Source organism: Thalassophryne amazonica, chromosome 18 (assembly GCF_902500255.1).
Source record: "Thalassophryne amazonica chromosome 18, fThaAma1.1, whole genome shotgun sequence".
NCBI classification, from domain to species: Eukaryota; Metazoa; Chordata; class Actinopteri; order Batrachoidiformes; family Batrachoididae; genus Thalassophryne; species Thalassophryne amazonica.
The window spans coordinates 29,003,018-29,075,106 of NC_047120.1; the positions used below are offsets into that span (position 1 = coordinate 29,003,018).

At 39.7% G+C, this 72,089-nt stretch overlaps 3 protein-coding genes and 1 long non-coding RNA gene across 8 annotated transcripts in view; 1 reads left to right on the forward strand and 3 right to left on the reverse strand.

Moving 5' to 3' along the window:
* Window positions 1-358: 358 nt before the first annotated feature.
* On the reverse strand, window positions 359-48,351 carry fam53b (family with sequence similarity 53 member B). 5 transcript variants are annotated; one of them, XM_034193690.1, is made up of 6 exons: window positions 48,225-48,351; window positions 17,805-18,033; window positions 16,952-17,006; window positions 13,926-13,980; window positions 10,505-11,250; window positions 359-1,885 (listed from the first exon to the last, which is right to left on the reverse strand). In XM_034193690.1, exons 3-6 carry the CDS (start codon window positions 16,973-16,975, stop codon window positions 1,529-1,531), a joined length of 1,182 nt encoding a protein of 393 aa, XP_034049581.1. In that variant the 5' UTR covers window positions 16,976-17,006; window positions 17,805-18,033; window positions 48,225-48,351; the 3' UTR covers window positions 359-1,528. The 5 variants fall into 5 exon arrangements, with proteins under 5 accessions (XP_034049581.1, XP_034049579.1, XP_034049578.1 ...); XM_034193688.1 differs by lacking the exon at window positions 16,952-17,006 and having other exon boundaries at window positions 17,805-18,029; XM_034193687.1 differs by lacking the exon at window positions 16,952-17,006.
* A 7,711-nt stretch (window positions 48,352-56,062) lies between these two features.
* On the reverse strand, window positions 56,063-65,906 carry hpdl (4-hydroxyphenylpyruvate dioxygenase-like). The gene is made up of 5 exons (XM_034194445.1): window positions 65,247-65,906; window positions 63,599-63,765; window positions 63,359-63,510; window positions 61,266-61,387; window positions 56,063-56,635 (listed from the first exon to the last, which is right to left on the reverse strand). Exons 1-5 carry the CDS (start codon window positions 65,888-65,890, stop codon window positions 56,443-56,445), a joined length of 1,278 nt encoding a protein of 425 aa, XP_034050336.1. The 5' UTR covers window positions 65,891-65,906; the 3' UTR covers window positions 56,063-56,442.
* Window positions 65,907-67,250: 1,344 nt separating this feature from the next.
* The window catches only part of LOC117530775, a 12,548-nt gene continuing 7,709 nt past the window's right edge, over window positions 67,251-72,089 (reverse strand). The window contains exon 3 of the long non-coding RNA XR_004566447.1: window positions 67,251-67,363. This is a non-coding gene — a long non-coding RNA (uncharacterized LOC117530775). The remainder of the gene's footprint in view (window positions 67,364-72,089) is intronic.
* zranb1a (zinc finger, RAN-binding domain containing 1a) overlaps window positions 67,601-72,089 on the forward strand; it is a 53,032-nt gene continuing 48,543 nt past the window's right edge. Inside the window, exon 1 of the mRNA XM_034193705.1 lies at window positions 67,601-67,931. The gene's annotated coding sequence lies outside the window, so the exon portion shown is untranslated. The remainder of the gene's footprint in view (window positions 67,932-72,089) is intronic.

Consider the following 72,089-nt stretch of genomic DNA (forward strand, 5'->3'; position numbering starts at 1 on the left):
ATTCTGAACACTACTGTATGTATGTATGTACATATATTTGGATTACTTGTAATCTGATTACTTTTGGATTACATTTCAAAGTAATCCTACCCAACCTTTTTTGTGTGTGTGTGTGTGTGTATATATATATATATATATATATATATATATTTTTTTTTTTTTCTTTTACATAAACAAAGCCGAGCATCTTCATCCTCGTTGCTTCAGCACAAACACAGGCTCATCAGTTGGACCACAATACTGGTGATCGTCTTTACGTAGCTGGGTCGGGCTGCGTTGCCCGTCACCAATACCAACACCAAAATGTAACGGTATCCAGTCAGCGCTCCACTCTGCTAAATAAAGACAATAAGAAATGTCACATTTTAAAGTGTTTTATTTGGATGGAAATATGCTTATGTTTTGTACATAGCTTTGTAGTTACAAACTGTAAAAAGAATAAACACTAGTGGCATCAAACAAACTGGAGCACAGATCTGAGAGAAGCCTGCTATTACCATGAAATGTTGATCTCTTCAACATACTTTACAGGGTGTGGGTGTGTGTGTGTACGCGTATGCACAGCTTATTCAGTAAAGTTGAAGGCGTTGGTAAGAGAAAAGAACAGGGCAAGTAACGTGGCATCTAAAAACAGATTTATTTTTATGATGGTACTCTGAGCCAGTAGGGGGTGCAGTGACACCATTTAATTAATAACTGGAGATGGGGTGGGTGTGTGGATGCATGTGTGTATTACATAATACACTGATTATTATAAGTCTGTGTTCAAGTTTTGCTAATGCTAGTGCTAGCATGCTAGCTACATGTTAATGTAGCAATGGAAGTAAGGAATGAGCCTAGAGTTGAAAACGTGGGCCGTGCATTAAATTGTCAACCGTGACAAGATGTATTGTGATATTGAGCACGCTGGCGCTGGAATCAGAAGTAACACATAGAACCCTGAAAGAACGTGAACTGCCACCGCTGGAGCAGTGGAATGCATCGTTTTAAACCCTGAAAGTTTTACGAATATGCTCGTGTCGTTGGACCAAAATGGGCTTTACTGACAGCCACTCTAGTAGTCGCCATTTTCTGTCCATCATGTAGCCATGTACCGCTGAAGAACGTCGGACGGAGACGTGGTCGGGTGCAGAGAATTTATACAAACCTGCTGTCAATCCTCTTCAGTTGCAGTACAATGAAGGCAACCAGGCTTACAGAAAGTTATGAGACTTCAGCCGTATCTTTGTTTTTCATTTATCAGTTCGATTGGTGCCCAAGACCTTTGTTTTTCATTTATCAGTTCCATTGGTGCCCAAGACACCTCATCATTGACGTCCATATTCTCCTGAGACATGGTTGCCATCCCGCATGTGTGACATGGAGCTCAACCCCAAGATGGCCACCAAAAATGGGCTTTCCATGGCACGCTCCAACTGCTCCTTGTTTTATCTTAAACTTTCATTTGCCTTAAGATGCTCCGTTGACACAACCACCAGTACTAAACATCTTCTGATGCGGCTCCCCCCCAAGTGGGATGGTGCTCCCCTCAGTTCCTCTCAATTTGATCAATGTCAAGTTCACCACCAAGCTGGAATATATCCTTCCTCATCCCACACGGCCCCGCCCACAGAGGCTCACAGTCCTTGAAATTATTCATCACAGAAGTTGTGTCTTCACACTCGGCGCAGTCCGACTCCTCTGCGGTGAGGTCCGACAGCACCTTCCTGCTAATCTCACCTTCTTTGGTGTGCGGCTGCGAGCCCTCAGAGCTGGTTTCCTTCACAGCCGAGTCGTCTGTGTCGCACGGAGCAGCGCTCCTGAGAGAGGTGGGGGCGTGGCTTGACACGCAGCAGTCTTCCCCCGTGATTCCAGGGCAGCTCAGGCTGTGGAAGCTCTGAAGCTTCTGCAGGACACAGACATTTTTAGAAGCACAGGAAAGCAAAACAACAAACATACAACCAGCTGACTGCAAAAACTATAATCACAATTAATAAAATTTTATCATTTTGTGAGACACCCTGAGTTTACTGAGCTCAACATCTTACAGCATAACTGATTTTCTTCCCATTAAAAAAAATAATAATAATGAAGTGGCACAAAGTTGTGAAAAATGTCTACCAATGTTTTGTTTTTATATCTCGCTTTGTCCATAACCTGGAGATACTCCATTTCTTGCCAGATAGTAGTAATGAAACAAGTAAAATACACCAGAAAGTATTCACATTGAAAAAGCTGAAATCAAAGCATTCAGATTTTTTTTTTCAGTTCAATGACTTGAAACTAAAAATGAAACAAAAACATGGTCAATTACTATAATTCAGTAGTTGATTAACGGAATATTACACTCGTTATGGACGTTGACCCGTCATAACGAGGACAGACACCGCGAGCATTTAGCCAGGCTGTACTATCTTAAATTTAATATGTGACAAAGTCTGTCCACTCAGAGCGGCGCTGCAGCATGCATAAAATAGGAAAATTTAAATTTAACCTGTATTACAACGCTACAGCAACTGGTGATAGCGTAAGTGAGGTCATGCAAATGGAGGTCCGGCAGGAAAGTGGACACCCGCGGGGCAGACATCACTCACGTTGGGCCTTTTGACACTGCACAATGAACACATACAAGAATGTTCTTTTGGAAAATCCACATGTGCCAGTGCTGCTGCAGGCCAGTCCGGTGACAGCTGTGCTATCTGCAGCGGGAGGCTTTTCTCCACATGCTAATCCAATGTGCAGCGAGTCGGCAGGACAGCTGCCCGACAGCTAGAGTGTCACGCCAAACGGACATGGGAGAATAGAGCCTCTGTCGCTCCACTGTTTGGAGCCAGAACGACGGGGGCTTGTTAGGAACACAAGTCACAGACGCAATTAATTTAATTTGCTGATTAAATAGTACTTTTAAAAGCCCAAGATGTCTGATCTTGAAGTTGCATGTGGCCTGAAATGAGGTTGTCACTTGCAACTTCAAAGTCAGACATCTTCAGCGAGGCGGTGAGTGACACATTTCTGCTTCAGCAGCATTCGTACAAAATCCTTTCTGCGGGGTTGTGCGAAGCGGGACAGTGTTGAATTTCAGAACGCGACAGCTTCAAAACAGAAAGCAGTTTGATTTTGTACGTTTCTGTGCAGAAACACCTTCTCTCAGACCTCACGTCTCCCTCACAGTCTTTCAGATAAACTCATTCAAAAACCTTTTAGAATGAGACGGTTGCAAAACAATCAGAAGGTAAAAGTTTACTTTTCTGCAGAAATAATCAGTCTCAGTGAAAACCACACCTGCAGCTAATCCACCATGAACTCAGCAACCACTAACTGTCCAGTAGGTGACACACAGGCAAAAAAAAAAAAAAAAAGGTGCTGTTCTGGATCGATGTGATGCATCAAAGTGAAAGCCTTTGTCCTCATTATACACTCTTACTGTAAATTGGTGAATTACATGCTCACAAAAGCACTTATTCTTCTACAGTTACAGCTGCATGATATCCGATTGTGTTTAGGGAAAAGTACTAGACTTTCTTCGGCAATAAGGGCATGTTTAATGATAAACTGTCTCCAAGAAAATGCTAACCACTCTTAACATATGTAGTCACGCCAACTATGCTTTTTTATTCCTGTTTTGTTATATTGAATTAATTTGGAAAAAACTTATTTTAGTCTGTCGAAAAAGTACTTCTGGCGTCGACAAGTCATTAATATTTCCTTCAACCAACAGAACCCTCAGATATTTGACATAGTAAGAAGAAGAATGTTCAAGGGCGAGATGGAGAAAATCTGACTTTTTAAGATGACTTGCCTTCATTCAGTCAAAAGTAAATCAAAAACTTCCCTCCTTTCAGTTGGCAGAAATTGTGTGTAAATGCTCTGGTGCTTAACACTACAAATGTTTGCTATTTTTTTTCAACCCTGTGAATCAAATGCAAAAAACTTTCAAAGATTTGAAAAAAAAAGTTCTAAAATGCAAGATAAAAAAAGATTACGTTCAAGACGAATGTAAACTCAAAATCCAAAGTGGGAACTTTCGATTACAGAAACGTGTGCGTTCAGCTTGATGAACTCAAAGCAATACGGATGCCCGCAGTAACACAATCAAGTGTTGTTTTTACAAGGAACAGCTGCTTGCTGTAGGTGAGAAAAACTGAAAATATCTGATTTTTCCATTTGTAGTCTTCAGTCGGTGAAAGTATGATTTGTTGCTGCAGTCTTAGCTAAAACTGAATATGAAGAATGCCAACACATCGTGTAAAAAAGTAAATGATTGGATAAACGTAATTAAACAGCATTTGTAAAATTAACTTCTTTAATAGTCGTGACGGAGGACGCCGTGACATTGTTATGCTAAATCAGCTAAACCAGAGCGCCAAAGTCTTGCCCAAAATTGAGTCAAAATAAATAAGTTCAACCAGACTATATGTTCAGATAGTTTTGCCGAGTTGGAGCTCGTAATTTTCAACTTTGCAGCATGTGATAAACATGACATGAGTTACAAAACCCAAAAAAAACAAGAGTCATCAGGAGATGACATATCTCCCCCCCACCCACCCCACCCCAGGTCCCTACAAATCAGTAATACAAAGTGTCGAGGGATCACCCAAGTACACCCTTATGCTAAATATGAATGAAATTTGTCAACTGGTTCTTGAGATAAGGTGTTAACAAGCAAAAACGGACAGATGGAAGGACATGCTGATCGCTGTATCCCTTCCTCATTTCAAAGTGGGGGGGAAAAAAACTAATGTGAGAAAAGCTGAACTGCCAAATTACAGCTGTTTTGACAAATTATTGTAAAATTCCAGGAATCATTCCACTTGTTGAAATCAGTGGGGAAATTTTCTCTATATTCTGCACTACAGTGCACACAAAGCATAAATTTAAGGTTTTATTATTATCCGAAATTGTGTCTGCAGAGACTGAGTGGTCAGTAGGTCTGGAGCAGGAAGGAGAAAATGTTCCGAGTCACCAGCAGTGAGAAGGCGCTCAGACTCTGAGCAGGCACAGATCAAAAGGACCATGCTGTTTTTCTTGGCTCTGGTCAAATGGTTGCATTTGTCAGCTACAGCGTCACATCACTGCCTTCTGCACTAACGCTTCAGCCTGGCGGGCAGATTTCTGGCATCGGACCATTGGACAAAACCGATAAGACCAACAGCAGTGTAGGCCACTGGTTCCCAGCGTCATCACGGCCGCCATCGGAGTCTGGAAAGTGTTTCACAGCCGGTCAACCACAGTATTAATCATACACGTTTAAGGTTACGAGTGGCTGTTGGCGTCATGTTTACCATCATGCACACAAAAACATCTTCCTCATCCATAATGACCTTGACTCTCCGTCAATAAAAGCTGATCAATAACTCATGAGGCTTGATTGTGGTCACAATCCACCCAATGAGCTGAACTTTCAGAGATCAATACCCCTTCAACCCACAGGCGTCACCCCTGTGCGGCGCTGTGCACAACTATGACCGCAGCTGTTCTACTTCCTGACAGTGACGGAGCCGGAGCCGCGCAGAGGGCAGCGGTTTGTCTCTGAATAAAGTGTCTTGCTGTGGATCACAGGACACTTCAGAGCGCTCAGATAAGAAAATTTTGAATAGCCAGACCGCTCAGGTAAAGTCTTTACCTCCAACTAAACTAAGTCTAAGTCTGGTCTGTGACAGAATAGAAGCCGTTAGATTTTGGCCATGAATCACAAAATGTTGTGAAGCTATTAAAATGTCTTTAAAAAAAAAAAAAAAAAAAAAACTTACAGTTTCAGAGTTTACATACTGTTAGTGCAGTTTGTTCTCACATAGAAGTCACTTAAAGACAAGCAAACATGTTACTCCACTTGCAAAGGTAGTAAAAGTACTTTGTCCAGCTGTTCTTGTTGCCAGATTGTACAAGACAAGCAGCAATGTGCTGAAGCAAAGGACTGCACTTATTATTATGGACCATTTTAATGCGAAACAATTCTTTGGTTACTGTACACCCTTTTTTTTTTTTTTACATGATAAACTATAATCCTTGTTTACTTTAAAAACACATTTCATAAAAAAACTAGGGACCTTCTTCAGGCTTTTACTACTATGCAGCAGCAACACTTCGGCACCGCCTCTGGATACATTCTGTTCACCAGTAGGAGGAGCACCACATACAGTAGCAGAAAGTGCAGCATACAAGAAGCCGGCTGTTTTTAACCTGTTAGCATCGTGTAAATTTCCATATGCTGCATTTTTTTTTTTTTGATGCCTTTGTTATGATTCATGGATATTTTATGATGCAGTTAAGAAATGAACATCTGCCAGAAGCGACACAGACATGACACAGCACAGGAATAAGAACGGGCTTTTACAAGCTCTTAAATGAGCTTTTGCGTTCTGAACTGGCATGATGAAACTGACAAATTAGGAACTGAACAAAGTTCAAACAGACATACTGCCTACCATCAGGCATGTTGGTTTCAGTTTTTCCTTGCAGGCGAATGTTATTCTGACCAATCTCCTGCGAGCCTCACCCTGAAATGTGAACTTACCAGAGTTTGAAGATGGAGAAGTAGTAGCTTCACTCAACCCATTCATAACATTACAAATGAACTATCGGCCATTTCACAATACATTTCGATTGATCCAGGAGTTTGTATATCGATGTCGTGGTATCTATTACTTTAACACAGATTTCTGATTCATAATGGAGAAATGGTACACCCCTCCACTGGGCAAAATGAAAGTATTTTCCCCGGGTATCTCAGCTGTGTACAAACCTCGTCTGAGACTGAAGAAGCCTGCTGTGTACGATACGACCAGCGTTTCCTCTTCGGTAGTTTTAGCCAAACAGCAGACAGCTCTGCCAGCTACTGTTGATATCTTTGACTCACCTGAATGTGATTCACAATAGAACTATTTTAACCGCAGACCAGCTGCAGCTGTGCGCAGAACACAGTATAGTGCTTTAATTATGTAGCACCTCCTAATCAGATTATATATACATAACCATGGGTTTGACTGTCACTGCTATGCTGATGATACGCAGATTTATTTGCCTGGTTATAATTGAATATGAACACATTTTGTCAAAAAAGTTGTTTAAAGGCATTGGATGAAATACTTTCATTCACTTGGCTCTTGACTTAAAAGAGAAGTTTTTTTGCAGCAGGAAGGGTCCATGTTGGCTGCGTCCATCTAACAGTGTAGTCTTTGTGCCAAACGCAGGCCAGCTTTGCAAAATGTGTAATGGTTGGCAGGTGTTGTTACAATTTGGACTTTATCTAAAGAAAAGGACAATGTCAGGAAACCAATTAAAACTTTCAAGTACTAGCATGTGTTAAAAACCATTTTCACTGGACTTGTTGAACATGCTGGTTCTGGCCAAGGACAAGTACCATTACAGGCACAAATGGCCCTTTAAGAGGAGCATGTGTGCAGTACTACCATCTGTAATGCTGCAGAAATACACGTCATCTTGATGTTATCAAAAGGGAAACTGTTAGTGTTTAGTTTCTCTTGTTACATATGTATTATGTGGGTCAAAGCATGCTCACGTGTGTCCTCCACACATTATCTCCATACTACGCACTTCAATAAGCTTTTACTTTTCCTATTTAAAGTTAAAAAGCTTTCTACAGGAAAATGATGAGCTGACAAACAGCAGGAAAGTTTCAATACTAACAATCTCAGCATGCAGACTTTCTGTAAAAATATTTTTGGTTTCTTCGCCTCAGGCTCCTTTTTTGAGTGCTGACCTCGTCTCCCATTTGTCGTGTCACGGCAGCGCTGTTGTTATGACACCGCTGAACTTTGGGTGACTTTCCCAGAGAAGTCCCACCCTGTGTTCATGATCCAGCCGGTGTACATGCACAACGTTAAAATATGTGCATGCAGGGCAAAAAAAAAAAAAGTCAACCGCCTGGCAGGATGTGCAGATAAAACAGGTCTCAGTCTAACCCTGGAGCTTTCAGTGGATCCACTGCTATGAATACAAGCTCATCTTCATTCCTGCTTTGCCTAAACTAGATGACCTCTGTTTCACAAATAAGGATATACTTAACTACAGCATGAAAACACACCCATATAAAAAGAATAGGACCTACTACAGGCCTGAACGGTGACAACAATCAGTTAAGTCTCTGTCAACACTTTGAGGTATGTTGACATACAACGGGCACAATGATGCTATTTCTCTCACCTGGAACAAGCTGATGCAATCGCGATGTAGAACGAGCCAATGCGTGCGAGTTTGATTGACTTAGCTGAGCTTGCAGCCGCACATTACGGTCTTGTCTTCATTGCAAATTGGTCTCAAATTAAAGAACGGCTGTGACCAGTCCAACAACTCAAATGTTTCTAATTATTTTTAGCATGCTACATGGAAATAACTGACACGCTTGACGACAACACAAACATACAACCTACTGACATGAAAACATACAGCTGTGCTCAAATGTTTGCATACATTCATCCTGAAAATGAATGTCATAGCAATACTGGCCTTTTAGTGAATTCTTTGAGCCGTTTTTTTTTTTTTTTTTTTTTTTTGGGGGGGGGTCCCCCTCTGGGGAAGAATAAAGGTATAACATACGTCTTTAATAATCATGATCACCAACATAAAGTTGAGAGAACCTGGCAATTTAACATATTTATAATATTTTTCATACCTTTCATACCCATTTTAACAATATGCAAACTGCACTAACTCACAGCGCCCTGGGCATACAAGAAGCTCACCATTGATAGTGACGCTTTTATGCAAAAGGCTTTTGCAAAATTACAGTTCAGTGCACTTTGACAATTTGACCCCAAAATAAATAGGCTTCTCGGAATACCAAGTTTGATGACAATTGAGCCAGTACAACTGAATTAATGTCGCAGTGGCTGAATGACTCCCTGTGACCTCCAGCCCACTGTCTGATGTGGGAAAAATGACATATGTACATTTCCAGCCATGTATACAAAAATTAGACCGTGGGTTAATTAATAAATAATAAAAGCATGACAGATGCATGATGAAGAAGAGCAATCAGAGATTTTTGACATCTGCCAATCTGGATCACCTCCAAAATTCAGTGGATTCTTCCATGCCCTAATATCTATCTGTGGTGCAAATTTGGTGAGAATCCGTGAATTATTTCTGACATAATCCTTCAAAGCATATATAAAGTGAAATCTTGATCCAGAATCGGGATCTGGATCACCTCCAAAATTTAATGGATTCTTCCATGGCCTAATATGTATCTCTATTGGAAATTTCATCAAAATCTGTGCAGTAGTTTTGATGTAATCCTGCTAACAGTAATCCTTCAATGCCTATATAAAGTGAAACTTTTCCAAAATACAGATTCAGATCCGGATCACCTCCAAAATTTAATAGAGTCTTCCTTGGTCTAATATCTATCTGTGGTGAAAATTTCTTCAAAATTCATGCAGTAGTTTTGACACAATCTTGCTAACAGGCGGACAGACAGACAAATAAACGCCAATGATTTTATTCCATCCTTGGCGGACATAACAATGACAAATCTTTCAAAGCACAAATATTGCTTTTACATTGATGATTTCTGTACGTGAACTCCTGATCATAGATCTTCCTCAACAGTTCAAATTAATATTTCAATATCTAACAATAACTGGCTAATTTCAATCTCCATGAAAGGATCAGCAATGACAGACAAAAGTACAGCGATGAAACTGATTTGTCTGTAACAGCAATCAGACCACATTTGTATTATTTTGTGTTTCACTACTGATTCCTTTTCTGTGAAGTAGCAAAAAACTGGGTTGCTTCCTCAATTTGGTTTATTTTTTGTGAAGCAGAGAAAAACAGAATGACTTCCTCAGTTTTGGTTGGGTAAAACCGTAAACTGAGCCCAAGCACAACAATGATAAAAATGAGATCCTGAAACACTTCAATTGGAGCAACAAGTCCAGAAAAAGACAGCAAATGCTACGATACGGCACGACTGACGGGGTCACTAAAGGTTATAATGTCCAAGAAAGACCGACGGCATTATATTTGTGCCAGGAATCATCCTTGGCCAAGCTGTTGGCACTAGCATCATGCAGACACGAAACAGCTTGCAGTTCGCACTGCTTCAAGACCAACAATGATGCAAGAAATCACATGTCTTGAGATTTGAAGAGGTAAGAAACAAAAGCTAAATTATTAAATGATTTACAGCATGTCAGCCATGACAGCACCTACCAGACATTAACACCTGGCCAACTGCTTAAAGTCGAGAGGTTGGATGCTTGAACACATTCAATACCGAGTCTGGGAGAGTTGTGTTGGATCAAAATTGGGTTTTATGTACTTTTAAACAGTTAAGTATACTTGGTGATTCATGTTCCTGCATCCTTAAAGTCCAATAACTGTATGTCTCATGTCGATATCTTGCAAGAAGCCAAATTCATCGATCACTCTGGTTCAGACCACAATCCAGGGCAGCATTCCAACCTCTCAAACCAAAGTGAAAACTACAAACCAACAAAGACGGATGTGAATGCAGCACTGAAGAGCTGTGTATGTTCTGTGTATTATTTTATATTCCTACCTGTGTCATCTTGGCCAGGTCCAAAGAAGGCCTCTGTTTCTGTGCGTCAGCTGGTCTCCTGCGCTTCACCCCAACTTTCTTGTCGCTCAAGACGCACGGCTGTGAGCGGCTACGAGCCAAACTCAGTTGCCCACTGCGGCGCTCCACCTCTGGAGTGGAGTCAGGGGAGCTAGATGGTGAGGGTCTGCGAGGTTCAGGGAGGCAGATGTGTTCCTGAGAGAGGTAGACAGGCTGTGCTGAGGACTCCAGGGACAGGGGCATAGAGGATGAGGGTGTCAGGCTGGAAGTAGCCGAGGGGCATGGAAGACGCTGCGCAAAACATGGCAGCTCGAGGGTGCTGGAGCTGGCAGGCAGGCTGAAGCTGGAGCTGCGCTGCATTGCCGGGAAAGCGAGCTGAGCGATTCCACAACCACTGCGCTGTACGCTGCCTCCGCTGTGGCACCTCCTCTTCTCCACTGCCGTCCAGAGTCGGGATCCCTGGGGCCGCCAGGAAGAGCGGCAGCCACCGAGCTCTTCCGAACAAGACAAGGACCGGCACTGCCGCTTGCTGGGTGGCGCGGTGGAGGTTAAGGAAGCAGCCTCAGTCAGACTGAGGTCTTGCAACAAGCTGGTGATTGTGTTGGAGGTGCTGCCAACATCCCAACCCCAATGGGAAGGAGTCTGGTGCATCTCGGGCAGGACGTCCCACAGGCTCTCCAGGCTGGTCCCAACTGGCCTGTGACCCACCTCACGCCACCGACTGGCCTCTGTAACAGAAGGATCAGGTTCAAACTCTGAAGATTATAGTTCCTGCTAAAACCACCCTGTCAGACACCAGTACACCAAACTGTGTACTGACCTCAAAGTGATCGACATCCTCGACACAGATTCAGTCTGGGTCAGGACATGTGTTCACTTTGTCCTGACTGCTTTGTGTAATTAGCACTATGCTCATCTTCCATGCTCATGGTTTGTCACATGGCTAACTGAAACTCAGTATTTGACTTAATATGGAGCCCCGTCCCCACTGGAACTTGGCATTGTTAAATATCAGCAATCCAAAAGGAAGATTGTCAGCAAAGCTAATCTCAGTTTCGTTGGAATCTACCTTCAGTAAATTACAGGGAGATTCCAGGGGCTGTGCTGACTGTCAGACATTGTAAGCAACATTCATTCTTCCAGCACTTCACAAGCACCACGAATCTGTCAGGGAAACACCTGCTAATTGCCACAAGGGCAACACTCCCAAATCAGTGAATCTGTCAGCCAACTCGAGTCAGACACTCAACGATGAAGCCACTGCCCATTCCTGCTAGGCCAAAGGTTTGGTCTTTTCCGTGGGAGCTAAAATCACCAAAATACCAGCTACAGCCTATATGCAGAAAGCTCAGCGTACAACAGTAGACGAGAACAACAAAATGAATATGCTTCACAATAAAAACATTAAACCTGCTGATGCCAAATGTAGAAAGCTTTTTAACCATTAATATTAGGTCAACCAGGACAATTACAACATCAACTTTCATGGACATAACCTCGGCCATTTTTGCTGAGCTTCATATTGTCCATTATATTTACACACGTTTGTTTACATAAGAATGTCACCAACATTTTAGCCACACGACGCCAGAATAAAATCACTAAGGGCCCTTGGGCAAGATCTTTAATCCCCTATTGCTCCCATTGTGTAGTGAGCACCTTGTATGGCAGCACATCGGGGTGAATGTGAGGCATTATTTGTAAAGCGCTTTGAGCGTCTGATGAAGATGGAAAAGCGCTATATAAATGCAGTCCATTTACCATTTATTATCAGACTTGGGTGCAGCACCTACAAAGAGTGAACTAAATATTTTGATAATTACACGCATTTCTGGTCACACGGCTTTTGATGCTGCAGTCATCTCGTCTGCTCTCTGTATTAGAGTTTAACAGTGGGTGGGGCTCAACAGCTCCACCATACACACACACACACACACACACACACACACACACACACACACACACACACACACACACACACACACACACACACACACACACACACACACACACACACACACACACACAGGTTCTGGACATGATGGAGCGGGAACTACAGTTCAAAGAATGGTTTGATTCAAATAAATTATCGCTTCATTTTTGTAGAACAAAGTGTATCATATTCAGAAAGAAATCTAGGAATTTATGAAGGAATGTACTATTGCACAATACTGAAATTGAACTTGTAAATGAAACTAAAGTTCTTGGGGGTTTTATTGAAGAGAAATTGGAGTTGGAAAACACATAAATTATGTTACATCAAAAATGTCAAAAGCCATTGCCATTTTGTATAAAAACACAATACTTCCTCCCCCAACGGTCATTATTTACCTTATATCATTCATTACTAGTTCCATATATGACTTATTGCATTGAAGTTTGGGGAACCACCAACAAAACGAATACAAATTCAATATTCAATATTAATAAGCCATATCATGAGCCTACAAATCCTATGTTTGTCTATTTAAACATTTTAAAATTTTGGGACCTGATTGACTATAGCTTAATACAAATTATGTTTAAAGTAAAAAAGAACCTTTTACCACAACATGTCTAGGACCTCTTCAAAATGAGGGACTCTAGTCATAATTTGCGAGGAACATTATTGTTTCAAAAACCGAAGATTTGAACTACAGTAAAAAGTCATTGTGTTTCTATTAAATGTGTTAATATTTGGAATTTGTGCCCAGATAACAAAGCCGCTCAGTAACTTGGTTGGCTTCAAAAGTAATTTAATTACTTATTATAACATGATAAATTAGGTTTGCCGATTTTGTTTTGGTTTTTTGGGTTTGTGCATGGTCCACTGCTGTTTGTATGTACTTGCAAATGCAAATGAGTTGCATGAAATAGTCCTTAAATGACAATAGTTAATTTCAGTTATTTTGGGACAATTTATCATCCTGCAACAATAGTTATTGTGACAGGCCTAATTAGGAATTTGTTGATAAAATGTCAACAGCTTAGACACAGCACAAGTAACAGTCATTAAATACAGACTGTCAGATGTGTTTCATAGAACACAATGAGCCAAGCTTCCAGATGCTGCAGGAATTTAACGAAATACAATTAAAGTTCATCTCTTTGTAATTAAATCGTAGAATGGGTTGGGTTGAAACATTACAGGGTAGGCATTTTACTGATGAGCTGATGTTTATGAATGCATAAGGACTATACTGGGTGTAGAATATGTACCATTTGATTTTGGCCAGATCTTTAAAAACGAGTAGCATCAGAAAAAGCTGTTCTTAAACATTATGCAACAAGGTAATTTGACCCTTGGCAGAGCCATACTCTACTATGAGTGCCTTTCTAATTGGATGAATAATTGCATTGTGAGCATTGTGACAATTAATGAAGCACAAAAGTGCATTAACCAGAAAAGAACAACTCCCCTTACCCATGAGTCCACAAGAGAAAAGGGCGGTTCCCTGGCTCATGGTTTGTCCCTGGAACTGTGGAAATGCAGAAAGACTCAGTCAGCTGGACATGGCTTATTAAGTTTAAATAAAATGTAAGACAATTGCCAGTACTTTGAGTCAATAAACAACACAGACACACACACAACCCAAATACATAGACCCCTATCTTCCTGCTGGTGCAGAGCTGGCATTTTCATACTCGGGGTGTAACTGTACACACACACAAAAAATAAAAAATAAAAAAAGAACAGTGTGGTAGATACTGTGGGTTTGAGCTCAAGGTTTGGTATGTTTAAGGCACCGTGGAAGACAAACAAGATTATGCTGCTCGTGTTGTTTTGAATTGAACAAATGAGGGGTAGTTTCATAACGGGGGCTCAATTATTTTCAGCATATGTTTAAAACCAGTGTTAACAACAGAGACGCACAGCCGCTGCTATAGACACAGAACGCTCAAAGCGCTGCACGTTTGGTGTGAAAAGGCTTTGGTCCGGTCTGAATTGTGAGGACGCTGTTCAATGCCACTGGGGAACTCAGTCTGCACCTTCTTCTATTACTGCCGTTCATGTCGGGAGATGTTTGACGTTCAAGCAGCTCCATACCCGAAGGCAGACCAACAACGCTGGCTTATGGCTTCCATCCTAACCACGTGTCTTTGTTGATCATCATGTATATTAGAATGCGCTAGGAATTATTAAATGAGAAACTGTCATGTTCCCACACAGCAGAGCACACAGCATGCACATGGGCTGAAACAACAACGCGCAGTCAGTTGCTAAAGTTGTTCAAGGCAAACAAGGGCTTACAAAGTCAATTCCACACAGAAGCAAGGTCCACACGCGCAATCACTGTATTTGTTAGGTACATATCCTTACTGAACCGAAAGACTCATACCAGAAATTTTCAGCACAATTATGTGTGCTGTTACACCCCTAGATCATTTTGTAAATAAGGAAATGTTGCGCTTTAGATAGTCAAAAACCAAGTCTAAAGTAAAGGTCTGTGTGTTTCCTTATGTAATGTTCAGAAGCGGCGTATGTAACTGGGTTCACAATGTACGTACACATATAGTTGTACTGGTGGCCGTGGTCTACTGGAGCATTCTGACAAGTTGGTGACAGGTAAGCACTAATCCTTTAACTTTCAGTTTCATTTGCTTTGTGTGCCTGACACACTCCCTCTTAATGGTGATAACCAGGGTGACATTTTTAAATGTAGTGTTTCCCACATGTTGGGTAAATATTTGACAAATTGTAAATGGTCACCAACTGATTTTATGAGAGACTACAACACCTCCACCAACAATGAACCAGATAAACCCAACGCATACTGGGTGGGGGTGTCCGTTGCTGTCTTGTTGCTTGTTGTGGCTGCAAGACAGCAATGGGGACTTTAAAAAAGAACACATCCCAAGCGGATTTTGTGTTTTGCTTTTTAGACTCTGTAATGTACATACTGAGGGCTCAAACTCTTTACAAAGTCAAAGTCTGTCACGGGGTCCTTACTTTACTTTTTGTCAACAGGAAGACATGCGCTCTACCACAAACTCAGCCTGAAACTATGATGACTTCATTTCACGTGGCTGACAGTTTAAACCGAGTGCACATTATTGGGGAATTTTCTCACTCTGTCCCGACTGAAAGGAGGCTTCTGCTGCAGACACTAATGAGAAAATGAGCCAGCGTTGGCCTGACGAGTGGAGCTAAAATACTCCATTGTTAATGATGATAAACACCCTGGTAATAAGAGCTGACAGCTGCTATGATGCAATTACACTGAATTCTTTAAAAAAAAAAAAAAACTCCCTTATTCGAATTGTGTTATTCTGACATCATTTTCTGTGATTCCATCAGTAAACACTGCCAAAGATGGCTCAGGTCAGGTGAGGAAGTATGTACTGGGGCCAGATGTCACCACATCCTTCACACTGCAGAACTACTCTGGGTCCTGAATGTAACAATCTGGGAAGACAAGTGGTCAAATCCCACTTCTTGAAAGTACCCATCTGTCCTCTGCAGCCAGATGAATTGTGAGGTGGATCATGCACACTATTCCCTCGAGATGCAAGAAGTAGATATCAACGTCTCCCAGAGTAACAGCTCATTTGATACATTGTCATTCCAGCAGAACCCAAAAATTCTCTGAAGAAACCTAGTCCCAAAGACATTCAGCTGTTGCCTTAGGTCACTGGGTAGAGTCCAAATCTCACAACCATACAGTAAGACAAGAACCACCAAGACTCTAAAGACTTGGACCTTTTGTTCCTCTGAAAAGACATTGGCAGTGTGTTCTTGCCAGCACTTTTCATTCACTTGTGAACTTTTGGCTGCAATTAGAGCCGTTACACTGTCTTTCAAGCCATGTAATATTGTTTTTGAGCACATTTACCAGCTTAATGTCAGGAAACCAGTTTGTTGGCCCCAGTCAGTGTGTGACTTTGACACCACACATGCTTGTTTGTATTGCTTCGCAACACTGGGTCACCTAGTGGTGGCAGCCTGGTTTACACTAGCCTCACCCTTACAGAGTAAAAAATAAATAAATAAATAAATACAAATCCTGGTGAGAACCCTGATGAGCATCATCAAAGACCTCTTCACAGCAACGTCAAGACTCCACAAGAAAATATGTCTCCAAATTTGACACTCTGACTGCATACAGATAGTGTCATGATGGCTGAGTCCAGGAACTCAGTGAAAGTGTCTATCTTTGTCTCAGTCCATGATGATCATAAATCCGGGCCCTCGGGTCCTCCCTCAGTTTCTCAAGTGATGCAATCAGGGCACCCACTGATTCCACAAAGATCACAGTGTTGTTCACAAAGTGAAAGTAGGCTGAACGTTCCTCACCAACAAAAACACCCCAGTCACTGGACTCCACAACCCTACTTAACATCGAGTCCAGAAAAGTACCGAATAGAATAGGCACCAGAACACATCCTGGATGAATGCCAAAATTCACTGGAAAGAAGACAAACTCTGCATCCACTCTGCACAGCACTCACAGACCCCGTGTACAGACCGACCATGATGTCCAGCACATCTGCCAAAGAGAAACAGCTGGAAAACACAAAAGTAAAATTTACAGTAAGTGCTGATTAAATCTGACAAATGGGGGGTTGTAAATAAGATAACTCCTTGAACATGCTGAATAATAAATACTTTCAACTACATAATTTATAACATCACAGCTGAGGACTGTTTGCAAGTTACAACTAAATATGCAATAAATGCATAACATGGGGTTATGTGATTTCTCAGTTAAGTGCAGAAAATGCAGGGATATGTTCTGCCTCAAAGAACTGTTTTATCCATGGAGCTACAGAGCTGAATAGTGAGTCTATGCCGGTGGCTGGAGATCGAGTAAAAGTGGGATCAGAAAATTTCAGAAACTTTTAAAACCACTCATGAAGGTAAATTCTCTGATGCTGTCCGGCTACAAGCTGAACACTCCACCTTAAATACCTCCAGCATCTAATATTAGTAGCTACCGAGGTTTATTTGGTCATATTTCAGAATATGTTGACAATGTTTGGCTTAGGGAACACAACGGACTTTAAAACAGACTAGTGGGATATAAATTATGCTGCAGGTTACAAGGCATGTTTTATTGGTCCGTGTAATAAAAATCAAAGCTTTGCTGAGCTGATTTCAGGATTTTAAAAAAGGCCCCTTTTTCCATTTTGCATCTTTCAACTTCATGCAAGTACTTCTCAATGAACCAGATTCTTGTCCATTTACTCATTTATAAAAAATAAGTGGTAGATTACTAAATTATGACAACAATAGATATAGTCCTAATGTGAGCGTATTTAATGCAAATCCCAGAAAGATTTATTTTTGCCACCAAAAACTCACCGAGCCCAAAGCTGTACTTTTGGATGTTACATCATCAGCCCCCTTCTTTTCCAGTGTTTTTTGGTAAATGATCACCATGGCAATGCACATCTTTGTTCCGAGTGGTTCCAGTGTGGGGAAGCCAGACTTGAGGACATATTGATAGACATGACGGGTTGATTTCTCACACGTTTACAGTGCAGCCTTCCACTCCTCCAGGAATGTGCTTCAGTCCTCAGTTGGATCCTGACTGTATATACACACACACACACACACACACACACACACACACAAAAGATCACAGGATTAGAATTCAGTACATTTCTGACATTCTGTCCACCAATCTGGAATCTGGATTCAGATCCAGATCACCTCCAAAAATTAAGAGCTGAACTCTGTAACTTTCAAATGGGTGGTGATACATCATGTTTCAGTAGGCCACTGAAGTTTTTTTTTGTTTTGTTTTGTTTTTAGGGAATGATATTGTCCAACCGGACAAAAATTACATTATTTTATCCAATGAGGCTTTTTGCCTCATTAACCCACAAGGAGGGTTAATGAGGCAAAACGCCTTCTTGATATGTTTATCATAAATAGCAGAGATATAGAGGAACATAAAACAAGTTTCAGTGAAATCCATAGGGGGCGCACCGAGACATGGCCAAATGAAAATGGCCAAATATCGCATTCTTAACATAAAGAGCGCCACCTATGCAAAAGCGCCCTAACTAAGCCACTGCCATTTATGCAAATTTAGATAGAACTTGTCCCAGTGTATCCAAATATGCATAAATGAGCAAGGCTTATTCAGGGCACAGGCCCTGGAAGGGTCCCAAATGTAGCCCAAATGCCCAAAGTTGTGAATTGAAGCGCCACCTATAAACGGCGCCCTCAGTTAGCCTTGAAAAATATAACACTAAATGGGAGAACTCCATCCATAGATTCATATACCATAAGATCAATGAGGTTTACTGAGGGCGCACAAAGATACTCAAAGGTCAAAATCCACATTCTGACTATGTCACTATTTTGGCCCCTTTATCCCCTATCCTAAAAAGGGCCGAAAGTTTCTGCCCGAAAGGATCTTTGGATAAAAAACGTAATTTTTGTCCGTTTGGACAATATATCTTCCCCTAAAAAAAAAAACTTTGGTGGCCTACTGAAACATGATATATCACCCCTTCTATAACCCATTCCATAGTTACAGACTATGGCTCTTACTGGAGCCTTTCATGGCCTAATATGTATTTGTGGTGAAAATTTGGTGAGAATCCGTCAAGTAGTTTTGATGTAATCCTTCAAAGACTATATAAAGTGATTGAGATCTGGATCACCTCCAAAATTTAATGGCATCTTCCATACATATCTGTTTACAAAATCCGTGCAGTAGTTTTGACGTAATCCTGTTAACAATAATCCTTCAAAGTCAAGGTCACAATTTAGAACTAGAAATTGGGGGGACAAAGTGCGAGGCCTGCAGGGCCGAAGCCCATAGGCCGCTTTAGGCTCCAGAAGCCAACGGTTTCTAGATACGCTCAGCTGCATTCTGAGCATCCACAACAGTAATTTTAATGTTTTGAGAAGACCATAACTTTATGGTCTTCTCAAACCATTTGACATGCAATTTGAAACTGTGGATATAAGTACTTTATTCTGAGAATAGCCAGCATTGATTTTATTAACATCCTGGTGTAAATAAGGCATCACCACGTGTAGAACTCAAAAAGAATGATAGGTTGAGTTTTCATTAAAAAAAAAAAACAACTGCAATATGGTAAAATGTATTCATAAATATGAAAGAACAGGCTCTTAATAATTATTAACTATCGCATACTGTATGTTTTTTCTCAAGATTTGTTTTTGCATAAGTTTGAAAAAACAACAGATCATAAGTTTAGGATAAATTACTTATCCAGGGTTCTTGCAGGAATCACCAAGTTAAATTTTAGACCTTTTTAGACCATTATGAGAAAAATTTTAGACCAACCTCAAGATCGACTTCGAAAGCAGCTGAGCCATCTTTGAGCCAGCTCTCTTCAGAAATCACTGATCTCTACAAAATAGATCGGTGGAAACAACTGATCTGTACAAAACATTAACATGTGACAGGACTGCTCATTTATAGAGCAGTCCTGTCACACGTACCAGACTTTTAAAAATGTACAAGTTTCCATGTAAAAATAACATGGAAACTTGTACATTTTTTAAAGTCTGGTAGATTATTTATATCTCATTTCAACCAGAAAGAAACACTAAATAAATACAAATGTTTATTATCAATGCAACAGGAAATAATTTAACAATGACTGCAGTGTGATTGTAAAGTAGGATTTCTGTGACATAAACCTCATGATGAATTTTTTTTTTATATATATATAGTCATTTAAACTTCTAATTTCGTCAAAATATGTAATTGCCTTTAATGTTGTTATCAGGACAGAGTCATTTCTAAAATATGAATTGAGCACAATAAGTGGAGAGCTTCTACTTGTGCAAATGTCTTTTGACTTTGATTTGTGGACATTTTTAATGATCCGTTCATTTATTGTTAAAATATAAAATGAAACAGCTTTTTAAAAATAATGAAATAGTTGCTGTTCAAAGAGCCTTTTATTTAGAAGCAGGTAATGTTCTGCTGAATTCTCTGGACCAGATGAAGGTCTCTTCTGCAGCTTTGACCTCTGGTGGTGTTGCTGAAAAGCAGAGATTTTTTCTTTCGACTGGACTTCGTGGTGTTCAGCTCATCAATGGAAGTTTGGTTGTCTGCACAGCAAATGTTCCTGATTGGGACAAATAAAAATATTTCTTTTAAATATAAAGAAACACTAAACAGTTTATATATATAAAAAAGGGGAAAAACGAGAAAAAAAACAACAGAAAAAAACGCCCGAAAAATAAGTTATTTAAAGTTGAGCTTTTGTGGTGTCTGAAAAAAGCTGTAGCTTTATTTGGTAAAAATAAAAAAGACTGAACCATTTAGAAATTAAAGCATTCACTCAGATCAACTGTGCTAAAAGGCTACGCTAAAGTTAGCCGATCATTAAACCTTTACAGCAGTTCAGTAAACGTCACATTTTATTTTTACATTATTCGCACCTCGATAAAGCTGCAGAAGTAAACTCCGTTGGGCAAATTGGGACTTCGCCTATATCCAAAAAGTGGGAGATTTCGGACTGAGGGGGTCTGCTCCATCCTGCCGGCTGCCTGCCTCGGTCTGCCCAGGAATGATGCCTGAAGGCCGGCTTCTCCGTGTGGGTCGGCCCGCTGTCGCGGTTCGATCAATATCCCACCAAGTCATCAGTCCTCCCTCGGTCGATGTCCCTCCGAAAAGTAGCTGAAAAAAGCTTCTCCCAGCAGGGTGATGGGAGAATTGTTCTACTGCTGTTTTTTAAAGCTTTTTTTGTGGTTCAGGCAACGTAAATTCAAGATAGCGATCGCTGAACTTTTTTCAGGTTGTGAAACAGCCAGAGTGTGACGTGGCCGCAATCTCCGCCCCTTGCCGCTTCCGAAGTGACGGGTCTGACGTCACGACGCGTTGGAAAGCGTTTCATTTTTCTGTTCTATAGACACTTCTCGGAATGGACGGAGCGAATGTAATTTTTTAAGACTTGAGTAAATTAAATTTTAGACCTGCGGTGAAAATGTGGGTGTTTTTAAGACATTTAAAGGCCTAAAATTTTAGTTTCTGAATTTAAGACTTTTAAAGACTTTTTTAGACCCCGCGGGAACCCTGTTATCATGAATTTAATTTTCGAAGTGGCGCTAATGACAACACTCATACTGAACATAATTTCGTTTGCATAGACTGATTTTGGAGATCAAGCAATAAGATGGGCTTTCTGAGGTCCCAAATAGCTTTTCTGATTTCCTTTTCTAACTTTCAGAATTTAGTAAATTAGCATATGGTCCATTGATACTTATGTGTAGACACTAGTCCCTAGAGGCAATATTTTTGGTTTCAAATCTGGGCAAATGCAGTCCCAGAAAATTCTGAATGTGACAAACAAGAAACAGGTGTTGTAACCAAGTCAATGTTGCTAAAAATACAAACTTGCAGAAACAAAGATACTATTCTGACATGGTTTTGCACATTAAGACTGACATGGTTTGCGCACAAGACTGGCATAGCATGTTTCAAGTACACACATATATGTCAGAAGGTGGGGGGGACATACCATATTCTGTCCCCCGGGTCGAAAAGGTGGGGGGACATGTCCCCCCTATCCCCCACTCTTTTTTTTTTTTTTTTTTTTAAAGCTGCGCTTTATGTAATGCTGCCTCCAGTGGTGAACACAGCAGCACCAATGTGCTACAGCACAGCAGTAAAAACCCAAAGAAGGTCCCTGGTTTTTTTTTTTTATGAAATGTGTATTTGAAATTGAACAACACCATTCTTGTCTTATTCTCTGGTATCAGATTTCACGGAAACGGATCAATACATACAAAAATACTACGGTTCCTGAATCGTATCGGAGCCAGTGTATCTCGATATGTATCGTTTTACATGGAGAGATTTGGCTTCACCCCATGTTTCCGTTTATACTTCATCATAGTCACACTCAGATTGTACTTATAAGAAAAAACAAATGCAGTGTACATTCCTGATGATGTACTTTATAAGCATCACTTTGTGCAAGGAAACAGCATATTGTACTTTTACTGCATGCACACATTTACTTATCCTCAAAGTAAGCAATTCAGCCACAGACTGAGGGACGACTGTGTCACCATATGGACACAGTAAACCAAATCATTACTCACTTCCTAATGTCAGCACAAGTGGAACTTTATACCTTGTTTTGTTGTCTGTTCATGTGGAGGATTATTAGCCATCTGAGAGAATACGTTTCCTCAAAGTGTTCCACAGCGGAGCACAGTCAGAGGACCAGAGCAAAGTCAAAGTTGTGTAATTGAATCCTCAAGGGCTGGCCGGGAATAGACGACCTTGCGGTTATCAAAACAGCCCTGTTCACGTTAGTGCTGCACGATGATTACCGCAATAAAAGATGATCAACACAGATGCAAATCTTTTCGACGTAACAATCACAGTGGATTTTTGCCAACAGGTGATACTACTGGCTTCAGAACACAATGGTGCTATGGTGTGTGTGTGTGTGTGTGTGTGTGTGTGTGTGTGTGTAAAACTAAAGTGCAGCGTGTGCAGAAGATGAGACAACGTGGGAAACAGAAGAGGTGACAGCAGACATTTCGGCTGGAGGGTCAGGGGTGCGTGCATAGGCAGAACAGCGCGAAAAGACGTTCAGAGCGCCGACACCAGAGTTTGTGCTCACCTGCAGGTTTACATCATCAAATCAGGAAAAAAGTAAACACTGATGTTTCAGCTGCAAACTACAAGGAGAACGACGCGGCTCAAGGACGCCTGGCACATTTATGTGAAGGCTGCTGAATATTAAGAACAGATTAAAGCCTGGAGCTGAACGCAGTCAGGCCAGATTACAGTACGTGTAACCGCCAGCACCACAGAGCCGTGTTCCACAGCACAGATAACATTCTGAAGCAATGGTTGTTTACATACATTACCTTTAATAACCAGGTAATGAATGCAGATGGCATTGAAAAACAAAGAAAAACTTTATCCATGAAAGCACACTGAAATTATTTTGATGAAAATAAACAGTACACACCGATTTAGTTGTCTAAACCAAATAAGGGGAATTTGAAATAATCTACCAAGACTTTACAGGTTGTGATCTGTACCTTCGTGCATATTATCACATACCTAAAAGCAAAATATGCAACAGTATCGCCGGTGGAATTATTCACGCTAAACAGCAGCCTAATCAGCATGTTTTTCTGTCATTATATTAGTGCTACTATTATAAACACACACACTGTCAATCAAATCATTTTTCACTATTGATTTAAAGCAACAAAAGAGACTTCATTTTCATAATAAGGAGTAACAGGAAGACAGTGGACAGGAAGGAGAGGAGCAGGAGTAGCCATTAAGCCAGCAGTATCTCTGGTATTTATATTGATATTTACATTTTGCAAAATGTTTCTTACTTTTACTTTGGATACTCTGTGTGCTGCTATCCAATGCTGCTGGAACCTCAAATTCCCTGAGAGAGTCTTCCCAAGGAATTAATATAGTTAATATAATCTAATGAGAGTACATGAACCAAAAAACCCTAAATCCAATCATCTCCTCCTCAGAGGGTAGCTATCATGTAGGTATCAAGAATTCACAATGGAGTTTGCAGACTTGTCTTGCAGCTATAGAGTCAGATTTTGGATGGAAAAAGGAACAGATTGACAAGAGGAAAGAGAAAGCAAATAGAGCCGAGCAGGAGATGTTAAATGACAGTCTTTCAGAAAGATGCAGGATCTGTAGCTCAAGAATGACTGAAGGATGTCAGGGCACCAATTTCTCCTCTTACAAACCGGGACATTTCAAATAATCTCATTTTTGAAGTCGGTGCTCGCATCTTACAGGGTTTAAAAACTACAAGTCACATTCAATGTCATGAAAATTTTTACAGCAGCTGGATGTAAAATCTGCTCATTCACAGAGGTAAAGAGGATGCACTCAAAACTTTGGAATATTTAACAAAATGCTTGTTTTTAACAGAGTCATAAGTGACAGCAGCAGACTGTAAACCTCAGTGTTTTCAATGAAACAACATACTGTGTTCTCCTGCAGACTGAGAGCAACACACACACACACAAAAAAAAAACCTCAACTGTTACTCTGTGCTGAAGGAACAAAAAACACTTACCTTTAAGGATGGGGGATACTCAACAAGAGATGGATAGTGTATCATCCGGTTTTAATCATGTAAACTTGAACAATGTGTTTGATATTACAGAGAGGAATTAAGCTGCAGTGTCACATAAAGTTGACTAAAGCTTTCTGATTTAAGATGACACTGTACAAAACACCAAAACCTTGTTGTGCCTTTCAATTAAATAAATTGTCTGATTAAGTGACGGTCTCAGTCTGCCGATGACAGAAAATCTGCTTTAAGGAGCGGTATAAAGGTTCTTCAGCAGTCAGCAACTGTGGAACCTTTTAGGTGTGTGTTACAGGTAAAAAAAAAAAAAAAAGGCCTTAAGGGCCTTTCACTCTGCATGCATTCAGGGCGCTAGACGCTTTGCAGATCACTCTAAAAATCATTATTTTCAATGAGACGCTTCACATTTTTTACGCGATGAGTCTCATCCTGACATTATCCATCCCTGACAGGCTGCAAAAGTGGTATAAGGGTCATTCCATGTCAATTTAACAAATATTTGAAGGGCCTCACGCACTTTGTCTCAGATTTTCTTTAAATTTTAATCAAATATTGCCTTTAATTAACCAGGAAGGAGTTTCATAAAAAAGGCCATATTTATAACACATAAAGTAGCTATCAATACCTTCAAAATGGAATCAGTTTGAAGAGTTTTATTTACTGCCCACATGAGCTTTTCTTCTAATAAAATTCAACCACAAAATGTTTTTTTTTCAGATTTCAGAGGTTTCTCCCACAATAACTGTTTACCACAGATATGGCCAAATTTACATATTTCATAGCCAGTATAGCTGGCATTAAGGAGCCAAGAAATGGAAAGGCTTCTTTGAGTGTAATGGTATGCTTCAGTGTCTCAAACATGGATGCTCGCAATAGTCAATTTAATATTTTCCATAGTTTGAGCATACATAAACTTCACAGTTTAGTGTCAATGTCTGTTGTTTGACTATAGTCTAAGTCTGGGTGTTCATGACAACTGCCACAGAAAATTTCAGGCCTCTAAGTCCATTATTTGCTGAGATATTCTACCTTGAACATGGCTCCAGAAATGACAGCCATAATTTTTGCCTAAAAAAATGGGAGACCCCCATGCACACTAAATTGGCCATATCTCAGAACCTACTTGGCCTACAGGCCTCAAACTGCAGATTTGTTGTTCTGAATAGTCTGGGAATATCTGATTAAAATTTGAAGAAAATCTGAGACAAAGTGCGTGAGGCCCTCATTGAATTGACAGAATGAGCCATAAAACAATAAATAAATAAAAACCCTTTCATTTCATTTGCCCAATTACCTGTGGTCTTAGAAAATGGAGGCAGCGGGTACAGGAACAGCCATACTTGCTTGGTATAAAACCCTTTCCAAATCTGATGATTTGGAAATGCATCTGTAACACTGATGATCAGGAATTAAAGTTGAGGGAAGAACTCATTACTAAAACAACCTGCTGAGGTGAGTGGTTGAAAGGAAAACCTGTGCTGGCTTGAACCTTCATGATACATCGTTGCCCACCGCGGCCTACAGCCTATGTCCTACATACTGTACCATCTACATTCTGGGAGGACACAAAAAGCAAAAACTCTGCAAACACTAACTGTAGCTCAACACTCTGAAATCCAAACTACAAAAAAACCCTACTTTAATTAAAATTAACGACTAGAGTCATCTTTGTGTGGTTCCGTTTCTTTTCCCATGAAGAAACAGAAGTCTGAGCCCAGTGTTTTAATGGAGTGAGGTTTATAACGCAATTAGAAAAATTCCTCAGCTCTACATGGCAAGCTGTATAACACATGAATATAAAAGCCAAAACCAGTCCTACAGAGCTTTATACACATTCACACTTGTAACAGTTTGTGAATTCAAAACATTCATGTGGAAAAAGACGCTGGATCCCAGCAATTTGAAGGATACACCCAGTCCACTCCCATCACACCATATGCAGCTCTACGGCCAAAGATAGACGCCAACTGAGGCGTACCATCTTTCATCAGAAGTGACGTCCAAAAACCGGAATGGCCATCCACAAGAGAACAAGCTGATTTTAATGAGTCATTACACCTTCGCAGGGTTCTTGCAGGAATCACCAAGTTAAATTTTAGACCTTTTTAGACCATTATGAGAAAAATTTTAGACCAACCTCAAGACCCCCCCCACCCCACCCCCCCACCCCCCCCAAAAAAAGGACAATCACATTTGATTCTCAAAAACATGTAATTTTGTATTGGTTTCAAACATGTCAAAGTACACCGAAAGCAGAAAACAAGACTGAGTGATAATACACAACATATACAATACGATAAACAACATTGACCAACCGGAAAAAACTTAAATTTTTAAAAGGCGCTATACAACCATATATCTCAGCTCCTCTCCTTTTGCGCTAATCTCAGCCTCAAGGGCTTTCACTTCAGCGACTTTGTCTTTGTGTGCTCTTCTCAGAGCATTCAACTTCGAAAGCAGCTGAGCCATCTTTGAGCCAGCTCTCTTCAGAAATCACTGATCTCTACAAAATAGATCGGTGGAAAAGACTGATCTGTACAAAACATTAACGTGTGACAGGACTGCTCATTTATAGAGCAGTTTTCTGAAGAAAAATCATTGGAAATGTTTTTTTGTTGTTACCTCAAAATTTCTGATTACTGTTAAAAAAAAGTTTAGAACACTTGTAATTAAAATAGCTAAATAAATCAATAAATGGTTCTTTAGAAACCTTTCATCTGTAAACTAAAACCACCTGTTATTTCAGATTAGATAATTTCTTGTTTAACATAAGGAACCTTGGACATTTATTTTAGACAAATAAAATAACATGGAAACTTGTACCATTTTTTAAAGTCTGGTAGATTATTTATATCTCATTTCAACCAGAAAAAGACACTAAATAAATACAAATGTTTATTATAAATGCAACAGGAAATAATTGAACAATGACTGCAGTGTGATTGTAAAGTAGGATTTCTGTGACATAAACCTCATGATGAATTTTTTATATATATATATATATATATATATATATATATATATATATATATATATATATATATATAGTCATTTAAACTTGTAATTTCGTCAAAATATGTAATTAGCTTTAATGTTATCAGGACAGAGTCATTTCTAAAATATGAATTTGAGCACAATAAGTGGAGAGCTTCTACCTGTGCAAATGTCTTTTGAGTTTGATTTGTGGACATTTTTAATGATCTGTTCATTTATTGTTAAAATATAAAATTAAACAGCTTTTTAAAAAGTAATGAAATAGTTGCTGTTCAAAGAGCCTTTTATTTAGAAGCAGGTAATGTTCTGCTGAATTCTCTGGACCAGATGAAGGTCTCTTCTGCAGCTTTGACCTCTGGTGGTGTTGCTGAAAAGCAGAGATATTTTCTTTCGACTGGACTTCGTGGTGTTCAGCTCATCAATGGAAGTTTGGTTGTCTGCACAGCAAATGTTCCTGATTGGGACAAATAAAAATATTTCTTTAAATATAAGAAACACTAAACAGTTTATATATATAAAAAGGGGAAAAACGAGAAAAAAAACAACAGAAAAAAACGCCCGAAAAATAAGTTATTTAAAGTTGAGCTTTTGTGGTGTCTGAAAAAAGCTGTAGCTTTATTTGGTAAAAATAAAAAAGACTGAACCATTTAGAAATTAAAGCATTCACTCAGATCAACTGTGCTAAAAGGCTACGCTAAAGTTAGCCGATCATTAAACCTTTACAGCAGTTCAGTAAACGTCACGTTTTATTTTTACATTATTCGCACCTCGATAAAGCTGCAGAAGTAAACTCCGTTGGGCAAATTGGGACTTCGCCTATATCCAAAAAGTGGGAGATTTCGGACTGAGGGGGTCTGCTCCATCCTGCCGGCTGCCTGCCTCGGTCTGCCCAGGAATGATGCCTGAAGGCCGGCTTCTCCGTGTGGGTCGGCCCGCTGTCGCGGTTCGATCGATATCCCACCAAGTCATCAGTCCTCCCTCGGTCGATGTCCCTCCGAAAAGTAGCTGAAAAAAAGCTTCTCCCAGCAGGGTGATGGGAGAATCGTTCTACTGCTGTTTTTTAAAGCTTTTTTGTGGTTCAAACGATGTAAATTCAAGATAGCGATCGCTGAACTTTTTTCAGGTTGTGAAACAGCCAGAGTGTGACGTGGCCGCAATCTCCGCCCCCTTGCCGCTTCCAAAGCGACGCGTCTGACATCATGACGCGTTGGAAAGCGTTTCATTTTTCTGTTCTACAGACACTTCTCGGAATGGACGGAGCGAATGTAATTTTTTAAGACTTGAGTAAATTAAATTTTAGACCTGCGGTGAAAATGTGGGTGTTTTTAAGACATTTAAAGGCCTAAAATTTTAGTTTCTGAATTTAAGACTTTTTAAGACCCCGCGGGAACCCTGCCTTCGAGTGGAGGGAAGGAATTTGTTGAGAACTTTCAGACAGTTGGGCCTCTATGGAGAATATTTCATCTTCCCTGCTCTGTTAAAAACATTCCATTTAACATAGTGTTATAGTCACATCACAAAAGATCCTCTTTTGGAGTAAGGCCTCTTCAGTGCTATGAAAACTACTCACCTCCACAGCTTTTTACCCCCAGGTCCACAAGTATTTGGACAGTGACTTTTTGTAATTTTGCCTCTGTATGTACATCACCACAAAAAGACAACCATGTATCTAAGGATGGGACCAATCCGATCCAGAATCGGCATCGGCTTCCGATACCAACGTAATTCAACTATTGGAAAATATCTATACAACCTGCGCCGTTTTCCGATACCGGAGAGAAGCCACGTCTGTGAAAACTTTCAACTGCTGCTTGCTCTCTGCTCCGTTTACTGTTGAGTGTGAGGAGGCGAGGGGGGTAGGTTTCTGGGGGAGCTGTTTCTGCCGCGCACCACAACCGTGGGTTTTAAGCCACGGGTAGTGGCAAATTTCCTCCTGGCTCTCGGGTTCAAAATGTCTGTGCCGCTGTGGACATATTCTCAAAAAACAAAAACAACAAAAAAACAAAAACAAAACACACACACACAAAAAATAACTATAAATGTGTGCTGACATTAAATAAATAAATAAATAAATAAAAATAAAAATCGGCCACTTCGGCGTCCCAAGGCTGTAAAATACTATGAAATGACAGCTCACAGCACAAGAATGGAGATGAGCAGAGTTTGTTTCTGTACGCTGAATTGGAAAAAACTCCATCAGAATCCTTCAGTAAGAATACAGAGTTCCTCATGTGAGCCTGGCTGATGATACATTTAGAAATTTATGGTTTATTTTACAGCTGAATGTCTTCGTGTTTTCAAAAAGTTCCAAGTTTGCTCTTAGCAGGAAAATGGCGAGAAAACCCCTTTCACACCGGGTCTGCTTCAAGTTGCTTCCTGTGGTGTCAAGAAGACGCAGGAATGTCTGCGTCAGGTGCACGTAGCAGGGGGGCAGAGAGGAGGTGACAGTGCAGCCTGTCTGCCTGCAGGTTTTCTGCACAGAGGAATCAAAGTGGACAATTTGGCTGCAGCCAGACTGCACTCTGATTTCTCTTCTAGTTTATATTTGTTATTGTGCGTGGCTGCAGGGCTGCGCTCTGATTTCTGTTATAGTTTATCTTTCCTCCTTTGACCGCGAGGTGCGTGCGTGTGGGAACAAACCGTCCGTGTGTAAATGTGGAGATGTCTGGCGTTATACTTGATGTGGACTGGCAATCAGTCTGTGAGCAGGACTTTTATGGACTTTATTTAAACACAAGGCTGCAATCGGCATTTTTTTCTGTGTTCTTTTTGAGTGTGTAGTTTCACTGCATTATGTACACAGTATAAAAACAATCCTGCATGATTTATACTTTGGGAACAATGGAACACAGCAGGAATCATAAATTGGTGTCAGGTAACGTTGCATTGTGAGGGTGTGGCATCCAGTCACGTTGAGTACCGTTGCGTTGCTCTGACTTGCGCTGAAACCACTTAATTTCTGCGTGCTATGCTCGACGCAGAAAAAGTTAAACATATTTAATTTTTGGCATCCGATTCACTTCGTCCTTTACGTCCCTCATGCTGTTGTGGTGTTGAGCTACATCGTCTCGGCGCTGGTTGCTTCCACCTGACGTTGTCATGATGACGCACGACGCAAATCCAAGTGGGCCTGGTGTGAAAGGGGCTACAGAGAGAGCGACAGAGAGAGGGGGAGGGAGCAAGCGAGCAGGAGAGAGAGGACTTTTTTTTTGCTCCAACACTTGCTTTGACAATGTAAACGTATGTTTCAAATGAAAATGAATTAAGAGACAGACAGAGGGAGAGAGAGGACTTCACTTTACTGTAACACTTGCTTTGACAATGTAAATATGTTTCCCATGTCAATAAAACTCCATTGAAATTGAGAAGGAGAGAGAGAGTGAATGCTGTCTTTTCTGTTTTAATTCTATAAGTATATAAATCAAAGTACTTAATTCTTTCACCAAAACATCAAATCTAGGCTTCCAACTTAAATGTACTTTCTGGCAAATTGCACCTGAACTTTTAGGTCTTCTATTAAAGAAAATCCTCCTCTAAATACTTCATCATGATGCTGTATAACTGGGAATACAAAATATCTTCATAAAACCAAGAATAATATAATAATATTAAAGAAAATATCGGAATAGTATCGGTATCCGCAGATATCCAAATTCAGGTATCAGGATCGGAAGTGAAAAATGTATCTATTACGTACAAAAAAACAAACAAAAAAAAATCAATTTCCCATCAGTATTGCTTAATTGTTAGAGTATAAATGTAGCATGTGGAGCTCCCCTTGTTTCCACATTATTGGTAACACTTGTGGAGACTTTTATAGATTTTTTTTTTTTTCCCAATTTGTGCAAAATAAATTATCAGAGAAACTCAACTGACATTTTTTTGAGTGCCGGTGGATTATCTAGGAGGTGCAGAACTTGCAGACAGTGAAAAATTAGCATATGGGGACTAAAAATGTAAAAATACCCTGAAACTGTGCATGTGGTAGACAAAGGACGTGTGCTGTGTAGCGGCAACAGTAGTCTCACACCATCAACCCTTGGACCACACATGACCCACAGAACAGATGATGGGATTTTTAATTTTTTTTTTTTGGCCTGTAGTAACTGTGTATATCTTATATTTCTGACATTTTTTTAAAAATTATTCTAGTCGTATTTCAAAACACATATTTGATTTTCCTAATAAGGCTGCAAAAATCAGGTGGAAGAGAAACTTATTCCACATGTAATAATTACAAAGCAGCATTTAGATCTGAACGGCTGCTTTTTAATTGAACGTGTTAGAAGAACACAGTTTTCAAAGCTCTGCAATTTTAATTGGACTCTCTGTGGTGTTATTAACAGTGTGAAGCTGGAAAGAGGCAACAATAAGCAGACCCACTGTGTGAAGGTGTCACGCTGAGTCAGACACATTAAATGATAAGTGGTGCCAAGCTGTATCAATTACTGCAGTTGAAAAAGAGAACTGCAGTGTCCTCTGAAAAGATAACAGAAAAGGTGACTCTCCCATTCAAATTATTATTATTATTTACATGGCTATCGTTTCAGAATGTGTGCAAATGATGAACAGTTGTTTGACACCTCAAGTCTGCTAAATCTTTCAGTTCATGATTTTCAAAGTAAAATCATGTAAAAGTCCTGAAACACCTAAAGAGTGACGTCATGTATCCATAACAACGCTCAAGCCAGTTCAACATCAACATTATATTTTCAAAATGGCCATTTTGCATTTTAAAACCAATGCAAGTTCAATGTGTGGACTTTTTCCCATCCTCACACACAGAAATGATGGATTAAACAAATAAGGTGAGCCATTTGTAATTAAGACATCAATCATCAATTTAGCCAGGCAAACACCACCACTATTCACAAAGCTTCCTTCATCGGGGTTACGCAATGGAAGGATGACACTTTAATGAGTGGCTGCTTTTATGACCTGGTGGATCTACTCACTTATTACAAATCATAAATATATATAAAGAAATATTTAAATCAATAACATATTGAAAAGTTATATCATGTGCCAAACCCAGGTTAAGGCCATTCACGGAGTTCTAGTCATTTCTGTCTCAGCATGGAGCTTTTCACATGAAACATTAAAGCAGAACACACAGACGTGAGCAGAGGACTCCAGCACCTTTCCATCTGGCCACTCTACCATAAAGGCCTGATTGATGGATTGCGCAGAGATGGTTGTCATTCTGGAAGGTTCTCCTCTCTCCAGAGAGGAATGCTGGAGCTCTGACAGGGTGACCATCGGGTTCTTGGTCACCTCCCTAACTAAGGCCATTCCCCCCTGATCGCTCAGAAGAGTCCTGGTGGATCCGAACTTCTTTCATTTACGGATGATGAAAATCACTGTGCTCACTGGGACTTTCAAAGCAGCAGAAATGTTTCTGTACCCTTCCCCAGATTTGTGCCTCGAGACAATCCTGTCTCAGAGGTCTACAGACAATTCCTTTGACTTCATGCTTGGTTTGTGCTTTGACCTGCACTGTCAACTGTGGGACCTTATATTTAGACAGGTGTATGTCTTTCCAAATCATGTCTAATCAACTGAATTTACCCCAGGTGGACTCTAATTAAGCTGTAGAAACATCTCAAGGATGATCAGTGGAAACAGGATGCACCTGAGCTCAATTTTGAGCTTCATGGCAAAGGCCATGAATATTTATGTATGTGACTTTTATATACATTTGCAAAAATCTAAAGAAATTTTGGAATAAGGCTGTAATATAACAAAATGTGAAAAGAGTGAAGTGCTGTGAATACTTTCCGGATACACTCTAAAGTTAGACTCCCACAGCTAAAGTGCAGAGCCATTAACAGGATCAGAGCTAATTAGACAAGTTTGGTCACACTGTCACATGGAGCTCAGCAGTTACTCAAAAGGACATTCATAAATTTTATTAATAAATTGTACCCTCTGAGGTCCAAGAGTATTTTCATGATTTTCCTTTTAAGGTACTTTCATATAGTGTACAGTTGTGGTCACATGTTTACATACCCTGGCAGAATTTTTTTTTTTTTTTTGGGGGGGGGGGGGGGGGGTGTTGGCCATTTTTCAGAGAATATGAACGATAACACAAAAAGTTTTTTTTCCCCACTCATAGTTAGTGGTTGGCTGAAGCTATTTATTGCCAAACAACTGTGTTTCCTCTTTTTAAATCATAATGACAACAGAAACTACCTAAATGACCCTGATCAAAGGTTTACATACTCCTGTTCTTAATACTGTGTATTGCCCCCTTTAACATCAATGACAGAATGAAGCTGATTATTTTGTAACAAGACAAATGTACAACCATTTTTGTCAAACAAAGAAAGAAATGTAAACTGAAAACAGAGCTGCTGTGCCATGGACTGCACGCCTAGAGCAAGTGTTCAGATTACACGTCAGCAGCTTTTTGTACATTACATAAGAATATTTGTCAAATAAAGAATAATATTAATAATAATAATAATGATAATAATAACAATAATAATAAACAACACAATTACAATAGGGTCCTCATAGGACTTTTTCCCACTCTGGCGATAATAAACAGTACTTACTAATACAGTTGGATGTGTATCTTCAAATAAAATAAATACATCCAAAAATATAATTCATTGGCCACTGAATTGCAATAAATAAATAAAAGTGTTTTCCAACCAATGAGAAGGCTTTTTGATTTCATGAGCTTTTCTTTCTGAGTTCAGTCACTGAGAATACACACATACACACTTCTGTTATGAGAACCACTGATCAGTTACCAAAGATATGATTTAATAAACACCCAAACCGAAGTTTGCTCGTTAGTCATTCAAAAATGGGGGGGGCTTCAATCATCCTGCTCCCATCTTTGGATAAAGAGGTTGTCACATAGATAGAATAAGTGCTGCCAACACAGTGACACCCAGAGCAGCAAAGTTCATGCTTCTTATCAGCTCTTGATTGATCTGGTGCATCAAAGTAACTGTTTTATCCATTCCATTTGCATGTAGTTTGGCTACCATTTGCTGAACACTGTGCACTTTGTGCAGTTATCAGAACGCGTTGCCCACCAGCACTCACCTTTACATCAGTGTCCGCAAAGAATGTAAACCAGGAGCCACAGGGGAAAACATGAGGCATTTTCCCCTGTGGTTTCTGGTTAGCACATGGCTAAATAAAGTAAAACCAGAATGAATAGAACGCGTGACCTGGGATGGTACCAAAACTATTCATTGCAATTTCATTGCAAATAAATTATGTCTAATTCACTGAATTAGACACAAAAACACTGTTCAGGAATGTTTCTAAACAAGTGTCAAAGCATTGTTCCATAGTCTGAATCAAAGAACAGGGTCAGTGAGAGAGTGAGAGACTGTTTCCGCATTTCGACATTTACTAACTCAGAGAAATTATTTTCTGACTGCTTAACAGCAGTTACAATTTGAAACTCCAATAACACGTTCACAAGTCCACACAACCCTGCGGAAAGGATTTTGTATGAATGTACTTGTTTTCTATCACCGTATCTCAACATATGTGTGGGCAAAGTTACATGAAGCTTGCAATTAGCTTGTTTGTGAGTGTCTTTCATTTCCACAGCATAAGTCAGGAGGTCACCAAGGCCACCGCTTCTACTTTGTACTCGTCATTTTTAACCTCTATCATTTCTCTCGATGTAACTGGCAAAATATTCCTTATGACTCATCCTGTGTGCCAATTTGAATCCAAAGAAATGAGACCTAAGCAATCAGCTTATTACTTGCCTCATATTCAGCAACACCTTGTCCACAGCTGTTTTCAGCTGTAACTGCTCAGAGCAATATCACTGGTCAGCGGTGTGTATATATGAATTAGAATTGACAAAACTGTTGTTTACATTTCCAAAAGTGCTGTAAGTTTCCTCCAAGTGGCAGGAAGGTTGAGGAAGTCCTCACCAGTTCCAAACAGGGTGGCACCCAGATCTGAAGGCTGCGCACACACACACACACACACACACACACCCTCTGTGATGTGACCCACAGGTTTTTTTGTAGAGCAATTTTGAAGCTCAAACCCAAATGGAGTGCTTACAAATGTTGCCATCTTGGCAGTGGATGACTCTGCGTCACATCCAGTCAAACCATAAATGGGCAAAAACATGGAGCAAGACCAGCTAGACCTGGGCAGAAAATGAATTCAAATAGCTTAAGTGGATGAGTTATTTAAAACTGAATAAATAAATAACCCCTGTACAGTTTGCCATAAACGGTGAGGCTAGCTACAGAAAACAAAAACGGTTTTGTACAAGACTGTAACCATTTATTTCTGCTGTAAAGTTGGAGATTTTAACATGGGGGTCTACGAGTAATGATAAACCTTTGGACCCAGTCTCATGTGTCTATTTAAGGAACTGCAAAATTTGGCAGTTCTGTGTTGGCTTTATTTTCAGCACTGGAGGTTGGGGTTTGATTGGGGTCCAAACATGAAAGAGGAGCATAGATCAAATAATTTAACAATGAGCTGTAATTTACACAAGCCAACATGAATGCCTAAATGTTAGAGTGTTTCAAGTAGGGTTGTACAGCTACAACTGCTAACTTTTTGGTGCAGACATGGAAGCAGTAACCTTAAAATGCAGGTGTTACCTTGACAAAAATAAACCATCTCTTTCATGGCAAAGGTCCCCCCCCCCCCCCCCCCCCCCACACACACACACCAACCTCTGCTCAAGCATGTCAGAACTTTTACAGAAACAGCAGCAACAAGTTTTCCCCATCCAGTGGGTGAGAGTCAAACCCAGAAAACAACATACAAAGATAAGGTTTCTGCTCCACCTGTGATCAAAGCTGTAACACCGTATTATGTATGAATCTCATAATCAGTCAGGTGTGCACCTTCACCAGCAACATGACTATATAAAGACTTCAGCCATGGTAAAAGTTTATAGACACCCTAGTCTACATTAGGAAAACTATAGCTAGGTGCATGAGCACTTACGGAAAAGTTTGTTTTGAATTGCAGTCAAACTGGAGGCAAACTAGCAGCAATGAATTTGTTCCCAATTTGATATGTGTGAAGACAGTTAAAGATAGCCCGTACTCCCTGCAATAATGATCTCTAATATTGTGCATCGCCAGCTGTCCAAGTGTTATAAAAAGGATTAGTATTGGCTCTAACTGTTGGTCAGACACAAAGCTGCCAAATCCTTATGTAATGTTGACCTAACCTGTCAGATTAGTCTATGCAATGTATAGCAAAGCTGCTCTAATTGGGGGTGACCACAGTTTAGATCCACGCTGATAGCTCTGGCCTCAATGTGGTCTGACATTTTCTTTAGAAGTGTGTCATTTCCAATATGGTAACTGTTATTTTTGCAAAGAAAATGGAGCAGTGCCTGTTCGGGGTTTTCAAAAAGGAGCCGTCTGCCAAGCGGACCTCCGCTTAATGCGTGACCTAATCTACTCTGCGGCTTCCTCTCGCGCCCTATCTAGCATTCATTTAGGGCTGCGTGATAGCTCACTTCTTCAAAACACACCAGACTAGCGATGGCTGACAGGGCTGTGGTGACCACAAAGGAAGTGTCGAGCTCCATCAGCATGTCCAAGACGCCATTATTGTTGTTTGAGGGCAGCTGCTGTCACTGCCAGCTCTGGTGCAGCCAGTCAGCAGCCAGTCAGCAGCCTGCCAGCGTATAATGGTAGGATGACAGACGTCCTGCACTGTTCTACTCTTGTTTGAGATTAGACATCTCACTTGTCATGGTGGTTGCCGCCCCAACCAGATAAAGAGCTATCGGCGCCAAGACATTTGGGCACCCACTGATTACAGGCGGTGGCCTCATCTTCATTTTGTGCACCCTTTTGGGCACTGTGACCCAACAGACTGCACTCAAACACCTCAAGAACTCACCATTTACTCTGGTGGTTGGAGAGTTCAACCAGGAAAAAATGGTTAATTAGCTACTTTTGGTGTCCTTTGAAGCGTATTTCTTCATAGAACAACATATCCAAAATCCCATAAAATCCACCTTGGGGAAAATGTTTTAAAAGCAAATGGATTTTTGGTATATTTTTCATTTTGTGAGCTTGAATATGAACAATACCATTTTCCCAAGACAGCCAAACCAAGTCCAAATTTCCAAAACATACACATATTTGAATAAAATTATTTGATATGTTTTAATGGAAAAAAGTATATATACCTCCAGGTGTAACATACACCTTTTTGTGTGATATTGTTGGTACTAAAGGCCATTGCATGTGTGCTAAAGCAATCGTATCTTCCCATCCATTTTATATGGTTGTACCTTTGCATCCAAATCTCCAATGTGACATGCTTAGAGATCCTTCAAAAATGATGTCAGCAAAAAAAGAACAAAAACAAAACAGGGAATATCATTGTCGCTATGAAAATGGCAATTTATGTGACATTTTACCAAAACTCAGTGGGTTTCACATACATGTAAACATACCTTACATTAAATGACAATGACTAAACGTGTTTCATTGTGTTCCTGACCCTTAGCTCTGTCTCACTAATTTTTCTACATGTCACCTTACAGACAAGATGCTTGATTGGTGAAAATTAAAACAATGGATTTGTAATCAAAAATAGCCCAAATGGAACAATGATTAGGCCTATGCTGTTAACTGATCAAAGTCTAAATATAACAGCATGAATTGTAACTAATAAATAACTGAAATAAAATTACCATGAACAACAACAAAAATAGTTTTCATAACTAAAAAGATTACAGTTGTTTACATTGTTTTACTGATTTATTTACTGATTCACGTCTTCTTTATCTGCATCAAGAGGAATCTCTTCTGCATTATGGCAACTCTCCCCCCGGCAGTCTGCACATGCTGCTACACATTTAAGTCCATTTTTGTGACAGGAACAAATGTTACTCCCACTAGGATTTTTGGATGAAAGTTTGTACTGACATCTTATGAACTTCAGAAGGGATTCTGGGGCTGCATCGAGATCTGTCATAACTGGGGAGAGCACTGTGCCATCAAACTTCCATCCCCTTTGCTTGGGATCAAGGTCTGTACATGTTATCTGAGAGCTTCTTCCAAAGCATTACTTGTAAGTGAACCCTCAAGCTATGGAAATGTGCTGCTCTCTGTGTAGGTGGAGGCTTTTGGGGATCAAGTAATGTTTTAGCTGATGATACAATTTCCATGTACTTAATGTATCGCAAAATGTTTAAAGAGTGTTTTTCCTTGTCATGCAGCAAACTGTCTAATAATTGGGAACCATCTTTACCAGTCTCCTCTGGTGTTACACTGGCATCATTCATTACAGCTGATATCTGTTGTATTTCTTTACATTCTGCTACCTAGCATAGTATTTATGGATGTTTAGAAGTGCTATAAGTATATAACTGCATGTAATTAGTCTATAGTCTGTTTCAAACTTAGTTCAGATGCACATTTTGCTTAATATTTCGGTAAATAATTTTTGGATTTATTTGAAATTTCCAACATGTAAAGGTTTCACCAAAAGCATTTTTGTGTGTCAAATTTTTAGCTCAATGCTTCTGTATTTGCCTGAAAAAATTATGTTATAAAACTGCTATTTTGGTCACATTTATGTGTTATTTCCTCAATGAAACATGAGATTTTAGTGAACAAAAACTACACAGAACTTAAGAATACGAGGTCTGTTAGAAAAGTATCCGAACTTTTTATTTTTTTCAAAAACTATATGGATTTGAATCATGTGCGCTTGCATCAGCCAAGCTTGAACCTTCGTGCGCATGCGTGAGTTTTTTCATGCCTGTTGGTTGCGTCATTCGCCTGTGGGCACGCTTTGAGTGAGTACTGGTCCACCCCCCTTGTCGGATTTTCATTGTGAGGGAAATGGCTGAGCGATTGGAGCAGCGCTGAATCAAATTTTTCCAGAAACTGTGAGAGACAGCTAGGTGGAAACCATTCAGAAGATTCAGACGCCTTTCGGTGAGGATACTCTGGGCGTCACACAGATTAAGGAGCATTACAACTAGATTAAAGATGGCCACAGCGGTGGAGGGTGTGCCGCGCTCCGAGCGGCCATCGACAGGCTGAAATGACCAGATCATTTCCAAAGTGAACGCTGTGTTGATCCGGGACGTCGTCTGACTACCAGAGAAACTGCAGAAGAGGTGGACATCAGCACTTTTGCAGCACATTCCACTGTTACAGGAGATTTTGTAATGAAAGACGTGCGGAGGAATTCGCGCGTCGGGACAGAGCCGCAATGGCGCACAACAAAAAGCACGTCCGTGTTGGAAGTCTCACAGGACAAGTTGTGACATGCCCAGTTGTTACACAGTTTCTCGGATACTCACTCGACTGAAAAGCCACCGAAAGCCGTCTGAATCTTCCGAATGGTTTCCAACACGGACGTGCTTTTTGTTGTGCGCCATTGCGGCTCAGCACGTCTTTCTACCTGGCTGTCTCTCACAGTTTCTGGAAAAATCTGATTCAGCGCTGCTTCAATCGCTCAGCCATTTCCCTGACAATGAAAATCCGACGAGCGGGGTGGACCAGTGCTCAAAGCGTGCTCACAGGCGAATGACGCAACCGACAGGCATGAAAAAACTCACACATGCGCACGAAGGTTCAAGCTTAGCTGATGCAAGCGCACGATTCAAATCCATAGTTTTTTAAAAAAATAAAAAGGTTGGATAGTTTTCTAACAGACCTCGTACATCTTCCTCTTTCATTTAACACCAAATATATGACATCTGTGAATAATGAGTGCTGCTGCATTGGGTTGAAATGTGCATGGTCTTCAATCCAAATCTGCTGTGGCCACTACCTTTTGAAAATGTTTTCCATCTCGTTGCTATGGCAAGACTATAGCAGCGCAATGGTTGCTATGAAAATAAGCAAGACATTTACACGAGTATTCAAATCCTAACTCAAAACTCAACAATAGATTAACTTTTATGTTGAATTTGAAAAGCAAAAAACTCATTTTAATTTAACTCATGTTAAATTTTATTTTCATGTTGACACCACCCTAAACCTGTCTTTTTCTTTGCTTTTATGGGACATTAATGCTGGAAACTCTAAATATTCTTGTACCAAGTACATGGAGATAGAAAACTATTATCTAGGCAAAACAAAAAAGTGCTAATTTTTTACAAATCCATGCTCTATCCACAAAACCGTCTGAAGTGCTGAGGAAATTTGGAGAGGAAATTATTGCAGTGTACGTCCAACTTCAAACATGCATAAAAATTTTCATTCTATGATACATTACCTCTCAAATTACATGAAAATTCTTTAATTAACAATTTTTTTCTGGGTCTGACCTAAATTTGGCATACAATGACCAGACTAATTCTGGTGAACAGAACTCCTATCCAACTTTGTTCATAGCAGCTGTAGGTGTGTTCTCCTCACAACAATCACAGGGTTGTAACTGTGTCAGTCATCCAAGCCCCTACCAAGCAACTGAAATGGCCTCGAGGTGAAAATCAACTTGAGGGCTTACAGTGCTCTGTCACCAGTAATGCATATGACTAGAATGCTACGTAAATAGTCTAAGAACTATCTTAGACATGTATGCATATCATTTAGGAGAGGATAACTCAGCTGTTCTAGAATAATATGACCCCAATGAACAACTTTGGATATGTGCCAAAATCTTTATCTAGGACAAACAGCTCAAAAATAACCATGCCCTGGGGTGGACAATATAAAAGATTTAAGCTGGTATTGGATTGGAAAAGTATCAGTATCGGCAGATATCCAATTTCAGGTATCGGGTTTGGATCAGAATTGAAACACTGTGGATCGGTGCATCCCTAGAAACAAGTTTTGTTTTGTATTTTTCACTTTAAGTCAATATTCCATTGATAACAGTACTGAAAATTAAATTACATTACGTTCGTTTTCTTTTGATGTACGGTAATAAAGTGGCCCACTTATTTTATCCATTTTGTCTTAAAATATCAAAAGAAATTTTACACTTTTCTATGACCCACCCAAACACGTATTGCTCATTCTGAACATTTTGAATACCTTAGAAAATTTATAGCTGCTGCAGTTTAGAAAATACAGCTGTATTTCAAGTAACACTAAGTTACAAAAAAAGAATGTGGTCATTTTCAGGCTGTTCGTCCCGGACAGAGATTTTGGCACATATTCCAAGTTGTTCATTATGGTCATATTAGTCTAGAACAGTTGAATTATCTGCTCCTAAATGATGTGCATACATGTCTCTGCTAGGTCCTCTACTACGTTTGGTTATCTTAAACTTCTCACGATGACTCCCAAGGAGGAATTATAGAAAGATAATCGGCAAGGCAAGGTACTGTCTTCGCTGGCCTGTTGCTTTGAGTTGCAAGGTTGGTGTTGGATCCATAGTTGGATGTATGTACACAAGCATAGTTTCTCATTCTAACAGCTGATGTGTTGCCAGAGTACATCGTAAAACGTAAGGCATGCAAAAACCTGAAGACCGGTTCACTGACTGAAGAAGAAAAAAAATGCCCATTTCACCCCTTGTAGTAAGCACTCACAATTCACTCACAAAACAGCACAATTTCCACTCTGAAACTACAAACTTGAATCCAAAAAACCTTCTTTGTGAGGGTCACCATTAATTAGTGATTGCAAAGGGCAGGTGCTACGGCTCAGTGACTAAAGGGAAATTTATGAAGCATGTTACAGGGGGTAGTCTGGTCCACAGCTGTCTGCACGCTCGCAGAAATTAAGGTATGACAAACAGGAGGCGCGCTCTACATTTAAAGCAATGAGTGTGTAGTCAAATGAGCACGGCTGGGAGGCCTGAATAGTAGTTATCAGGCTCAGTGTAGGGCCTGGGGTAAAGCCAAGGTCTCACAAGCATGCAGCTGTCCATTTACCATAAACACAAAGGCTCAGCATGGCCAAGCATGGCAGCCAAGGACGCCTACATTTTCAAGAAAGCCCGCTGTTTAATTATCTCACACATAATCACTTGCACTGTATACGTTTGTTCAGAAGAAGAGCTTTGCACAACCATGTAATCACAGCTGTCAAGAAGGTTGTCCTGGCTGGAGAAAAATGTTGTCCACTTGAATGCTAAATCTAGCAAAGTCTATTAATTACAAAGGATTGAAGATACAGCTTTCTGCTTCAACAGCAGAATAATCTTGCATGTTAATAAACCTAAACAGGCATCACTGTTCGTCCAAATTAAGAATTGGAAAGAGGACTCTTGATATTTCATGCAAGACTTCAATCCTCCCCCCAACAATGTATTTACACCAGCCAGGAAAAAGGAAAGAGATGGGAAGGAGATTTATTTTAATTAGGGCTTGAGCAATGTTATAAATGCGGAATTGCAATATGTCAAGATCTCTAAAAATAATCTAAATATGTTCAACAATATGAGCAAACAAAGAGGCAACCATCTGCAAACTTTGGACAGCCTCTTTTGTGGTCAAACTGAGACTGCTCAACTGTTTTTCACATGCTTGCGAACCCACCAGGTGGATACCTCTCAGTTTCAGGACAAACGACTCTGAAAATGGAGTTTGCCCAAGGAAGCAGGACAAAAAGTTCCTCAAACCCCTCTTCCAAAATCCCTCATGAAAGGGAAACGAGCTTGGCAAACTCGTCAGGGGCCCTCACAGAATGTTACATGCAGGCATCGAGAGGAAACACAATTTTGATCTTGAGAGAAAGCCCACAAACGACAAGATAAAATGCGTACTGTGTAGAAATGACATTTGCACAACCACAATCATTTCCTCTGCACAGACTCACAATATTTGTACGGGTTCAAGCCAATTTGTTCAATTTATGTATACAGCACCAAATAACAGATATCACCTCAAGGCGCTTCACAAGTGTGAGGTCAAACCTTACCCCTGAGGGGATTTTTTTTTAAAGGAAGAAACCTCAAGCAGACCAAACTCAGTGAGGTGACCATCTGCATTGATCATATTAACAATAACAAATGAAAAAGAAATGTCACACTTTCAAAGACAGGGATATTGCAGATTAGCAACCATAAACACACAAAGTCCAGTGATGGCAACGAGTGATTGGCCACAAATGCAAAAGTCCAAATGGTGATAAGCAAAGTCTTAACATAACTGGTGGATCAGTGATCAAAGCAAGTTCAATCATAGGAGGATTGCTCTCCAGATTTCATCCACAAGAGGCTTCCAAAAGTCCTCTTTCTGTAAAGGACTCTGAACTTCCACAGTTCCTCATAGATCAAACATGCCTCCTTCCTGGAAGGATCTCGGAATTAGGAATTTTCAAATTAGGAACTTTGGTTCTTATAATGGTGACCGGCAAATAACTAAATTTATGATCCACAGCCTTCTCTTAATATGCCCTCAATATGCCCTCTGCTGTGAAAGATATGAAGACTACAAGATCCCTACTAGTTTGTCATTGGCAATATGGCCAGTGGATAATCATGTAATTTGCATGTAATCAATCACAAGATCTCAGAAGTTATTGAGGTGGATCACCCAATCATGTTGCTCTGGGGACCCCTATAGAGCTCAGCCTTCTACACTAGACCATCAGCCTCAATCAGAAAGTTACTGAGAAGACTGAATCTAACTTAGCACTTACACTGCAGAATCAGTTCAGCTGTATGCCAGTCAGGCCTGCACTTCATACCTGAGGGGACGCTCAGCTAGATAGAGATAAGACAACAACATTCCACTGCAACGGCACAAACTGTAACACGAAAGACGGCCAAACTATTGGCATGGTGTGGTAACACGTGTGAATGTGCCACAACTACCTTCTCATGTGCGAGTCGGGTGGAGCTCAAAACGACAATTCAAAGGAAAATCTTTTTTGTTCAAGGAGATACGCAGTGTTGATAAAATGTTTCATTTAGTGATACTGTTTCTGCTTATTGTGGACTGTCAAATATACTTTCTGCAATTTCCTAGAAGAGGCTTGAAAATACTGTTAAACTACAACTCATGGTTGGTTTTATTACCAATTATTCTTTAGATTATAGTTTAGATAAATCAATTAAATAAAACTCAGCAAACAGAGGTACATGTTTAGTAGTTCCCCAAAGCCTAAACATCACACTCTCAAATGTCATTTTCTGTGAAATTTCAGTGAAGTTACTGTCAGTGAAACAGTGAAAAACAAACAAACAAACAAAGAAACATACTCAATTTACAATGATGTAAAAACTAGAGAAAAGGAACCAGTGTTTCCTCTAGGATTTTTATTAGCAGCAGGAGCGAGCCAGTCCGCACTCTCCAACCATTACACTGAAATCAAGTGACATTTCACTGCAACACAAACAAATATATTTATTAAACTTCTATTTCCACACAATGCATCTTCAACCAATGCCTTAAACATATTTGTCTTAGTGGCAAACCTTGCAACTTGATGAGTGCATTTCTATGAAATATATTTTTATGATTTATTATTACTACTATTGTATAGGGCTCTATATCGTTTCTCAAAACTCTGCACGATACACAGACTGTCCGATACTCAATACTTATCATGATAGATACATTTATGATAGGGATGCAAATCGTACAACTCACGATTCAATTCAATTCCGATTTGATTCAGAATCGATTTTCGATTCAAAGAGCTCTGAGAAATAGTTATATTACTTAAAAAATGTTTATGTTTAAGAAAATGCAGCTTTACAAGGTTAATCAAGTGATTCTAAAGATGTAAATTTACTTATCTGCTTTGCTCATTCAGAGATGGCTGGCAGTTTAGCGAAGCGCTGGTCAATAGTCGGCAGATACCGCTGCTCCCCTCTTTTAGCTCCGGGTGATGGCGTACCATGTGGGCTTGCGGATTTGAAGTGTTTTTGAAGTACCTGACTTTCATTTTGCAGATTTTGCGCACTGCATAAGTCATGTCAAGCTCCTTCTTATGCAGCAAATAATAAAATCCAAAATGCGCCCCAACATTTGCCTTCAGCAAAGAAGGCGCTGGCTGAATTAGCTCTTCGTCCGCCATGCTAAGCTAATGTTTGAAGCACGCCAGACCCTCCCCTCGCAGGGACGCTGTAGTATGGAGGCCGTTGCCTGACAAATGGTACACGCAGCGAGTAAGCAAGAAAATGTTTAAAAAATGCTTTTTAAAAATCGATTCTTGGACATTTTGGATCGATTCAGAATCTTAATAAATAAGAATCGTGATTCGGACGTGAATCGATTTTTTCTAATTTATGTGCTCAATACTGCTTATATAAATTTTACTGAGTGACTGTGCAAGAAGGAAAAGAGTGAGGAAAGCCACCAAGACACCCATACAACCCAGAAGAAGTTATAGGCTTACATGGCTGTGATTGGAGAAATTATGCACAGTGCAAGCTTTGCATTTTGTATCACCAGTTATCCATCTTCATGATGAAGTGGTATAGAGGAGGATTTTCTTAAAAAGAAGACCTGAAAGTTTAGCTACAAATTGCCAGAAAGTACATCTTGAGATGCAAGCCTGGATTTGATCTGTTTTGGCTAAAGAAAATCCTTCTCTGCTCTACTCGACTATGAAGCTAAGAGTAGTGATGCAAAATGCAAAGCTTGCACTGTGCACAATTTCTCCAATCACAGCCAGATAAGCCCATAACTTCTCCTGGGTTGTCTGGTTGTCTTGGTGGCTTTCCTCACTCTTCTCCTTCTTGCACAGTCACTCAGTTTTTGAGAACTGTCTACTCCATACAGATTAACATAAAGTGCCATACTGTTTGTATTTCTTTGCAATTAATGTAAATAAAGACCAAGACATATTCAGTGGCAGCTTTACCATCAGAGAGCCTCGTCCAAAACTACCACAAAAGACTCCAAGCTGTTGCTGATGTTAAAGGGAGCAACACACAGTATTAAGAACAGGGGTATGCAAACTTTGGATCAGAGTCATTTGGGTAGTTCTCTTGTCACTTTGATTTAAAAAGAGGAAACACAGTTGTTTGACAATAAATGGCTTTACCCAACCACTAACCATGAGTGAAAAAAAGTTTTTGTGATGTCATTCATATTCTCTTAAAAAGGGCAAAAAAAAAAGCAAAGATTCTGCCAGGGTATGTAAACTTTTGAGCACAACTGTATGCATTGTATTAGTATTTTCTTTTGCACAGTTTCATCTTTGTCTTTACCCTATGCAAAAAAAAAAAAAAAAAAAAAAAAAAAAAAAAAAATTGGCATCATGTTTGTTTGACAAGATTATTAACCCGAAGAGCTTTAATCATTTTCATATTTATGGCTTCCCTAAACCTAACTGACATGTTTTAACGCTAGAACCCCAAAGAGACCAAGTTATGTCATTACTTAGACACTGCTTCTTTTTTTTCTTTAAACATAATGCTTCATATCCCACTTTAGTTATGCAGAAAAGTCAAATTTAGTAAACATATTTGGCTAATCATTTCCACTTAGCTCAGAATTGAAGCAAAACCTAGGCTCACAGTAAAACTGAATAAACATTTTAGTTGTTAAAAAAATATTTGCAGTAGTATGTGAATAAATGTGTTCTTAAATAGACCTTTACACTAATGCTGTTGTGTGTGTGTGTGTGGGGGGCGGGGGGTGTCACTGCACCCTCTGTGAGCAGGAAGAATGGAGAACTTGTGTATTTATGTGCAACATGCAACCTGACTGACAGGTAAGGTTTTATCTATTTTATCTCGTGCAATCCTCAGAAAGAGACCGAGTAGTTATTCATTTTCTATACGCGCTTGCTCCAACTAAGTGTCATGAGGGTGGGGTGGGGGAACTAGAACCTATACCAGCAGTCCTACAGCATGAGGCAGCATACAGCGTCTGTCGCAGGTACACAAGTAAACAAACAAACACATTCACACCCACACCCGCCTACAGTCAAGTTAAAGTTTCCAATCCACCTAACCTGTTAGCTACACAGTACAGGTCCAGAGCAGTGATGACTGACCTTCAGCAGTATGCCCATGCTCTGGTTTACCTACACCTCTCAGTTCTAGTGTGCATGCAGACTAAAGTTAAGACAGACCTAATGGTATCAGCAGCCAATACCAGCACATCAACAGCTCGGTCAGTCAATGCTGGAACAATAGCCTTTTGTAATCCATCTAGCAAGGATAAGTATATCCAAAACAGCCTGTATGCAGTGGAGGTCTGGACCTGCACTGCAGTGCACAAATGGAATTGGGTCCAGACCTCTGCCAACAGCCTAAAGATATTATCCACCAAACACACACAAAAATACTGATAATTAAAGTTATTTATAAAGCAAAGACAGCAACAATTTGTTAGTATCAGCATCCAAAATGTCTAGATCTGCTTCTTTTGTCTGTTGGTTGGACTCTGTTTCACATCAATACAAGTAATGTTTGACTGAGTTTTGGATAGTTGATTGGACAAAACAGAAATGTGAAGGCGCCATCTTGGGCTCTGGGAAACATTGTTTCTCACTTTCTCACATTTTTCATCAATTAAACAATAAGTAAATACTACCAGTACTATATGGACATGAGCATGCTTCACATTCAGTTACTTCTCTATTAAAGTTCGCACATAACACTGCCTCTCAGTAAATCAGTGGAAATGGTTAATACAGACTTTAATGGGGTAAAAACGCAGAAAAACACAGAAATATAAAACAGAGGGTGGAAAAAAGTTGCCAACTCGTCGAAGAAACTTTTCTCTGTTGACTTCTAATTAGCTTCTAGCAACTTTGTATCAGTAGGGGAGCATCATGACACACTTTTGACAACTAGTAGCTAAGAGTGCAAAATAACAAACAAGAAAAGTTCCACTCACAAACATCACGGAGAACGCCTCGACACCGCCAGGGGGTTAATTTCGCTTTGTCATGATTTTAACTCTGGACTTGTAGTAGAAGAGAAACACAAACAGTCCAGTTCACGTCCTGAACAGAACTACATCACTTCTGCGCTGCGCACTCTGCACGAGCGAGTCTGTGACGTCACACCCCGGACCTACCACTCATGACAGGCGAGAGGGGTGACTTACCACTTATTTCCCATTAATGTTTCCACTTTAATTCGCTTTTGTTTTGTGTGGCTTTCACTATAACTCCATATTAAATAATGCCGCTGTTGCTTGTGGAAGAAATTAAAATGTGATTCTCTCTTGAGAGATTTCCTAACGCGGGATTCCCCTCCAGCGCCAACTTGTGGTCTGATCTTGCCTACAGTGATGAAAAGTAATCACAGTTATAAGCTGTGTGCACACACTGCACGTAGAGGAGGCACTTTCACAATAAACAAGGTGTAACATGATAACTCACCAACTATGTGTGATTTAGAGGAAAGTGGACAGAGAGAGGCATAATAATATAAGGGTTAATCCTACATAAATATTTTAATTACAACCAGATGTTCGTCATAAATGTCTTGCACTGATGAAATGCAATGCAAAAAATTATTATTGAGCTGTTTGGCTTCACAGTCCTTTTGTTGTCTTGTTTTTTGCTTTTATTTGTTTCTTTTTGCATGTCACCTGCATGCACGTGTAACATTGTTGCTATGGTAACCTGATAACTTCCATCCAGCAGCCTACCCCAGACTTTAGTCTGGTGGTTGGTTACTATTTTGAGTGTTTCAAAACAGTGTATGGTTTTATGATGCATTTGGTTCAAATGTCATATGAAGCTTTCAGAATTATTTTCTGCAGGAATTTGTTCACTAGCCTGTGCTCCAGCAGTGTAGCCTGGTAGTGAAATTGCACAAAATAACTCTGAACTGTGCCAACAAATTTTCACCAAACTGGGTAGGAATATTACATGAGTGAGTGTCTCTCTGTGACTAACTTTTGGAGCAGATTGGTCAAAGGTCAAGGTCAAGGTCACCAAAAATATAGTCTGAAAAATGTTTTACAGGATATCACTACAACCAGTCAGGCTAGAGAGGGGATCCTCAGCTTTTACTATTCAGCCATTGTGGTATAACACACTAAAAATGTCTCTAAATGACTTTACTATTGTCCAGAAATTGCATGTGGTTGCACTGTCTGCATCCAATGCCTTTCTTCGTTGGGGTATTTGAAAACAATTACCAAATTTCTGAAGGAATCTGTTCATTGATTGTTTGGAGCATTTCAAAAGATTTTCTGACCCAACGCTATTACATAATATTTGACGCATTTCAGATTAGATTAGATGAGATACTTTATTCATCCCTTGGGAAGACTCCATCAAGGAAATTGAGGTTCCAGAAGCATTGTATAGCAGCACACAGGGTAAGAAGCACACAGAACATCAAAATTAGAAGTAAAACACAATTTGCCAAATGTAAATGGATGATTCTTAGACTACGGGCACTTATTATGTCCTTTGATCATATTGTATGAAAAACAGAAAAAGGGGAAATTTCACACTTTTATAGTTATCTTTCCAATGAAAGTGTGTTAAGAAATTTGTTCTAGTAGTCTATGATGACTTTTTCACCTTTTTTCAGCATCATTATATGCAAATATTGCCGTTTTGTGATAAAAATGAATGGTAAACAAACGTTTTTTCTAATGTTTTAAAATATCTCTGAATAAAATAAAATATCAGTAAAATAATCAAAACATAATTGGGGTATTCAATGTCATACAACTGTTGTGATTTTTTTTAAACAAAATGTAGTTGTCCCACACTATTGCCGTAATTTCCACCACAACACTAATGTCCCTTTAAACAGTTTGTATGAAAGATTGTTTGGGTAGTTTCTATGGAGATAAACAGTGACATCAGAGCACATGTATATAGCGCCAAATCACAACAAACAGTTGCCCCAAGGCGCTTTATATTGTAAGGCAATGGTGTGGTGGAAATTACATTTACAAGGCCAATAGTGCCCGTAGTTAAAGAATCACCCAAATGTAAATATAAATACCAGAAATAGTGCTCGCTACTGGCTACTACTGTTGCTCTCCTTCCCGTCCCGTCTTCCTGTTACTCCTCCTTCTCCCCGAGTGTATAGGCGTTGTATAGTCTGGTTCAGTATTATTTTCATAAGGAATGTGTTCATTTATTGTTTGGAGCGTGTCAGGACAATGTATTTTATGAAGCTTTTTTTTCATATATTCTTTGAAACACTTAGAAATTGTTTTCTTAAATAACAATTCATTATTGTCATTTGGAGCACTTCAAAACTGGATACATTTCTGAAGCACTTGATCATTTGAAACTACAACACACACACACACACACACCTGAAGCTAGAGCCTCCCCTGTTGTTTGTGCGCCTGGATCCAGATCATAACTGAAAATTACTAGGTTTTTAATTATCTTATGATAATAATTAGCAACAGTGGCATTAGTGTCAACACCCATTCATAAATCCCATGCAAACAAAAGGCTTATTTTACATGTGCCTGCCTGAACAAGCCCAGACATGTCCCAGTGTCCCAGCATTCCCATATACAGTAACATACAAAAAAGGAACTACAATTTTATGTGTTCCTGTTATGCATCTATCACAATGCAAAATGTCAGAGCTAATTTGCAGTAATTTTACTGAAAGAAATTTTGCAAGCCCACTGACCCATTCCACTATACCTATGTATGCCCTGCTAGCTCCAAATAACGCGTGACAAGCATTTGTTTGTGTCAGTTGAAATTAACACATAGGGTTTCAAAGGGATGGCAAAACAATTCTCGTTCCTGGCAGACGCTATTGTTAATCAACAGCTAACATCTGTTATCTGTCACTAATCCTTTCCAGCCTATAGGTTCAGACTGTCTGATGTTAGTGTGCTGAAGGACACTGAGGATTTGTCTCAGCCACCCTTGCAGGCCTGTGAGGAGCAGAGTGATTTATTAACACCTGGATTCCTTCAGCAGCCTCAAGTGTGAGCGGTTTGAAGCGGGACGAGGCCAGAGTGCAAGCCTGGTGGTTAAATAAATAATGTGGTCAAGCAGTATGAGTTAAGATATTCAACAAGTCTGACAGTGTGTGTGTGTGTTGTGACTGACAAAACCATAGGGGGCAGTATCCAACAACCAACCATATGGTGCAAATGAAAGGACCACAAGATTGGCCTGTAATTGCTTCAATATGGGAGTATGTCTAACGAATAATCAAATTAATGCACTTGTTTTTGTTACTTCTCTTTGATCTGGTTGATTTAACTGGTGCCTACCACATGGTTACCGGTAAATAGGAAGTCAGCTTCCAACTCCTGGTACGGTGACCCCATGCAGACCGCTGTGCACCATCTGTGGTTTCCACCAGCCGCAGACAGATGGCTGCAGGACTCCTGTTACAGGAGCTGCACCTCCTCGACCTTACACAGCAGTTAATGCTCCCCAACAAATGCCACCGTTATGTAAGATTTAAGGGTTTGTTCCCAGTCACCAGTTTGCACGTCAGTTTGTGCAGATCGTGCAGAGAGCAGCCCAAATGTCAGTCAACATGATGGTGACACCTGGAGGAATAGTAGTGACACCTTATGTCAAAGTGCAGAAGCATGTGCATTTAATCATGTAGTGAAAATGACTGTCTGATCATTCTGCTTCAGAAGGAGCTCAAAAAGAGCATATGGCTTTCATGGAACGCCATCTAAAGCTCGCCATTTCACATGTGGACCCACTAATCCACCTCCGTTTTCTCTAAAGCAGACTTAATTGAACTGGCACATCTCTCTGGCCCTTCTAAGAGGCTCTAAAGCCGTGTTTCTGCCAATGCATGCGCATCACTAAATCTCCACAGCAGTTCAAAGAGGTGCAGCTGTTCCACTAGTAACGGTTCACGAGAAAGAGTGTGAGAAAGAAAAGCCCACAAAGAAAAGAACCAAATACACTTATAGGAGCCAACAGTCAAAGAAATACATTTTAAAATATCACAAAAAAACTGATTCATTGGATTGGATTTCCATCTAATAAATATATGTAGTCCCAACTAAATGAAATTTAATTATCTTGCATGCTTTTTTTGTTGAGGCTACATATATTTATTAGATGGAAATCCTGAACATAATTGAATTGAGTTTATCCAGAGTAATTTTTTTTTTTTGCGTCATCTATAGAAATAACTAAAGGGGCACTCTGTACTTGTGTTGCATCAAGTGTGTGTGTGTATATATATATATATATATATATATATATATATATATATATATACATACATACACACACACACACACACACACACACACACACATACATATATGTATGTATATACACTCAACAAAAATATAAACGCAACACTTTTGGTTTTGCTTCCATTTTGTATGAGATGAACTCAAAGATCTAAAACTTTTTCCACATACACAATATCACCATTTTCCTCAAATATTGTTCACAAACCAGTCTAAATCTGTGATAGTGAGCACTTCTCCTTTGCTGAGATAATCCATCCCACCTCACAGGTGTGCCATACCAAGATGCTGATTAGACACCATGATTAGTGCACAGGTGTGCCTTAGACTGCCCACAATAAAAGGCCACTCTGAAAGGTGCAGTTTTGTTTTATTGGGGGGGATACCAGTCAGTATCTGGTGTGACCACCATTTGTCTCATGCAGTGCAACATATCTCCTTCGCATAGAGTTGATCAGGTTGTCAATTGTGGCCTGTGGAATGTTGGTCCGCTCCTCTTCAATGGCTGTGCGAAGTTGCTAGATATTGGCAGGAACTGGTACACGCTGTCGTGTCCTGCTGCAACATGAGGTGATGTTCTTGGATGTATGGCACAACAATGGGCCTCAGGATCTCATCACAGTATCTCTGTGCATTCAAAATGCCATCAATAAAATGCGCCTGTGTTCTTCGTCCATAACAGACGCCTGGCCATACCATAACTCCATCGGCACCATGAGCCACTCGTTGGTTGGATGTACTGCCAAATTCTCTGAAACGCCTTTGGAGACGGCTTATGGTAGAGAGACATGAACATTCAATACACGAGCAACAGCTCTGGTTGACATTCCTGCTGTCAGCATGCCAATTGCACGCTCCCTCAAATCTTGCTGTGTGATAAAACTGCACCTTTCAGAGTGGCCTTTTATTGTGGGCAGTCTAAGGCACACCTGTGCACTAATCATGGTGTCTAATCAGCATCTTGATATGGCACACCTGTGAGGTGGGATGGATTATCTCAGCAAAGGAGAAGTGCTCATTATCACAGATTTAGACTGGTTTGTGAACAATATTTGAGGGAAATGGTGATATTGTGTATGTGGAAAAAGTTTTAGATCTTTGAGTTCATCTCATACAAAATGGGAGCAAAACCAAAAGTGTTGCGTTTATATTTTTGTTGAGTGTATATATGCCTGAAGCTCCCCATTGCTTATATATGTGGCAATCTTCATTAGTAGCATCTTCATATTAGTTCAATACCTTGAAATGCCCAAATATTAAAAAAGTCAATTTCTTTATTAAATAAAGTAGCACAATATATTCAACAAACTAAGCAACATTTTCAGTACAAAAAATGCTTATTATTCACTGTGTCACTGTGCTTTTACAAGCCAATGCTTGATTTTACAAAGACACATAGGCTGTTATCAATTAATTCTACACACGCACACACACAAAATAGAAATTCAGGGTGTAGTCACACTACTTCTTTATTTTGTTAAATCTTTAGTGGTCTTTAGTCATTGTAACATTCTTTTTAATTTGCTGGACTTTGCAGATTTTCCAGACCACACTAAACTGCACACATTCATAAATATTTGCAAATGTGTAGCTGTGTCACTCTGTGCACACTTGATCCTGTCAGATTTCAGACGTTAAGCAGAGTGGGGGGGGGGGGGGGTAGTGGAAGGAAAAAAAAAAAAAAAAAACCTTGACATATATCTAGTTTGCACCGCCTCCTCCAAATCCATGTAGTTTTTCCCTCATAATTTATTCAAATTAAGTAGAAAAAAGACTCAAGTTTACCAAAACAAAAATGAACTTCTGAATCAAAACCTGCATCCAGAGCCACCTGAAAACCTGAGCCAATACTCCCTCGGCTGCCCTCCTACAGCTTCTTGGATGGATGGGTCGTGGGATGTCCAGTAGGTGTGCAGTGAACTTCTACATATCTCCTCTTTGGATGACTGAGATCCTGCATCAAAACGCACATAGACTAAATGGGAAATCATGAGAACAGACGAAGTCACTTGAATGGGTGATTTGATGTCATTGGACCAACAGCAGAGCCACTTGGTGTAAGTGTCTGTATCTACCTGATCAACGGAGACTGAACATCAACATACATGTAGAATCTAGGCACTTTGTTTCTCTGATCTACACTTTGTTGTTGAATATTCAATTTGACATGCCACCATTGCACAAAATGAGCTATATTTGGTTGTCCTGTTGTAAGTTAGTGCATGTTGGCATTTATTCCTTTCCCCCAATGTGGTGGTTCATGGGCCAAATAGTCTAGACTAGAGGTTTTCAAACTGTGAGGCGCCAGAGTTCTTCGGGGGGCTGGAGCACAAGGAATGGGTAGCGAGAACTGGTTCTTTTTGAACCAGCTCCAAATGCTGCGCCGCTCTGTGCTGAGACAAGTTAGAGTCCAGCTGGAATTAATAACTTCAAAGTGAATCACCGTTATAAATCAATTAACACCTCTTTCCAAACTTTGTAACACAGGCAACAAACTACAACAGACTAAAACATTTTTTTCTTCCCAGATGTCCTGCGTTCTTTATGAATTACACTGATGTTGACTTGCAGCGCAGCCGGCTGAGCTCTGCTCAGAGGTATAGAGTTAGAGTTGTGCCATTAATGTCTGAAAGGAAATGCTTTAGAGAAAAACTACAGATTTTATTTTTATTTATGTCCAGAGATCAAGGATACAGTGACCAATTTCATATTTATTTACTTTAAGACTCAATAAAATGTTATCGACATAGAAAACCTGTAAAGCCTACTTTTAGTACACAGAAAATTCACAGGAGGTATCGCTAAGAGAATCGATAAGAAATTGGATCGATAAGCCAAATCGATAATGGTATCAATATCAAACACATCTTATCAATGCCCATCCCTGTTTGAATTAATATTATTTATGTTAAAATGTTAGTTATGCCAAAGACATTTAAAAAGCACAGAGATGTTTAAATGTTTTTTGTAAAAAACAATGTTTAAAATATGACAAAAGGTAAAAATAGAAGAATAGAAAGTTTTTTAAAAAATACGTTCAAATGTTTGAACAGGGTGTAAAATGTGTAAATGCATAGACATTTCCTTAAAAGCTGTTTAAGATGTGTAAAAGAATAAAAACGAAACACACGAAGATGTTGAAATTGCATGTATGTGTGTCGGTGGAGGGAGGGTTCAGCTATTCATTTGTTCTCTGAGGGGGGCTCACTCTCCCACACTTTGAAAACCCCTGATCATGAGACGACTTGTGTTTTGATGCTGTACGAATACCTTGAATTTCCTCAGTGGGTGACGTGATCCTTCTTGTAAGATAATTTGCCATAAACTATGAAATTTGTTATCATCACGGTTGATCATTTCGATTATACTGGTCACTGATGACAACAAAACTCTTCCTTTAATGACAGTTGCTTACCATCACAAGATGGCAGCCAGAACAACTGTGAAAAGGGTGTTGTATCCATTCTAGACACGTATAAGAGTCTGTGGACGGCCCCCCACACACATTCTGACTAACACACATCTGGGCACAGTTACAGCCTTCATGGTGCAGTGTCAACAAAACTTTATTAAGGAATATTTGTGGCAATTTGCTTTGAAGCAATGAAGACAAAGTTTTTCACTGCAAAAAGGTGCATTTTTGTTGTGCCGTTTTAAGAAAAGCATATGATGTCTCACTCTTTACCATCTTCTTTAATCTTTGGTTTTTCAGTAATCACAAGTCTGACAAAAACAATATCATAAAACCAATATGATATCATGATAATAATAAAATAATAACAATAATAATACATATTCTGATATCAGTGCAACTTTTAGATCAGCAGTAAACTCTATCAAACTCATTTGTGGAAAACATAAACATCTTACATTATGTTTTAGTTGCTCTCAGACATGAAGGTATTTGCAAAAAAGGAAAATTCTGCACAGACTAATGCTGCGCACTCTGTGGTTCACTCAACCTTTGACAACCCGCTGCCTCATTCTCTATGTACGTCTGCACCGACCTCCATAATGCTCTGATGTTCCCTTCGCCAAAGCCTGTCGCTCCTCTTCGCTCTATCAGCTCCAGAAAGAATGTGTCTTCTGCAAAGATGGGCTTGGTGAACACTTGCAGGAGGTATCTGTAGTCAGAGGAAAACAGGGTTAAAAACACATTTTTAGTCTTAAACGACCCTGAAGTACACATTTATTTAGCGCCTGTGCTACAAAATATTATGAAAGCTGTGTGTCTGTCTGCTGTGTGTTAGTATCAAATATAACGCAATGCTAAAATACCCTCAGCTGTATGAGCATTGTGTTCTTTATAATTTGCAGTCGTTTAATTAATTATTAAGATACTACTGTCTTACGTACGATTTGTACATGTTCAATAAAACTCAATCAATCAAAAACAATATTTACATTGTAATGGCGTCTGCAGGGGGCTTTGCGTGTGTGTATACCTGAGCTTTTGACAAGAGTGGAAGTTGTGCAAATCAAGGAATATTTGTAGATCAAGCTCTGTGCATTTGCAGGTATTAATGAGACAAATTTAACTCCATAAGAAGTTAGTTTTGAGTTAGCAGAAGTTAGCATGCACGCCGCAAAATGTTTTATAAATTACTCCAGAGGTGTTATTAGGTTCCAAAAACAGTGTTTTCAGTTTTAGAAGTGTTTATTTCTCGCTAGCTTTCACATAATATATGACAAACAGGTTATATTTACACACAAACAAAACAGTCTTGCAGCTAGCTAAACCAGCCAGTGATGCCATCACGCTAACATCCGCTAATTGTCTTGTAAATAAGTTCAGAGGTGTTATTAGGTTACAAAAACAGCTTTTTTTTTTTTTTTTTTAAGAAGTGTTTATTTCTCACTAGTCTTTACATAATGTATGAAATAGGTGTTACTTCTAGCCAAAAACAAAGTGAAGCTAGCAGCTAGGGACACCAGGAAGTGACGTCACCACTCAATCAGTGAGATCATACCATAAAGATAGGAACAGAATGTGACTTTTTAAACCTCTTAAAATAGGTCAAGCTTAGCCATCTTTGAACTTGTCCAAGGTCTGTGTCCCAAGAATGTTCGCTGTAAGTTTGAAAACTCTGGCAGTAATAAGACTGGACTTATGCTGAGCACAGACAGCAGGACGGATGGACGAAAAGCCTTCCCAATACCCGATATTTGATGACCTCGGGTAAAAAATGTTCGATTGTAATGAAATCTAGTGGAGAGTTGTACCTTGAGTAATGTAACGAGTGTAACTATTTCATGCTGTTTGTTCATTCTTCGACTTTAAAAAATGCTTTGATAATAAATCCATGCCAGCCATCCACTTTAACATGCATGATGGAAATTAGGAACAGGTGAGTCAAACAATCTGTTAAATACTCTTCTTATAGATGGAACTGGTTATAAAGTCATTTTCACATAAAAGACAGTCATCAAAATGGTTGAACTGTGATTCTGTTGTGAGAACCAGCGAACTTTTGTGCTGCAGACTCATCGCAGCCTTAACATCATAGTAACTTCTTGATCCATCTTTGTCAATCTTGAACAAACTTGGTATACATAGTAGTTACAGTGTCGCCGACCGAACGGTCCCCCCTAAAAATCGGTCCGCCCTGCCTTCACTGCGCATGCTTCATTAGCCGTGGTTCACGGATTATCACCTCGTTTCTGCTTACAACTGCACTCCAGTTGTGAGCAATCTCAGCGAAAGATATCTGAAACTTTTGTACAACAATCATTTCCACATAAATTCAGCATTATTTCATCATAAAAGGAAGGAAGCGATCAGAGCGCTGCAGCTACACGAGCTGCTAGCTGATGCGTTCACTGTGCTGCAGTCATTTCAAAGCGTCACAGAGTATCGCCACATTTCTCCTTAAAACAGCCTCGTTTCTGCTTAAAACAGACTTTAGAATGAATTAATAGTTTTTAACTTGTCATCTGATGGTTAATAATCCCATTAATCCATTTGATCGCTTTGGGTGAAGAGACTGTGTCAGACGAGCTGCTGAGCTCCAAAATGACCCATGTGGAGGCGCAGTGACACAGTGGAGGCAGGGCGGATCAATTTTTAGGGGTGGACCGTTCGGTCTGTGACACTGACACTAGATTGAAATCGGGATCCAAGTTTTCAACTGTTCAGAAATTTCATCCCAATTCTCGAAATCACTGATAGTACGTGGTAACTTCCAGATATTCGTAGTCTTAATGCCGTCAATCATGTTCAAACTTCTTTTAATGAGGTATTCATAGTAACTATGGTTTGAAACTTGCTTGATCATGCTCCATCGGTGTAAAAGTCTGAAACCAGCATTTGTTGCAGTGTTTGTTCAAAGTTGAACAGCGCCATCACGTCTGGCTGAGGGTGCAGTTCCTGTCTTTCATTTTCTGGTAGGTTGCCAGGTCTGTGCTTTATAAACCAGCCTGTTAGGGTTCAAGACGGATTAAGCAGTTTCATCCAGTTTTTGGATCGTGGGTGATCGTAGTAGATCGGCACTGTGTGGAATAGCCCTGTTATTTAAACAGAGTCGTGGATTTATTTAAAGCAAAACTGCAAAGATCTTTGACTCATGAGGTTTTTCATCCAGATTTTATCTTTGAAGTTGGAGATTTGACAATAAAAATAGTCCAGGTTAAATTCTTGCTGAGATTAGAGGATTATTAAAGGGGTCATGTAGTGCAAAACTGGTAATACTATGAGATAATACTGACACTGTTCAAAAAGTGAAAAATACCATGATAATAATTTTAGGTCATATTACCCGCTTCTAGGTCAAAGGTTCAGAATTTATTTCGTCCAAATTAATATTGTCGTGTTATTATTCTTTTTGGTTATACTCAAAATAAAAACTACAATAATAAAACATAATCAAAAAATTGTAGAAAAGCACACAATAAAAAACTAATGGAAAACAAACAGTGTGTTACTTATAATTGGTTTGCACCATCCATACTCAGACTATGAATCTGTTACACTGCCGATCCCAGAGCCTGTACAGTAAAACCCGACACATTTATCACATGAAAACCTGTCACAGGCTTTGGCAGCCCAGTTCTGGTTATACGTATGACTCTAGGCAGTGTAAATTTGAATGTTTTAATGTAAGACTCCACACAACTATGGAACCATGTTCAGAAACCCTTAATCTTTAAACTAGCATTGGGATGAATAGTCAAAATAGTCGATAATTTTCTTCTAGTCAACTCGCAGGGGAATTCAGATTTCCCTGCACAGCCATCAGAAACACAGATAGTGTGCCCTTACACAGACTGTTTCACTGATGACAAAGATCAAGCAGGAACCAACACAGTCTGGCAGGAGCCAGCACTCCCTCTGAAAAAATATCTTACACAAGTAGTACCACAAATACTGTTTCCATGGAGTTCACTGCATTTTCAGCATGCAGTTTTTTTTAGCCGAGGCCACATATGGCCATTGGGTATTGCGAAGACCTGGCGTCCATCCGTCTGTCCGTCTGTGCTCAGCATAAGTCCAGTTCTATTACCGCCACAGTCTTCAAATTCACTTGGAACATTCTTGGGACACAGACCTTGGACAAGTTCAAAGATGGTTAACCTTGACATATTTTAAGAGGTATTTTTGAAAGGTTAAAATCTCACATTCTGTTCAAACCTGTTCTGCTTTGTTTTTGAGTGGCGGGTGTGACAGCCAATCAGAGTAGAGCTGTAAGTGACATCAGTGGCTGGTCTCTCCAAAACCGCTTTGTTATATGTTTATATACATGTTTCTCATATATTATGGAAAAGCTAGCAAGAAATAAATACTTCTAAAACAAAAAACACCATTTTTGGGATCTAATAACACCTCTGAACTTATTTAGCAGACGTTAGCATGGTGAAATCACAGGCTGGTAGCTAGCTCAAAACTCTGTTTCACTTGTGTGTAAATATATCCTCTTTATCATATATTATGGAAACACTAGCGAGAAATAAACACTTCTAAAACCAAAAATGCAGTTTTTGGAACATAATAACACCTCTAAACTTATTTTGTGAACGTTAGCATGATGGTCATGTCAAAGGCTGGTAGCTAACTTCATGGAGTTAAATTTGTCTGATTAATACCAGCAAATTCACAGAGGGTGATCTACAAATATTCCTTGATTCACAAAACTTCAACTTTTGTCAAAAGCTCATGTACATGTACACGCAAAGTGTCCTGCAGACGCTGCTAAAACGTACATATTATTTTTGATGAATAGAGGGGCTTCATTGAACATGTACAAACTGTATGTAAGACAACAGGATCTTAATAATTAATTAGACAATTGCAAATTATAAAGAACACAAGGCTCATACGCCGAGGGCATTTTAGCATTGCGTTATATTTTTAAATTAAAGTCCATTTGGAAAGTGAGGAGTTTGGGGTCCACTGCTGGAGCAGTTGCCAATCCCGGCCGGATAAGCGGTTGAAGATGTCTGTATGTATGTCAATTTGGAGTTTCACTGTTTAGACAGAACCATGTTAATGTTTTATCAAGATTAGTCGTCGACTACCTGATGATCAAACATACCCAATGACTCTAATCATTTTCGCTAGTTGCCCCAACCCTATTTTAAACAGATTTGAGAGGACTAAAGGGTTTGTGGAGATGAAATCTTGTGCAGAACTACAACATTTGCACTTGATTCAACGGTGCCTCACTTGTCCTGGACTGGTGGGACACAAAACCCACTTTGGGTACACGCCATCATTAAAACCGTGCCTTGTCTTAAATTTGATTCTCGAGGGCATCTCACCTGTTGTTTTCACCTGCCTGTGATGACACGTCTTGGTGGAGGTCCGTGTCCAGCAGGATGCCGTGCTCGGCAAGTATCTGGGGGTCGTATCCCGCCTCCTGGATCTCCTGCTGCTTTCCCACCTGTGGCAGCACAGGAGACAGTGACACAGGCTGCTCGCAAACATTCTGCAGCCAAGGACACAACACCTGCTGTTAAACCAGCTCAGTGCAAACTGTCTCTGTTGGCCGGTGTTTGGCAAGAAATGATGTCCCCATCATGAGTTCTTGCCAACTGAGAACTCAAGGCGGTTCTGTGAGGTGGCGGATGCGGCGACACAAGGCACCAGTCCATGCTCCCAGATTTGAAGTGACCCTCCAACATGAGGGTGTTTGTATTTTTTTTGGTTGTTTTTGAGACTGTGAGCCAGATTATTCAAAAAACTTAAGTCTGCTATAGAAATTCTGGCATTTTGGCAAAGAATTTTGGCAAAATGCACGTTTCCCAACACTCAAAACCAAGTCAACTCATGAATTCTAATTATGCTTCCCAATAAAAACATGTGCTTGTGATAGAATGCAAAAAAACAAACGGTGAAACTACAAATGATCATGTGACATTCCAAGCTAGCTAACATTAATGCTAGCAAACATGGTTAATGTTGCCACGTCTATCTATTATTGCCAAGTATGAGCTTGTCTGCCATAAAATTGCTTGAAATAATAATCTCATAGTTGTTTTCATAGGCTCATTTTTTCCATCAACCAACAGGGTTGAAGTAATGTCAGCGCCCTCATTTGTCCGTTTGTGGATGCTACAGTTCAGACAGTATCTTATGGATTACAAGTTTGTAGAGAGATGGTGACTAGGTCAAAAAACAGCCAAGCAAATTTGAGTTCTGGACGTAATCTGCTTAAAATAATAATAATAATAAATAAAATGTTTCCTTCTATTTTTCTTCAGTTACTTCCACACATAGATAGGTTTACCTTTTATCTTATTTTGAGCATTCTGGCCTTATGACATCACAAAGTCCTGATGTGGCCAGAAATTACATTTAAGTCTGCCCCCTGTGGGCTGGTGTTAGCAATAACAATTGGAAACTTTAATCACTGGAATCACTCACTACTTTTGGACTTATTTCCACAGACATGGTTGCTTCACTCCAAGTCTAGCAACAGTCAGCAATGACTAACTTTTTTGAACTTCAGTGTGCTTTACCCAGATGTCATCTAGGATCCTCCATGTACAGAATAAATTTTATTATCTTGACCAAAAAGGAATTTTTTTTGGCTTTGTTTGTCTCTTTGTTAGCAAGCAAAAAAAAATGTAGGAATGCATTTCAGTGAAATACAGTGAGGGCGACCTTGCAGTACACCCCTCCCACACACACACACACACACACACACACACACACACACACACACACACACACACACACACACACACACACACACACACACACACACACACACACAGGGGGAGGAGGAGTAACAGGAAGACAGGCAATGGGAAGGAGAGTTACAGTAGTAGCCAGTAAACCGGTAGCGAGCAGTATTTCTGGGATTTATATTTGTATTTACATTTTGCAAATTTATATATTTTTTTAATACGCTTTGTGTGCTTCTTAACCTGTGTGCTGCTATACAATGCTGCTGGAACCTCAGTTTCCCTGAGGGAGCCTTCCCAAGAGATCAATACAATTCTGTCTAATCTAATCTATAATATCGCCATTTAGTTTCTATGTTTTACTGTGGTGAAACAGCGCCCCCACCTGCACTTTAACGTGGATAAGTAAGGACGGCCTTTTGCACTCTCTGAACAGCTACATGTGTGACAAAGCAAGATAAGATGCATCATTAGTGGCTGAAGCTATGGTGGAGCTACTGTATATTTTTGTACGTGAGCTTTTTAAAGCTACAGTGTGCCAGATTTAGTGCCATCTAGTGGTGAGGGTGCAGATAAACAGATGGTAATGAACGTTGTATTTTATTTCTGATAACAAACATCCTTAAATCCTACACACTGTGGCTTTAAAAAAAAGCCAAATATGGCAACACACACAGGTAAAATGTCGCGTAAACTTTTTTTTATAAATTCTGTGACAGACAGACCTTGGTGTAGTAGGCAGGAGGAGGCGAGAAGAACTGGACACCACCTTCAGCCATTGTGTGCGCGGTAGCCACGATGTCGTTTGTATAGAGTGCGACGTGCTGGATCCCCGGGCCCCTGTGCTGCTCCAAGAAGGTGTCCACCTGGTTCCTGCCTGAACAGAAAGCATAACCAAAAATAAATAAATAAATAAAAATAACAAAATGAAACAAAGAGAGTCCACATAGTTCAAGTGCTATTACCTTGTTCGGGCAGCGACTCTGCGATGACAAACTTGCAGTCGGGTTTGTTTTTGTCCGCAGAGGGAAGTTTGACGCCGGCTTTGCTGCACTTCCAGTACTCCATGGCAGTAAGCCGCAGCCCAATCCCCTCATGGTTTACAATGTAACCGTCATCCACATCTTCGTTTCTACTCAAAACAACATCAACACTATTATCCACATGCAGCAAAGTGAGAAAATAGAACATTATTTTTCAACGATAAATGCTTTCCTGATTTACAGGTCTTTAAGATGGGGAACATATGACGCTAACAGTTAGCATGTGCCACAGTTAGGGAGACTACATATGCTAAACACAGTTACCATTTTCTTTAAATTGCCGTCTCAGTCTTCAAACATGCATGCTTGACTTAACGATCTCCACCGATTTCTAAAAATTATTACATTTGCAGAAAAGTTGCAATTTTGTTTACTGTAATAATTTAAATAATGCATCTTTAAAAAATGGGGGGGGGGGGCATGTGCCCTGGGAATTTTTTTTTTAACTCTATAGCTTTTTTCCCACAGTCTGAGGGACTCTTAGAAGTGAAATATAGATTATCATTTCAATATACCATTTTATTTTATTTTTTAAACACTAGAAGTTAGAGCCCGATCAATTATGTCGATTGGCTGATGGATACAAACAATATATAAACAATGCAGAAAACACATTTGCTTTTGGAAACAGTGTCGTTACACAGTTTGTCCAGCAGAGGGGACTCTCACAGTTTACAATGCAGTCAGGAAATGGGTGGGACCCCCATCACCCCTTACTCCCATTAGCTTCAAGAGACAAATCCGTCAGTAGCCATTCATATTTCAATCAGACTTGGTGTCTGATACTTACAATTGTTTATAATAAAGTTCATGTTTAAACTGCAAAACATCACACCTCAAATTTCTTTTTCATAAGGGTTTATAATGAAATGCAAGGTATCATATTGACCATTTCTTCACACATATATCGGCAGATATATTGGTATTGTAAAATTTTTTTACTCCCCAATATCGTATCAGACTGTATAATACCTCAAAATGTTTTAACACCATAACCACCTGCTGATTCTGCACTATTAACTATGTATTGAGCCACCTTTTGTGCTTTATTACATGCACAACTGTGCAATTTATCCTGTGCAATAATTGTACTATATCTAGACATACTTATACACACATATACACACACACACACACACATATACACACACACACACACACACACACACACACACACACACACACACACACACTCACTTGTATCCTACTTTTTAAGTAATCTGTTCACATTAGTATTTATGCACCCACCAGCAAACACTACAATATAGTTTAGTCACCTTTAACGCAAATATTTTTCTTTTCTTTATGACTATACAACTCTTGCTGCTGCAACAAGTGGTTTTCCTCTGTGGGATTAATAAAGTTGATCCCCCACCCTACCCCCATGCCAAAAAAAAAAAAAAAAAAAAGAATATTAGTTTGGCACTACTGGAAATTTACATCTGCATGCAGCATTGTTCATCATTCAGCCTTTGATCAGCCTGAAGGAGTGAGGGGGCTACAACCCCATCAGCCCCCCTCTAGATCCGCTGCTGAATATATTGATAAATATCTTAAAGCAGTGCCTCACCTGTCAATGAAAAACCTCTGAAATGCAAAGAGCTTCTCGTACCACCGCATGATGTGCGGAGTTGATTTTCTGCAGCAGGCAAAAGTGACGTGATCAAAGTGCGTGACAGGACACTCCTCCACGTCACAGATCCCAGAGACAGCATCATACCCCGGCAAGAAGGTGCCCTCGTAGTTGGTCCTGTCAATAAGTGTGTGGGACACGTTACCCACAACTGATTTCAGCACCATGTAGTCCACGGGACCTCCGTGGTCCCGCACCGTGGTGGGCGGGACCAGGAACTCGCAGCCGAGAGCGCGCAGAGCCTTGAATGACCTTTCCACATCTTTCACCTCGAAACACACGTTGCACGCAGTGTCCACTGAGTACCGAGGGCTGACGTCATAAAGGCATTTCCCGTTCCACTCCGCGGTGTCTGTCCCCGCGAGGACCCGGCGTGACTGTGGACCGTTTTCTTTGATGGCCGGTCGCTCGTTCACCACGAAAACCGCCGCTCCCTTTCTGAACGCCAGCTGCCGACAGCTGTCCGTCAGCCTGGTCGCGAACAAATTAAACTTGAATTTAGAGACCAGCTCGTGACTTACTTTCTCCACATTTGTAACGTGGAGCGCAATGTGGTGTAACCGGCTCAAGAAGACTGCCATGTTGTGACGTCAATAAGAGGGAGGAGCGGCTCCACAACGCTTTGACAGCAAGACCACGCCCACGCCACAATGTCAAGCTTGTATTTTATTTATTTCTTTATTTATTTTGGTTTGTTTTGGACTTATACAAACAGTATGGTACTGTGCGGTAAATGTGCCAACAGTGTGTGACTGTTGATATGCCAGTTTGTGCACTTTGCAGACACTATAACTGAATGAATGAACTGCAGAACCAGTCGCTCCAATGTTTTCATCACGTGTTAGGTGAGAGCGACTGGCCTGTAGTCATTGAGCTCGCGAGGGCGACTGATCTTAGGAACCACAATATAAATGTAAAAGTAAATATACATATGCCTGTAATAGTGCTTTTGAATATGATGACTTCATTATGAAGTCATTTATATAAATTAATCGCTAATATTTTGCTGATCAATATATGCTTTAGATCATCCGTCTAGGATTCTTGGTTGTTGAGATATACAAAAAGGTATTTATCAAACTATGTTTTCTTGAGCTTTGGCTAAACTTGTCCAAAATCTAATCCTCCCTAGATAGCTAGCACACACACAAACAAGTGAAAACAATACCCTGGTTCACCACTCTGCTGGCATGCAGTGTCATGAAATTTTTGTGGTGAGATGTTGTCAGAGTAAAAGCAGCACAAATAAAGACAAAAAAACAAAAAAAAAAAATCCAAAACTGCCTCAAAAAATGACATTTAAAAGTGTACCGCCTTTGTTTTTTATTTATTTTTTTTTTTAAGATTTAGGTTCTAAAAAGAATTTCCTTTGGTGCCACTATAATTAGGTTTATTAGCCTTTAGATATGGGATTCATAATATGACAATGCCAATTTGAACAAAATCCATTTTATCTTGAAAAAAGGGGAAAATGACCCATAGCGACCATAGTGACGTCATAGATCCCGTTTGGGTTTCCTTCCCTATAGAGACCACGGTTACAAGGTGATGCAAGGTGACATCAGCTGTTTGATCTCTCAAACAAAATAATCCAGCATGGTGGAAACCACTCCCTGACAGCTTATTTCTGTATAAAGATAATATGTTTCTCATATATTTTGTAAAAGAAAACCAGGTCACATCTCTGAAGTGATTTAGAAGATATCTTAAGGATGTTAGTGTGCTTGCCTCCTTCGTGTGCACTAATCACTCAAAGTCAAAGCCAACATTTCAAAACCGCACGCGCACTTCCTCCTGCAGACAGCATTAAAAAGAAAAGAAAATATTCCTCATGGAACCCCCCCTCCAAATATGTCCTCCTCTTCAAAATGAGCCGTATAAACCAGCATTATAATGAATTGATTTCAGTAGAAACTAAATTTTGTCTATTTTTGGGGAAATTTAAAAGGTCGTACAGCTTTAAGTTTGTAAAGTTGATTTTTCTTTTACCTCTTTCATTAACCATTTATGGTGTCATAAACGTCTGACTGTCCCGATTTTTTTTTCTAGCTGAACTTTGTCAGATCTTCACTGTTTCTTTAAGTCTAATTTGAGTCTGTGGATATGTTTCCTGCCATTATAGAGGGCAGCTCCTGTGGGTGAAGTACTTTAAGTTTCTACAGGTACATGGTTTTGTTTGTTGTTGTGTAATGCATTTCCCTACGTACATAAACAAGTCTTTTTCCCGATAACCCCTGAAGGCAACACTGTGCCTTTGCTTTTGACCAATCCCATCGCGCGCAGAGCCAGATGATTGGTGACGTCGAACAGCCAGCGTTTATTTTGGCACTGCTGCTCTCGTTTGTCTTATTGTCGCCGCCATTAAACAGCACGGAGATGGCATAAACCGTGGACTGTCGCCGGTTTACGTTATGATTGAAGGCGCACGGAGACTCTGCCAAAGTGTGGTGTATTTTCTAGGAGGCTAACGCATGTGTAAAGGTCAACATGTGAGACGTTAAAGGGGCGGAAATAACTTGGTTTGAGAAAGGATTCAGACGCCAGGAGGAGGAGGAGGGGCCCCAGATAGACAGGGTTTGTTTGTTGTGGTTTCAGCGAGGAACGAGCACAAAACACCAAACTGTAAGTTTGTCATATTTCCTTAATTATTCTAGAGTTTGTATTTTTATATGTACTTGCCGTTTGTACCGAGAAACGTATCGTTAAGTAATAGTTGGCCACACTTGTCTATGCTAACGCGTTAGCTTAACACTAGCTTATGTTAAGTCACGCAAAATAGACACTCATTATTCACGTTTTTTTTTAATTTTCGTTATCTATTACTACTTTTTTTTTCTTTTTTTATACTGTTAACGTCCAACTTCCAGGTGTGGTTTACAGACGGCTGTTGCATACGTGTATGTCCTTGTTGCTTTTAATTACCTATCACAACACTATGTAGTTAAAAGCAAATCTGAGGCTGATTGCTGTTAGTACGAACCTTGTGTTTACTGTTAAGTGCACCTCTGTTTTCCATACCCACTGGATCAAATACAGCTTTTTTTTTTTTTTACCTTACCTTAGTTCTTGTCAGTCTGCTGCGGGACAATGGGAGCAGCCACGGTCCTGTAGTTGACCATTTTGTTAAATGGTGTGAGGACTCATATCTTCAGATCAGTACATCAAATTTCAGGAAGCATGATAGCACACCTCAAAACACAATAATTAATGGTCAACCAGTTGAAATTGTGCAAACTTATAAATACCTTGGGACTATCATTGATAATTTGCTGAAGTTTGAGGCAAACTGTGAGGTGGTGTGCAGGAAGGGACACCAGCGCTTGTTCTGCCTCAGGAAACTGTCGTACTTCCACATCGGCCGAACCATGTTAACACTATTTTATCGTGCTTTTATTGAATCTGTTTCATCTTTTTCTTTGGTGGCATGGTTTGGCAGTCTGACACTGAAGGACAGGAACAGACTGGGTCAGATTATTAAATGGTCCAGTCGGCTGATTGGTGAGTCGCAGCTGAGTTTATAGTCCCTGTACACCAAACAATTACAGCGGATAACCAGCTGCATCACAGTTGATGACTCCCACCCCCTGGTTAATGAATTTCAGCTCCTACCTTCTTCTGGCCGTAGGTTTAAAGACCCAAGGTGTAGGACAAAACGCTACAGGAGTAGTTTTGTCCCAGCGGCAATTGTGCATTTGAACAAATCTTAGTAGGTTTTGCACATATCTATATCTTTATTTGCCTCTTTGCACATCAGTTTTATGACCATGTTTTAGTGGTTTTTCCAAATGCTGCTTTTTTAGTGGTTTAGTAAGCTTGTGAGTCCCCGGTGGTGTTTGTGTTACATTTTGTTTTGCATATGTTCTTCGTTAGTGTTTTCAGTGTTTTCATTGTTATTGTTGTGTTTGACTGACATGGACGCCCTTTTCTGTTTGCTGCAAGTCAAATCTACTTACGAGTACAGATAAAGTCACCTGAACCTACCTATACAATGACCAGCAGTTGCATGCTTTAATCCAAAGGGCCATACAGAAGTAATTGGTGCAGCAAAATTTAAACGAGAATAACAAAAGATTTGGATTCTAAGGCTCTTCACCCTCTGGGTTATGAGAGTATTTTCTGAATTCTACTATACTTTAAGTAATTCCCCTTTTAGAGGTGTTTTCTTTTAGTATAAGCCCTATGTGTTGCATATCCAAATGTCAAGAACAATGTTTTTTGAATTTGTGACATTTGCCCAGAACAATGTATAGAGAAATAATTTGGCACTAAAACTTAAAAAAATTGAAATGCGTTTTTCAAATATTCTTCAAATCTTTATTGAAAATACACGTTTTTTTCATGCGGGTGACTTTTTTTTTTAGGCCGTGGCTATTCACATGGCGGCCATGTCCATAACTCTCATTTGGCTATTGGCACGGCAAGACTCTGGAGGCAAAACTTGGAACTACTTGTATAAACAAACATACTGCATTCAAGATGTCATAAGTCCTTTAATATTTTTTGATTTTGATGATTTTTTTTTTCAGCCGTGTCCACATCTCACTATTTGCATGGCAAGACTCTGGTGGCAAAACTTGGAAATACTTGTATAAACAAACATACTGCATTCAAGATGTCTTAATTCCTTTAATATTTTTCAATTTTTTTTTTTTTTTTTTTTTTTTTTTTTTTTTTTAATTCGGCCGTGTCCATAACTTTCATTTCACTATTCGCATGGCAAGACTCTGGTGGCAAAAGGCCGACCCTATTCGAACCATGGCTGTGTCCATAACTCTCATTTAATGCAGTATGTTTGTTTATACAAGTGGTTTCAAGTTTTACCACCAGAGTCTTGCCATGCAAATAGCCAAATGAGAGTTATGGACACGGCGGCCGTGCGAATAGCCACTTCCTTTTTTTTATGCTAGAAATGGGCTTACCAAAGTACAAGGTCACAAAAGTAATGCAATATGTTAAGTAAATTGTAATTCATTGTAGTGTATAATACATGTCCAAAATAAAGATGTAATTTTTTGAGTGAAAATGCTGTCAGTCATTGTATATTACCAATTTTTTTGAGTCATTTTGATTTAAAAAGCTAATCACTAAGTCTGCATATGATATAGCCTCAAAATTATAATCACAATATTTCAAAGAAATTTGGGATATAGTTTTACATATATTATGATTCATTCATTCATTCTGAGCAAATCATCACAAGAGGAAAATATATACATGTATCCAATACATATGTACAGTGAATGCACTCTTTTAGCTTGAAAAGGAATGGGAAGAAGAAAGCTTGGTAAATCCCACCCGTATCTGCCATTATAACATAACTGAAGTTCTTATTTCAACTTCCTTATCAGTACAGTTGAAAGGCAAAACAAAGATCAAAGTGTGTCATCAATGATGATGTAGAAAAATAATTTTTTACAAAATGACACAGTGCCAGTTTCAGACATGCTTAGGCTTGTGTACTTAGTTGTGTGTGCGCTAGAACATTAATGCAAAATTTCACAATTTGAAGTAGCAAACTGAGAAGGGGAAAAACACTTAATGGAAACATGTTTTTTTTTTTTTTTTTTTAAATAACACACATGAGAATATTTCACAGGACTTACTCATTACTCATTCATCACAAAGATGACTGTTGAATTACAATTCTGTGTAATTACGGGTAATTTAATGGATGATCTGATGCTGATAAGTCCAAAGAGACATTGGTGTCAGATAAGTATGTTTTATAACAGCTAGGTTTTAAATCTGGGTGGTATGTGCCCCCAGACAAACAATATTGCAGGCCACCAGGGCATTTGTATTGGTTTAAAATCCTACTTGGATGAGTTTCATTGTCGCTACAAAGTCAGTTTTACTGAGGGTAGAGCTGAGCTACGCTACATATGTGCACACAGAGCTTGCTTGTTTGCTGTCGAGGATCTAGCACACTTAAAAACCAGTCAGCCTGGAAAGTGAGTGGATTTTATAGCTCATACAGTGTGCAGTCTTCTATTTAGGTGTATAGCACCAGTGTCTTCTGACTACTGCTTGCTCTCTCTCCCTATCTTTGCTAACACAGCAGCACGGTTGATGGGACAGTGACTTTCCATAACCAGTTAACAACTCTGGCAGACATCTCTGGGGCAATCATGCTTGATGTTATAAATCAGAAGACGAGAAACATCGCCAACAAAACTAAAACGAGGAAAAAGGAAAGCGGACAGCTTGACAAACACCAGTGCCATCTTGCTACTCACCTAATCTGTAAAAGGAACCCAGCTATTTATATTCCGATATGACACCATTTTTATCATGTAAAAATTTATACCTGTTATAGTGGACTGTATGATATGGCACTATCCTACTACATATCAAGCATCATTCATCCATTCAGTTTACACTACTCAGTCTTGTATAAAGTACCTCAAAGTGATACTTGAGTGAAAGTGCAAGTATCTCAGGATAAAATTTCTTTGATAAAAGTTGGTCTCCTTTAAAAAAAAAAAAAAACTTGAGTACAAGTCTTAAAAGTATCGTTTTGTACTTAAGTATCAAAAGTAAATTTCTCATATAAAATGTAAAAGTATTGAGTAAAAGTAAAATTTAAAACGAGTGGAGAGTGAAACAGCGACACAAAAAGAAAGCCAGTGCAGTGTCTGGAGAAACCAGGAGGGGGCCTCAGCCCTATAAAAGGCTGGATCCGCCTCTGGTGGAGCAGTTGGTGTTGGTGACGGGATGAGTGAGGAACATGTGGATGTATGTAGCTGTAAATAAATCTGTTCTTTTTCCTGGATCCCACAC

Bases quoted from the DNA above. Each gene is read 5' to 3' on its own strand.
- hpdl (XM_034194445.1), bottom strand. From the start codon at position 65,890: ATGGCAGTCTTCTTGAGCCGGTTACACCACATTGCGCTCCACGTTACA. The intron at 61,388-63,358 runs GTCTGTCTGTCA...GTGCTGCCACAG, and splicing joins CTCCTGCCTACTACACCAAG to GTGGGAAAGCAGCAGGAGAT. The intron at 56,636-61,265 runs GTGAGATGCCCT...CTCTGACTACAG, and splicing joins CAGGCAGGTGAAAACAACAG to ATACCTCCTGCAAGTGTTCA.
- fam53b (XM_034193688.1), bottom strand. From the start codon at position 17,894: ATGTGCATTGCCATGGTGATCATTTACCAAAAAACACTGGAAAAGAAG. The intron at 13,981-17,804 runs GTGAGTTTTTGG...GCATTTCCACAG, and splicing joins AAAGTACAGCTTTGGGCTCG to TTCCAGGGACAAACCATGAG. The intron at 11,251-13,925 runs GTAAGGGGAGTT...CTTCTGTTACAG, and splicing joins TTTCTCTTGTGGACTCATGG to AGGCCAGTCGGTGGCGTGAG.